We start from the raw sequence: 67,049 nt of genomic DNA, 5'->3' as shown, positions 1-67,049 counted from the left end.
GGAGGTTACTGACCGACCCCATTGTTCCTCCCTGTGGTAATGTAACTGAAGTTCACGTTACAAACATATATCAATGCCTTTTCAAGCAATGGCAAATAAGTTAAGTCTTAATCCATAAATATTAAATAGAACCAAACACATCCTTAAGGATTCACCTGATTTTCTGAGTTATTACAATCATGTCTTTAAATTTCAAATTTTGCACACAATATCTAACTTAGAGAGCAAAATCACACTAAAGATTCTTTTGGTATGTCTGACTGTATTAACTAATTTATGTTGGATATTATTAATATTTTCCAGAGAGTATTGATAATTTAACCATAATATTATATGGCGTTTGGTGTTGTTCCAAATAAATAATATGATTAAAAATATTTAAATTCGAAGAAGATATGATTTCATCTAAAAAAAATTAAAAATTGGTTGTTTTTTAAAATTAAAGCTGTTGGTCCAGCAATGTATCCGAAAAATGGGAGGAGAGAGATGACAACTAAAAAATGGGCCCATTATACACCCCTGCGGATGCTCTAATATGTATACACATGTGTGCTTGTGTTGGCCTTATGTGAGACAATAAGGATTAGTTTCGCACCAGGAAAATATGGTCTTTGTTGGTCAAAACTCAAACTTAAAAAATCAAATTTTAATTTATTTATTCTAAATTCATTCAGCATTCAGGGATTGGTATGGATACTCTTGGGCTTCAGCAAGTGGTGATGCTTTTGCATGTGCGACATATTAGATGTTCTTTATTGTTAATGCCATCGGAAGATCCTCCAATATTCTTTTTTATGTTCTTTCGTGGTTGATGCAACTTGGTGGGTTGTCATGGTGGAATTGCACAATATTTATAGGTTCATTTAATTTTTATTTTTTAGGATATTTATCTCTATTTAAGTATAATTTTAACTATATTAGAAAACTTTTATAAAAATTGATATTTATAAATTTATAGGCTAAATTTTGGCTATGAACGATAAAAATTACTTTTTTTCTTTCTTTTTAATTCGATTAGTATGACATAAAATAAAATGAAAAATGCTTAGTCAAGTTTATTAATACAGATATATATATCTGAGTTGGAATCCCCCTCCCTACGTGATTCGGAATTAAAATAATGAGCGTGGAAGTGACGGTTGAGGGACTTGAGCGTTTTCAAGGAAAGCCGTTCGAAGTTTGAGAGCTTCCTTCCTTCCCACTTTCATTCAAGTTTGAGTATCGGCTGAGTCTCTGAGATGCTGAAGATGATGACGGCAACTGCATCTTCTAATGGCAGCAAAGGTATGCCTTCTCTTCACTCTACTGTTGTTGTTCTCTTCAACGATTACTCAGCCTTGTTTCATTTTCAACCCTCAAATTCGAAGCCAAATAAATCTAGAAACACCCAGCCAAAGCAGTTTGGTGTGAGAGACCCAACCACAATCACAAATCTTGAGCATGCTTTCAATGTGTTCGATGAAATGCTTCACATGCGTCCTCTGCCTTCAGTTGGCCGTTTCAATCAAATCTTGGGTCAAGTTGTGAAATTGAAACATTATTCGGTCGTCATCTCTTTCTACAACCAAATGGGTCTGTTTGGAATTGGTTCTAATGTTTGTACTCTAACTATTGTCATTAATTGCTTTTGTCATCTCAACCAAATGGGGTTTAGTTTTTCTGTCTTGGGACAACTCTTTAAATCTGGGTTTGAACCAAATGTCTATACCTTCAACACTCTAATCAACGGCTCTCTTACCGAGAATAGAGTGGCTGAGGCTGCAGAAATTTTCAACAAAATGATGAAGGCAGGTAATTGTAAGCCTGATGTGGTTACTTTCGGCACACTAATAAAGGGTTTCTGTAGAATGGGTAACAACAGTGCAGCTATTCAGTTGCTTAGAAGGATGGAGGAAGGAGCATGCAACCCTAACCTGGTTGCCTATAACACGATAATTGACAGTCTTTGTAAGGATACATTAGTTGTTGATGCACTGAACCTCTTCTCTGAAATGATGAGCAAGGGTATTGCCCCAAATGTCATTACCTATACATCCTTGATTCATGGAGTTTGCAAATTAGGAGAGTGGAAAGAAGCTACGAGGTTGTTGAATGAAATGGTGAGTAGAAATATCTTTCCAGATGTGCAGACCTTCAATGTCTTTGTAGACACACTTTGTATGGAGGGGATGGTTGGGGAAGCGCAAACTGTGGTCGAAATGATGATTGAAAGAGATATTGAACCTAATGCAGTTACATACAATTCACTAATGGATGGTTACTGTTTACGAGGAGAAATGGACAAGGCGAAAAAGGTTTTTGAACTGATGCTTTGCATGGACTCCATGACTAATGTTCGTAGTTATAGCATATTGATAAACGGATATTGTAAATGCAAAAACATTGATGATGCCATGATGCTTTTTCGGGAAATGTCTGGTAAGGGAATGGTTCCTCATACCATCACTTATACCACTCTTATGGATGGTTTCTGCAAAGTGGGGAGAATACGTGATGCACATAAGTTGTTCTCTCAAATGCAAGGTTGTGGCCATCTTCCTGATGTTCAAACTTATGCAGTTTTACTGGATGGCCTCTGTAAAACCCAACAACTTCCTATGGCGATGAAACTTTTTAGAGTGATGGAAGGAAAGAAGTTGGATATTGATATTGTGATTTACAATATTCTTATTGAAGGTTTGTGCATAGCTGGAAAAATTGAATCTGCACTGGACATTTTCTATGGTTTATCATCAAAAGGACATCAACCTAATGTCAGGACATATAATATAATGATCAGTGGGTTTTGTAATGTAGGCCTAATTAGTGAAGCGGAAAAGTTGGTTGGAGAAATGGAAGAGAATGGATGTTCTCCAGATGATTGCACCTATAATACAATTATCCGAGGGATTATCAATAGTAATGAGACATCGAGGGCAATGGTTTTTATTCAACAAATGGTGGAGAGGGGTTTCTCTGCGGATGCATCAACTATGGAATTGATTGTTGATTTATTGTCTAAAGATGATGTAGATCCGGCTTTGTTGCCATTGATAAAAGAAACATCGCGAAGTTAATTTGGAACTTTGAAATGGCTGTACCCTTGGCAACCATGAATGTACTGTTTGTTTCAGCATGGATGACGGTGCTTGAAGGTATGCCAGTGAAGTATTTCTTTTGAACTGAGCTTATAGTTAGAGCAGACTGTAATTACCTAGTATCTCTTGCAGACTCGGTTTTGAATCAAGAAGTTTTGTGATAATTGGTCACTCATTTTACCAATACATAGAAATTCTATGAATATATTATTAGAATATCAAAAATTGCTCATGCTTGTTAATAGAGTCAGTGTTGCAGCCCAATGTTGACGCTCCTCTTCCTTTGTAAAATTGCCTCCAATGAAGAACTTGGAAAGCTATTTTCAATGAATTTGCGATTTGCCAATTGCCAATTAATATAGGCAAAAAGTCCATTTTGGTCCCTATAGTTTGCCACTTTTATCACTTTGGTCTTTGTCGTTTCAATTTGATCAATTTTGTCCCCGTGGTTTCAATTTAAAGCAATTCAAAGACAATCCTCAATTTCCATCAATTTTTTTTAACTTCTGTTAGTTTTGGAGGGGCAATTCGGTCCACAAATTATTTTAAAAAATTATTCAATAGGAAAATGCATATTAAAGACAGAAAAAAAAAATTATCTTAAAATTGGAAAAAACAATATACCACTGCGCACCACCCCTCCTACTCCCCACCGCATTGTCCATCAAATCCAGAGCACTGTCACCATCCAATGTATCGTCATGGTCCAGCTGCTTAAACAATGAGAATTTGGGATTTGAGGTTTTGTTGGTGAATTGAGTTTTAAGTTTTGGCCAAGCTACTTCAGATCCGATGTGCGACGACTCTTCATGGGTTCTGTCTTTATTGAATTTTCTTTTTCTATGCAGTTATAAGTATCCTGCTTTTGTCAAGACACAGAATAGCCATAGAACTTGGTAACTTCCTGACATCCTTTTCTGTCTGGGGTTCAAAATTTGTAGGTGCTAGCTCTTGAGATTTTCAGGTTTCTGGGTGGCCTTTTTTTTTTTTGCCTTTCTCTTTTTGGCTACTTCCGCTTCATGGGTGTCTTAAGATAATGCAACTTGTAAGAAACTTAAGATATTTGTAAACTAGTGGACGACCTATTAAATATTATTGTTATATATTTCCATTCTAACAGTTTCACTTTTGAATTTTCTTTTCAAATGTCGAAGTGACTTGAACACCAGCTTTACTTGTCTTAGGGTATTCGAAGCGATATTGGGGAGGAGGGAATCGAAATAAAACCTCAGATAAATACTCTTAACTATTTGAACTACAAGTTCTTTGTAAGGGTTTTCAAATGTGAACCAAAATTTCGATGAGTATTATTAGTAGCCTGCCGCATATTTACACCTATAAATCATTGTTGGCTTGCGTATTGAAAGAATCTCTTCAAGCTATTCAAATGTGGTCTAATATTACTTCTAACATTTTTCTTCTCTTCATGTGAATGCATTCACAAATTTGGTTTTCATGTTCATGCACGTACATCAAGCTTATTGTCAACTGTTTATAAAAGCAATTATAATTACAGCAAATGTATATATATATATATATATATATATATATGGAAGCCATTATATATATATATATATGGAAGCCATTGATCTCCATAGGAAATGTCGTGGCTATCTTAGCTGGGTCTTTGGTCTTCAACTTGCTTAGCTCTTAATCAAGTCAACTCCTTTCCTTTGCCAGAAAATCACCAGCAGCCGTTGAGGATCCCTAGAATCAAATGAATGGAGAGCTGTAACGAAAGTCAAAGTCAATACAGTTAGGATCTGGTGTGTTTTAGCCGAGGAGCTTCACCTATACTCTGAAATCAGTTAGTGCTCCGTCAAGAGAAAACCTTTAAGCCAAAAAAATAAAGCACTCTGCAATTCTATTCGGTCTAGCTTTAGTACTTTTTGGTCTCATGTGAGCTCGAACTCACCTGATCTCCACCAATGGAGTAGACATTTCCAGCCGACCCATCTCCTTAAAACACGCCACGTGGCATTATTGGCCAGGAAGAGCTCCATAAGTCAAAGCCCTTAATCTAAGGGTCAGAACCCAACCCACTATCACTAAGGTTAATCTTAATTCCTAAGTACTTATATCATATGTGCCTCTTCCCATATTGCTCCTCAGTGCTCGGTCAGCTCACCATGGCTAGCTCCATAGTACTGTTGTTGCTCTTCATTGCTCTAGCTCTTCTATCTGTATCCGCTAATCGTGAGTAACGCATTTACTAATTACGTTATTTGTATTATATGTATATACGATCACATTTCATCTCTCGTAACTATTGCAAGATATGTGATCAATAAGTATATTACAAATGACATTACAATAATTTTCATTTATCATGCGCCCTTATCATATCTTATGTGGATTTCTTGAAAGAGATGTAATCAGTAATAGCGCTAGCAATAACCCAATTTTTGTGTGCTTAATTATCATTCTTACCTGAATGCGTGCATTATATCCAAACTAATTTCTATTTGCTTGCTACATTTGTAGTTGTTAGCATCAATTGTGGGTCATCGGATTCCTACACAGATGAAAATTCAATAAAATGGGTAGGAGACGACGACTTTGTTCAAAATGGCAAGTCCCAAGTGGTGCAAACCACCAATGGAGTGTAATGTAATGGGCACCTTGAGGGTGTTTTCAACTAGGAAAAAAAACTGTTACTCCATCAAAGCAGAAAAGGGCTCTCAATTTCTTGTGCGTGCAAGTTTTTATTATGGAAACTATGACAAAAAGTCAGCTCCTCCTAGCTTTGATCTTCAATTGGATGGAAACTATTGGAACACCATTCAAACTTCAACTGAAGGTGTTGTGTATTATGAAGTTATATATATCACGAAAGGTGATTCTATAGAGCTTTGTCTTGCTCAGACGCAGCCTAACCAGCTTCCGTTCATATCGGCGATTGAGATCCGGGGCTTGGCCTCGGACATGTACAACCATGTCGATTCGGAATATGCCATGCTTCTCACAAGAAGGGTTGCTTATGGTGCAACTGAAGCTATGAGGTATATATGCTATGCTACTCACCTACTTTCTCTTTGCCTTGTTAGAAAGAGTGTACTACCAAAGTGGGACGTTTCTTTTTCCCTCTTTTTGTTTTGCCTAGATAAAGAGTGAAATGTTATAAGGGTTAAAAGCGTTTTTCAGATGAGCTGAACTACTTTTGGTTGTGCGGGGTATAAAAACAAAAGGTCCTTATGAGTTATTAAAGCACTTTTTATTGCTTTCTAGAAAAGCACCTACTGTACTTAGTTCTTTAGGAAATTCTTATAATTGTTTTTTTAAAAAATAAACTACTTGCATTTTAATGAAATTAAAATTTCAACGTGCTTCTAACAAAAGCGATTTTAGCAAGCATTTTGACGCCTTTCTTTTTGTTTTATGTAGATGTTATAAATTTTTAATAAGTACAATATGCAAATTAAGGACCTTAAGATTATTGGTCAGGGTCAAGCCTTTGTAAACATGGTACTTAAATGCTATATTCAATCCCTCAATCCAATTCTCAACTGACTTGGCCAAACTTAGTCAACTTAACCCAAGCTTAAGAATTGACGTGGTGCACAAATTTCTCTCCACATTGCGCGATCACTAACCTAATATTCTTGAATTCTTTTTTATTTCAAGCTGACTTTAATTTCCTGATATTAAATATTTCAGGTATCCAAGTGATGATTTTGATAGGATTTGGGATGCAGTGGAGGTTGGCAATGGACTAGTAAAAGTCACAACTGATGCACAAACTATTGATACATCTGTGCCTGATCAGCCTCCTGTAGCTGCTTTCCGGCCGGTATGGAATAACAACCTCAAAAACTTCTGAAGCAATACTTCTGGTCACTGATCTTCCACCCGTTGAAGTTCCCATCTACATCATCATGTACTTCTCCGAAGTAACCGAACTTGATTCGACCCAAACCCGATCCTTCGAGATCTACATTGACGGCAAGTCTCACTTCGACCCCATTGTTCCAGCCTATGGAAGTGTCGTTGAGATGTCCATTACCAACATAAGTGCTTCTTCAAACACTTCCTTCTCTTTGGTGGCTACTTCGGACTCGACGCTTCCTCCTTTGATCAATGTCATGGAAGTTTATTATGTCAGCGGTCCGATCACGGATGGAACTGATAGCAAAGATGGTTGGTAATCTAGTCCCTAATTTTTTTATTATATCTCACACACACAATTATGATGTCATAGGTATTCAATCCTGAAAACTCTAGTTTACAAGTCAAAACTCTTTTCTACTGGGCTAAACTCCGTTAATAGACATTTTCTAGTTATTAAATTAAAAATAATGATAATTTTTCCCTTGTGGCTTTGCTTTTGATCTATCAGTGGCAGGTTTAGCTACGTTGCAAGATAAGTTTAGCACACTACAGGAATGGACTGGTGACCCATGCCTACCGTCCTCATTTACATGGGATTGGGTCAATTGTTCTGCTGACGACACACCCCGCGTCACAGCACTGTAATTATTTATTTATTTACTTAATTTTTTGCTGAATTAAAGTTTTTTGTCTTATTTTTTCATATTAATAAAATACATTTATTATAATTTGTAATGCATTTGAAACCTTCAGCTATCTGAGTGGCTTTGGTCTCTCTGGGCAACTCCCAGAATTCAGCTCCTTGGATGCTCTTCAGACAATGTAAGTTGCATAAGAAAATAAATAAATTGTAAATTGCAGAAAACCTATTTTATTTTTTTGTTACAAAATTCTAATTATGTCACTTTTGAAATATTTTTTGAAATGCAGAGACTTGCACAACAACAGCTTGAGTGGATCCATTCCTGATTTTCTTTGCACCTTACCTAATCTAAAACAACTGTGAGCTTTTCCTAGAAAATTTCTCCTAGCATATGATATTCCATCCAATTAATTTCTGCATAATTAACCAGAAATTTTGTCCATCTATTAGGAATTTGGCAGACAATAAACTCAGTGGACCCATACCAACCACAATTTCAAACAATAACAAGCTGAAGTTAGTGTAAGTATAAGCTCAGGTTTTTTTTATAGGACATTTTTTATTAAGAGAGACGATAACCATACTAAACTCACACACACTACACGGATGCTAGGACTCGAACCCAGGACTTTTCTTGGGGGAACGATTGCGTCCTTTATAATTTTTTCTCTATTCTTTTATTATTTGCTTTGTATTCTCAAATTTGGATTTTTTTTTAAAATTATTTCTTTTTTGCTTTTTTGGGGGAAAAAGGTCGTCAGGCAACCCTGATCTGTGTGCCTCTGGAGGGGTTCTGTAAGACAGTAGTTGATAACAGTGGAGGCCCTTCTTCTGGTAGCAGCAGCAAGAAGAAAAACAGCAAGCTACCATTAATTCTTGGAATTGCAATTCCAGCTTTCTTTGTTTTCTGGGTTATTGTGGTGATCTAGTGTCTGTTCTATGAGCCAAAGTAAAAGGAGAAGAGCAGCTGCCTTAGCAGCAACCAATGCAGGTCAGCACACAACCTATAATCTCCATTAAATTGCATGTGTATTTGCATAGCTTGTGTAACACGTTATTTTTAACTAGACCGCGCATGTCATTCAACTTATCACGTTAAAATTAAGTTTCCGTCCACATTTTTCTCAGTAATGTTTGGTATTGTGATACATATTTTTGTGCATTTTAGGACAAAACGGTGGGGCCAATATGCCTAATGGCCTATCACCACAAGGAGCACCAATGAACCCACAGACGATGGGTAAATTTGGAGAAGTTATGATGAATCAGTTTGCAGGCAAAGATGAAGACCGAGAAACACCAAAGCAAGGAACACCTGAGCAAATAAGAAATCAACAGGTTGAAGAAAGGCCACTACAGTATTGAGTTGCTCAAGTTCCCTTTTGGTTTTCATGATTAGTTGTGTCTGAAATTTCTTAAATATGTTTCCCACCATGATCCACAAGAACTATCAAATAAATTGAGTGCTGCTAAACAAACTCTAAAATTAATTGAGTACACCCTACTACCAAACTACTTATTGCATTACTAATTTACCATAATATAAAATGATCAAAAAGGATATATTTAATTGTGAAACAAATAAAATTTTAATAAGTACACCCTACTCACTATATTCAACCCTTATCAGACGTAGAAAAATCTTCGTATTGCTTGGTGCTCACGAATAATGCAACGAGTACTAGTTTAGGATTGGTATTACGAAATTAAAGATTTTGATGAAACCCAAAATCTGAAAAGATGGCACAAATTCATGTAAAAAGAGAAACCTGGTTTAGAATTTGTATTAGAGTGTTGTACTAGGGCTATTTTTGGTAGTTAAATAGGGTGTACTTAGTTAATTTTACATTTTGATTAAAATATTATGGTTAACTTAGATTATAGGGTGTACTCAGTTAATTTTAGGGTTCGTTTAGCAGCACTCAATAAATTTGCATTTCACAAGCTGCAAGCACGATGCTAGAATTTCTGAACATTGCTCTCCACTAAAACATAATCTTGCCCTCTGAACTCCATCTTGAATCACTCCCAAATGAGCATTCAGACCCAATCAAGGGTTAGACAATTTCACCATGTCCTTCACAAAATTATTACAAATAAAAAAAAATTTGAAAAGAAGTTGAGAAGGCCCCTTAATCAAAGGGGGGTTTTTGCCGAAACTGCAAAGTCCTGGTCAGCTGAAAAATCGGATTATATCAGTCCAAATACCCTGCTTCTCTCTAATAAATTTAACAACCTTAAAAGAGTAACATAGAAATTTCTCTATCACGATCACAGGATATCCCCCAATGATATCTTTATATAACCAAGTCTGTATAAACACGCAGAGTCAGTCAATTGCACAATGTTTGTGAAAGAAACTAAAAAAGACCTGCGTACAAAAAAACAAGCCAATTGTTTCAAAGATGTTACAATTATCGGTAAATTTATATCTACTACTCAACATTGTCACATGATGGATTTAGAGATGACAGATATAACACATCCATGGTTGCCAGAGGTGGAAGAGCTTCAATGTTTATTGGGATGGTCAGAAGATCTGTTCAACTTTAACTGAGGCAAATTAAGTTCATAATTCTCTTTTTGCATCAATGGCAACAATGCAGGATCTACTTTATCTTTAACCAATAGATCAACTATCAATTCTGTAGTCCATGCATCTGCTGAGAAACCCTTCTCCACCATTTGTTGAATAAGTCCTGTCACCGTTACTGTCTCATTGTTATTGATAAACCCTCGAATAATTACGTTGTAGGTCCAACCATTTGGAGAACAACCTTTCTCTTCCATTTCGATAAGCAGCTTTTCTGCTTCAATTGTTCGGCCCCCAATACAGAGTCCATTAATCATTATGGTATATGTCCTTACATTCGGTTGAAGCCCTCTTGATGATAAACTACAAAAGAGTTCCTTTGCAGATTCAATTTTTTCAGCTATGCACAAACCTTCAATAAGAATAGTGTAAATCACAATATCTGCATCCAACTTCTTGCCTTCCATCTCTTTAAACAGTTGAATTGCTGTAGAAATTTGTTGGTTTTTACACAGGCCATCCAGCAGAATAGCATAAGTTTGAACATCTGGAAGTTGACCACAAGCTTGCATCTCTGAGAACAACTGTTGTGCATCACCTAATTTCCCCACTTTGCAACAACTGTCAACAAGAGTGTTATAAGTAACGATATCCGGAACCAGTCCCTTACAAGTCATTTCCCGAAGTAGCATCATGGCCTCATCCATCATCTTATGCTTACAATATCCATTTATCAATGTGTTGCAACTAACAACATCAACCATCGATCCCTTGCTAAGCATTAGTTTAAAAACTTTTCCAGCCTTGCTCATTTCTCCTCGCAAACAGTAACCATCCATAAGTGAATTGTATGTAACCCTATCAGGTTCAATATCTCTTTCAATCATCATTTTGACCACGCCTTCTGCTTCCCCAGCCATCCCCTCCTTACAAAATGTGTCTACCAAGACACTGAATGTGCACACATCTGGAAAGATATTTTTACTCACCATGTCATTCAACAACCTTGCAGCTTCTTTCCACTCACCTAATTTGCAAACTCCATTAATCAAAGAGTTATAGGTAATGACATCTGGGGCAATACCCTTGCACATCATTTCTGAGAAGAAGTTTAATGCATCATCAACTAGTGTATCCTTACAAAGACTGTCGATGATTGTGCTATAGACAACTAGGTCAGGCTTGCAAGCTCCTTCCTCCATCTTCCTAAGCAATTGAATAGCTGCACTGTTGTTACCTTTCATGCAAAAGCCCTTAACTAGTGTGCCATAAGTAACCACATTAGGCTGACAATTCCCTCCCGCAATCATTTTGTTGAAAATTCCTGCTGCCTCCGCCACTCTATTCTCGAGAAGAAAGCCGTTGATTAGAGTGGTGAAGGTAAAGACATCTGGTTCAAGACCAAGTTTGAAGAATTTCCCCAATACAGATAAACTAAACCCCATTTGGTTTAGATGACAATAACAATTTATGAGTATGGTTAGGGTATAAACATCATGTCCAATCCTCGACACACCCATTTGGTTATACAATGAGATGACGGCCGAGTAATGTTTCAATTTTGCAACTTGACCTAAGATTTTATTGAAACGGACAACAGAAGGCAGAGGGCGCATTTGAAGCATTCTATCGAACACATTGAAAGCATCCTCAACATTTGTGATTTTGGGTAAGTCTCTTTTTGGCTGCTCTAGTTGGGTTCTTGTAGATCTGATCGGTTTCGAAGGTTGAGAGTGAAAGAAAGCAAAGTAATTGTTGACGAAAACGAGAAAAGTGGAGTTAGAGTGAAGACAATTCATACCTCTGCTGCTCCAGCAATAACAAGAAGAAGAAGAAGCAGCAGTTGTAGTCCGTATCATCATCTTCAGCATCTCTGAGTAAAAGGGCGCTCAAACCTCCCTCCAACTGGTTTCCTCGAGAAAGCTCAAGTCCGTGTTATCATGAATTCCACAAAAACTGTCCTTTTTCTAAACTTGGATAAAAAGTTCCGTACCTTTCGTATAGGAGTCCTCATCGTTTAGTGTTAAGATTTATCTTTTACCATGCCCCCCTTTCTTTTCTTTTCATTATTTTCAGTAAGGGTTAGTTCTTTTCTAAATTTTCTTCAGTGTTCAGTATTTACAGTTCAATGAACGAGTACAATTTGGGGAGGTTTGATTGAAAGAAAGAGCCACTACAAACTAAGATATAACGATATGTATGCTTGAAATGCGTAACAAATAAGCAGTCATAAGTAAATGTGTTTAGTATTAGATACACAGGATAATTCCTGAAGTCAATGTGTTTGGAACAATCTAGCCAAAAGCGATGTAATGGCGGTTGAATTTGCCCAGGAAAACCTTTAAGGTCAGTGGAAAAAGCATTTGAAACCAGACTGCTGGTGGAGGCAATGCCATTAAGGTCATGTTTAATCTGTAAAGTTGGCTCAAGGAAATGGAGCCAATCTTTGGTGAAATTTCTCATGTTTAATCTGTAAGCTTGGGAAGTTTAGTGTGCCAATGTCATGGTGAAATTTCGTTACGATTTTTTTTTCTTCTTTTGTCCAATTGAAGAAGATTTGTGAAACAATAAACGATGAAGAAAGCAACAACACCAATCATATAAAAATGCATCATGGATTATTATTAGACACTTACAATGCCAACATCAGTATTGTTAATTACTAGTAATTTTTGCTAAAACATACACAAACAGTTGCTTCACCAATAGACACACATTCAAACCTCATGACATCATCCTTGAGTTCATCCTTACATGAAGCTTCACAATTTTTCGGATGGCAGTTGGACTCTTCAGGAGAACGACATATGTGAACCCTCAATAACGTGTTGCGCCATAGCCAAAAATTACATAATCACCAAAGCAAATAAAAGTCTGAAACGCGTTGCAGCTATTCCTTCCATTCAGAATGAACAAAATTAAACTTACTTCAATGTGGCTGAATGAGAGAAAGCTCTTGATGGTTTTTACTTTAGTCAGTGTTGTCAAGTGTTTATAATGTAAAGGGTTTTTATAATTTAAAAATACGGGTATAGCCGCGCGACTATACTATTTACCAAAAAAAAAAAAAAAAGACCCGCTTGCGCCATTTCCCCACGTGTCAAAACCAGTATAGCCGGGCGGCTATAATAAAAAAATAAAAAAGGACCGGCCACGTGTCAAAAATTGTATAGCCGCGTGTCTATCCTATTTTGAAATAATACAAACCGTAACACGACCGGACAGCTATACTATTTTTATTATTAAAAATCGAGTATAGCCACACAGCTATACTATTTATAAAATATATATATATATATAAAAAGAGGACCTGCTGGGGCCAGGGCCCATTTCGTCACGTGTCAATACTAGTATAGCCGCGCGGCGATACTTTTTTTGATAATAAAAAACCGTAGTATAGTCGAGCGGCTATACTATTTTATTATAAAAATATCCGCGTATAGCCGCTCGGCTATACTATTTATAAAACATAAAAAATAGAGGACTCGCCTAGCGGCTAGCGCCCATTTTGGCCATGTATCAAAATAGTATAGCCGTCGTCTATACTATTTTTTATAATAAAAACCGTAGTATAACCGCACGGCTATACTACTTTTATTATTATTATAAAAAATCGTATTGAAGCAGATTTCCTTTTTTTTTCTTTTTTTTTTAAGGCATGGTCTAAAACGACGTCGTTTTGGCCACACAAAATTTTTTTTAAAAGCACGATGCGCCTGCACATAGTAGCCAAACACAGAAAGTTCGCTCAAGCATTCTCTCATACAGGTGGTGGACACCTTCAAGACAGAGCAGAGGGGCAAACTCAGCTCCATGGATTTTTTCGACAAGAGGAGGTGCAATGCACCTCCTTGCACCTTTGTATGTACGCCACAAGGTTGAAATCCGACCCAAATTTGAGGATATTTTCCCATAACTAGGTAGCCTAGCCCCAACCCTTCTAAATGACTTTCTTTTTTATAAACAAAAAGAAGATTCTCTCTTCTTTTTCTTCTTAATTGGTGTTACTATTTGGATTTTTATTTTTTTTATTTTTAAAATAGTGGAAGAGAGAGTTGCAAAACTATGTCCTTATGTTAGGCCATATTGGCACTCAAAAAAAAATTGTGCCCCATTTTTGGGTAATTATTTGCTTTCATTTTCATAAAAACTAATTTGCATTTAGTGGTAAAAGTAAAACGGATTCAAAGTTTTAGTTATAATTTTGAAAAAAATCAATTTGATATTTTCACCAGTTTCATCATATCCAAAAACAATAGTTTGTTTCCACAACTTAGCCTCCACCTAATCAACCACCCCCACCATCAAATTATTGTCACGACAAATCCCAAAAGACCACCATCATACAAGCGAGTCATTGGTGGATATAAGAATGTTTTAAGAGAGAGGCTCAGTGCTGGATATTGAAAACCAAAGTTTAACCAAACCAAACCACTGATATTTACACATAATAAATAATATATTATTATAAGTAATATATTATATATTATTGTATACCGTTTTTTATAATAAAAAATCCTGGCATAGTCTCCCGGCTATACTATTTAATTAAAAAATTAATAATAAAAAAGGACCCTCCTAGTTGCATTAGTTTGTACCTTATAGATATTAATTTGCAACATATCTAAAATAGATATTAATCTTCCACTATATGATATTTTAATATAATTTTTATGACATATATTATTATTATTCAATAATATGTGAGAATTATTTGTATAAAACATGAATTTTATGTGTCTTATTGAAAATTTTGTACAAAATAGTGTATAAAACATTAGAAATACGTACGTACGTACATGTACAATACGACTATTGTATGTTTGCTTTTCAAAGAAAACGTGAGACGTGTATAGGACACGAATGTATTGTTGAAAAATACGTACCAATATATACATATATATATATATATATATATATACAGAGAGCTTCCATTGAGGGATCCCTCAAATAAGCTTATTTGAGGGATACCCCTTGTAGGCCCCACTTCGAATTGTATTTCACTAATCCAAACCGTCTATTTTGTAGATACTCATTCAAAAATTATCTTTATAAAAAATCACTTGAATCATATATCATTTGACCACTCAGTTGAGTTATTGAAATTTTAGTATTTTCTTGAAACACCGTATTCATTGATTTTGTAAGACACAATTGGATGTCGAAACGGTTTTCGATTTGTCTAATTTTTTGTAAGGAAGATCTATAAATGAAGACCTAAAAAATAGATGTTTTGGATCATTGGAAAAAAAAATGGTAGGGTACCCTAAAGGGCGTCCCTCAAATAAAATTATTTGAGGGATCCCTCAATAGAAGGGAACTGCATATATATATATATATTGTAATAACCCAAAATAAAATACCCCAAAATTAGTATTAATTTATTCTAGAAGAAAGCTGATTTTGCCCTCACATTATTTAATAGGGAAAAAGTTGACTTTTTGACCGAGAAGGAATTTGACAATTCCGCTTACGCCATTGCGTAGAGCACGACGAAACGAGTCCGTAGACACGGAGTAGACTCGAATCGGAGTTGTAACGAAGAAAATACGGTCAAAATACCTTGAAGGGTAAAACGGTAATTTGGGAAAAAGTCAGATTTTTATCCCTTTCTTCTCTCTCCTCCCCTCAGCTTTCTCTCTCTTCTCTCTCTCTCTCCTCCCGCGCGACATCGCCCGCGCCCTCCTCCCTTCCAGCCGTTCCTGCCGCCACCACAGGCCGTCTCGATCTCCGGCACGGGTATCATCGGAACCGCCTTAGCCCCGCTGTCCTTTCCCAACCCGTCTCTGCCCTTGGGCCGCCCGGAAATGGCCGAAAAATCGAGTTTTTCGATCGGTTTTCACCCGAATTTCAGACCTTCGTTCTCCTTCGTTTCTCAACTAAATCGTTCGAGTAAGGTATGGATTCTCACCTATTTTTCATGCCCTAGCTGATAGTTGGATAGGTTTTGATCGATTTTAGCTATAGATCACTCGATTTTCGAATTGAAAATCGGCCGAACTTCAGCCTCCGTGATCGGCCGTTTTCGGCTACTTTTTGGGGTATGTCCAAGAACAAAAATGGCTCCAAATGGGGTGTTTTACCTAGGATAGAAGTTTGGAGCCTTGGTTTTGAGTTTTTCCAGCGAGCCGTTATCGCTTTGGACACCCAAGCTGTCGTCGGGTGTGGCGGCGCTTGGGTTAGGATAGTGTAGTGACTCTGTACATTTTTACTATCCTCGTGTTGTCACGAGCGCATAGGATTTCGTGGATCTCAATTTGGAGTCCGTTTGAGCCCCGAACGGATTTTTCATATTGTGTGATTCCCGGGTGCAGTGTCATCGAGCCGTTGGATCGCACTCAAGTTCTAATATGTCGTTCTACATGATTTCAGGATCATGTAGGATCCAACGGATCGCGAATCGGAGTCCCGGATACTCCGAAATCGCGAACCCTGGGGCTAGGGTTTGGATTTTAAGTGATAACGCGATTTTGGCTAATCCGACCGTCCATTTCTGACCAAACTCGCAGGACATGGGTCTTTCTTTGTGAGGAACCTCTAGAGAATCCCAGATCGGCCATCGGAGATCGTGGACCCCACGGGGTTCCGGATCGACCGGTCTGGCAGTTTATCGCTTAAGTAAAGCTTCAGGTCTTTTAAGACCGTTCTAATTGTTTGAAATGCTAAAGTGGGAATAAGATTGGCTTGAAAATGAGTGCACGCACTTCTAGGAGCCGGGGGTCAGGGTTTTAATTTAATTCTTTTATTGAACAGTTTTATTAATTTAATCTTCATGGTTAATCAGGCACCAGAGGCCAGACTGAGCCACAAGAGGGACCTTCAAAAGGTCCAGGTAGCTCGAACCAACAGTGAGTGGACCTTTCTTTCATAAATAATTTTCTATAAATGAGTTTATATAAATGCTTTTATAAATAAGTTTATATGAATGAATTTCATTATTTGATCTTGAATGAGTTTTATTGGAGGTTTTCCGAACATGAATTGTGCCATAAAATATCTTTATCTCTATACTGCTTAGTTGAACATGCTAAAGTTATATAGACAGCAGACTTTGAGATTTATGATACAGAAATAGCAGCCTAGCTCAGATTTATGAAACTACAGTTAATTATCAGACTTTTCTAAAAATAGTTTATTTCAAGACCACCATGTACCCGATTTCGGTGATTACCCTCAGTTGGACCGATGTCTACGGACATCCAGTCTATTTTCAGCTTCGTCAGTGCACTTGACATTGCCTCACGAGTTTCGGGGACGCTCGGACCGTGAGTGCCAGGATTTGCGGCTCGGCTGACTTGGTGTCCCGAGACCTGCCAGGATTTGCGGCTCGGCTGACTTTGTGTCCCCGAGACCTGCCAGGATTGCGGATCAGGCTGACTATGGTCCCCTGAATCCTGCCAGAGCGGCTCAAGTCGACTTTGTGTCATCGAGACTTGCCAGCGGATCAGGCTGACTATAGTCCCCTGAATCCTGCCAGTTTGGTGCTCAGATAGACTGTCGTCGCCGAGACCTGCCAGGGGAGTTGACGGATTTACAGGGGTACACCTAGGTGGTAGTTTTAAAGGAATTTCAGTGCTTTTATATAATTATTGCTTTCAGTCATTTTATGCAAGTTTTCTCGACATGCGTGCATATTTTATATATGCATCGATATGTATACATAGTTATGTTTATATGAATGCCTTGTATTTGAGTACAGTCGAATTTTAGATTTACATACCTATTTATTGTTACAACGGGGGTTACTACGTTTATAAATTGTTTTGAGAACGTTATTTTTGTCCACTCACACTTTCAAATTGTTTTTCGCCCCCAGGCAGTAGAAGTGCACAGGAATCCACCACGGGCCACTCCTAGCTTCTGCGCCATCCACCAAACATAGGATGTTGTTGTAAATTACTTAAAGTCTTGTAAATATTTAGTATTTGCTCTGATATCTGGTTGAAATGGAGAACCAAAACTAGTGACTATTTGGTTGACTTATTCTGGCAGTTGGTGTAAGAATATTATTGCTTGTTTAACAGGTGAAAATTTTTGGGTTTAAACAAATTACAGGGGAGACTCTGCCGAATTTTCGGCAGGAGTCTAAGGGAAGTTTTAAACGTAATTGCAATAGGAAGGGTAAAAAGGTCATTTGTGCCTGACATTCGCCAGGTGTCGGACACGTACAGGATTTGGCTCGAATTCCAAAGTGAAATTAGGATCGGGTCCTGTCATATATATATATATATATATATATATATATATATGCATACATATGTAAAAGACTATAGCCGCACATCTATACTATTTATTAAAGACAACTTATAAAATAAAATTTTTAAAAAAAAAAAAAAAAAACCAATAACCCTTCCCTGCTATGTTATTTTTTTAAAAAAAATTAGAACAAAAATCAAGTATAGCAGCTATACTATTTTCTAGCTTTTGGCTTTGAATTTCATATTGTGTGTGAGAGGGAAAAAAACGGTTCTATTCAATTTTAACCCAGCTGAATTTGGGACAATACTATTTTTATTATTGAAAAATCCGAGTATAGCCGGGCGGCTATACTATTTATTTTTTTAAAAAATGAGACCCGTTTGGAGCCCATATCGCCACGTTTCAAGGCTAATATAGCCGCCCGGCTATACTATTTTTATTATAAAAAATATCCGAGTATAACTGTGCAGCTATAATATTTATAAAAAAAATTTAAAAAAAAGGACCCGCCTGGCTATACATAATTTGGTCAGACAATGATCTAATTTAGCTGCAACTTCTTATTATAAAGCTCACTTACTATGCATTTGTCTTGATTTGAAAATGGTTGATGCCATCACTATCATATAATATCTTGCAATACCATTTAAGCTTTAGTTCAGTGAAATTTTACACAGGTTCTGCATTGTAGTTTTGCACAAACTACATTGCAGCAGTTTCTGAAACTGCATTGCAGTTTTGGTAATTACAATTGGATTTTTACTCTTTCCTTCGCCTTCAACCTCACCAATTTGAAGAGTAGAGGCTACTCATATGCGGAATTGGGTGAGCAAGAGAAGAGTAGAACTACCCAAGAGTAAGGGAACTCAAAATTGGACTTTTGGAAATTGAATTGCAGTTTTCATTTAATTACAATTGGATTTTTGTTCTTTCCTTGGCCTTCAACCTCACCAATTTGAAGAGTAGAGGCTACCTATATGAGGAATTGGGTGGGGCAAGAGAAGAGCAGAACTACCCAAGAGCAAGGGAACTCAAAATTGGACTTTTGGAAACTGCATTGCCAAAAACAAAGTATTTTACCAACATGTCTTGAATTAAAAAAATATATATTGTTTTGTTTTGTTTAACTCTAGAGCTGAGCATTTTTGCCCAAACTCAGCATTGCAGTTTTCGTTTATGCATTGCAGTTTCTATTTTTGTATTGCAGCTTCTGTTTATGCATTGCAATTTCCGCTTCTATATTGTAGTTTCCGTTTCTACATCACAGTTTCCATTTTAGTACTTTCATCTTGGTTCCTTCATTTTGCTTTAATAAAATTAATTTTTGTTTTTGTAGCCGTTTTCAATTTTTTTTTATAACATAATTGATATCTACATTGTATTTTTGTTGCATTTTTTGTTTTTATTTGCAGTTTTTGTGTGAATAAGTGTTGAAATAATTTTTTTTTTAATATATAAAAAAACCGTTGGTTGTTTATATAAATATTGTATAACTAAATAAATATTACAAAATAAAGTTTGGTGTAGTGGTTTGTGAGTGAGCCTTCCTCCTTTGAGGGTTAAGGTTCGAGTCCCTTCAATGACACAAAATCTTTTTTTTTTTTTTAAAGTGAATAAAGGGCACCAGAGTTGGTCCCCTGCAGATGGTGGCAGAACGGCGACGGGCGGTGGTGGCGATGGCCGACGGTGGTGGTTGACTAGATATGGACATGTGGCATACTATGCTTGCTTTAGAAGGAGTGGTATTGTGCGTAATTTTGATGTTTTTTAATAATATTTTTGTAAAATTAGGTATTACATTTTGGTCTTTGGCCTTATGCTAATTAGATGAAATTGTATTCCTAATACCTAATCTTCCAAATTAGTAAACTATATTGTGTTTTAAAACTAAAGCTCCCTACAAACCGTAGTACAGTTGGACGACTATACCATTTTTATTATAAAAACATCGAAAAAAATAACAGAGGACCCGCCTAGGACTAGCGCCCATTTTGCGACGTGTCAATACTAGTATAACCGCGCGGCGATACTTTTTTTGATAATAAAAACCGTAGTATAGCCGGGTGGCTACCTAGCGGCTGGCGCTCATTTTGCCATGTGTCAATAGTATAGCCGTTTGGCTATACTATTTTTTATAATAAAAACTGTAGTATAGCCGCACAACTATACTACTTTTATTCTTATAGCTGCACGACTTTTTTTTTTCTTTCTTATAAACGAAAAGAAGATTTTCTCTTCTTTTTATTTTTTTTTCTTTTCTTCTTTTTCTTCTTAATCGGTGTTACTATTTGGTTTTTTTATTTTTTTTATTTTTTTATTTTTATAGTGGAAGAGAGTTTTGCAAAACTATGTCCTTATGTCAGGCCCTATTGGCACTCAAAAAAATTTGTGCCCTATTTTTGGATAATTATTTTTTTTCCATTTTCAAAAAAACTAATGTGCATTTAGAGGTAAAAGTAAAATGGATTCAAAGTTTTAGTTATAATTTTGAAAAAAATAAATTTGATATTTTCACAATTTTCACCAATTTCAACATATCCAAAAACAATAGTTCGTTTCCACAACTTAGCCTCCATCTAATCAGCCACCCCCACCATCAAATTATTGTCATGACAAATCCCAAAAGACCACCATCATACAAGCGAGTCACTGGCGGAGACAAGAATGTTTTAAGAGAGAGGCTCAATGCTGGATATTGAAAACCACAGTTTAACCAAACCAATCCACTGGTATTTACACATACTAAATAAAATATTATTATAAGTAATATATAATATATAAGAAGTAAAAAATAAAAGTAAAAAACTTTATCCTGCCACCAATATGTATGTCTCTGAGAAAACCAAAAAAAACACGCATCTGTCTCCATCCCTCCTTCTCTCTATCTTTTATCTTTTTATTTTTTCTTCTTATTCTGTTTATGTCTCTTTTTGTTTTCTTTTTCTTCTTCTTCTTCCTCTTCTTTTGTCTCTGTTTTTTTCTTCCTATCTTTGTCTCTATCTTTTTTATTTTTATTTTCCTGCTTGTTCTTCTCTTTTTTATTTATTTTTCTTCTTCTTCTATGTTTGTCTTCATCTCTCTCTCTATTTTTTTTTTCCTTCTTCTTCTTCTTTTCCTCTTCTCCTCATTTTTTCCTTTTTCTTTTCTTCTTCGGTCTAAACCTCACATCGAGGCAATCCAAACCATTCAACTGGTTAACCAAGATCTCCAGTCAACTAGAGGTGGTGCTTCGACGTCGGTGCTGAAATTGCTACATCGAAGAGCTCCTATTTAGTGGACAGTTTGGGGTCAAACCCGAACCAATCCAGACTGAGCTCACCCTTAAAATATACTATATATTAGAGATGAATTGAATTTGTAAAACTACACGGAAAGATATTGGCCATTTGTATCATCTTATCAAAACTATTGTAGCGAAACATGGGTTACCTTGCACTTACCATACCTTGACTCAACAAGGCATGCTTCTTCAAGTTTAAAACCAAGGAAGGACTTCGTCTCCGTCTCCATACCCAAGTCATTGATATTCAAATTGAGATTTGGGAGCATTGTGCAATCTTCAAATTGGGAGGCTTCTGTTTTGGGCGACAGTAAGACTCCCCTGAAGTAATTGGTGGGTGCTAGAGTAGAAGGGAAAATCCAGCACCTCCATGGATTTTTCCCGGCGAAGTTGAACCTTCTTGCGCCTTTGTGGGTTCGTCAATGCAAGCGACCCATTACTAGTAACACCAAAATTGTCCCCAACCTAACCACTTAAAAATCCCAATAGGTGTGGGGTTTTATCACAAAAAGTTCTTACTGTTATTGGTAGTTTAATCACTCAATTATATATTGTATTTACTTTCTCAAGTTTCCAATGTGGGAAATTACATTCTTCAACAGATCCATGGCCATTCGAACCACAACCATCACCATCAAACTTCGTAACTTAAACCACAATCACCACCATAGATCCAATGGAATTCACAACCACCTAATTGAACCCAATCGGCACCACCATTGTCACATCCCAGGATCGGCTCTGCCGTAGCACGATATTATCCGCTTTAGGCCCCCATCTCTGCCCTCATGATTTTGTTTCTGGGAGCTCACGAGTAACTTCCCAGTGGGTTACCCATTCTGGGATTGCTCGAGCCCAAACTCGCTTAACTTCAGAGTTCCCATGACTCTGAAGTCAGTGAGCTTCCAAAAGGCCTCGTGCTAGATGGAGGTGAGCATGTATATATAAGACACATCACCTCATCTCCGTTGGTCGATGTGGGATGTTACAATTGACCCCCTTAGGAGCCCGATGAACTCGTCGCCACACTCACACCACATGGCAGAATAGCTCTGCTACCAAATTGTCACATCCCGGGATCAGCTCCGTCGTAGCACGATATTATCCACTTTGGGCCCCCTTTATGACCTCAGGATTTTGTTTCTGGAAGCTCACGAACAACTTCTCAGTGGATCTCTCATCCTGAGATTGCTCTAGTCCAAACTTGCTTAACTTCGGAGTTCCCATGACTTCGAAGCTAGTGAGCTCCCAAAAGGCCTCGTGCTAGATGAAGGTGAGCATATACTTATAAAGCACATCATCCCCTCTCCGTCGGTCGATATGGGATGTTACAACCACCACTATCACCATTGACGCCACTATCACTACCACAAACACTTATACCCAATCGAATGACCCTCACTATCGTCAAACCAATGGAACCAATCTAACTATTAAACCATTACCGACCATCAACCAATAGAACTAGAGGGAGGTCATCAAATTCGAGAAAGAACTAGATAAAGATTAAGAGGAAAAGTGAGAAAAAGAGAGCAAGATGTAGATGAAATTGAGTGAGACTCTACGAGCGAGTGATAAATTTTTTTGGACAAACTACAGAAAACCCTCCAACTTATAGGGTCATTTAAGAGTACATACCCGATTTTGAGGACATTTACCAGTACATACTCAACGTCACGGAACCCTACAATTTGGCCCCTTCGTTAGTGAGATCGTCAGAAAATTCGTTATCTGCCTACGTGGCATTTGTGGGACCCATTTTTTAACTGACATGGACTCCACATAAGAAATAAAATAAAATAAATGAAAAATAAAAAAAATCTAAAAACCCAAAAAAAAAAAAAAAAAAACTCATCTTTTCCTATTTCCCCTGCCTTCCAGCCTAACCTCCAACCCACCCTCCCCACAGCTCCGCCCCACCTCAATTAGATCTGACTCTTTCCAACTCAGATCAAGTCGCCATTTTTTTTTTCTCTCTCTCTCTGTAACATCCCACATTGACCAACGGAGAGGGGGTGATGTGCCTTATATGTACATGCCCGCCTCCATCTAGCACATGGTCTTTTGGGAGCTCACTGGCTTCGGAGTCATGGGAACTCCGAAGTTAAGCGAGTTGGAGGCTAGAGCAATCCCAGGATAGGTGACCCACTGGGAAGTTGTTTGTGAGTTCCAGAAACAAAAACCGTGAGGACAGATAGGGGGCCCAAAGTGGACAATATCGTGCTACGACAGAGCCGATCCCGGGATGTGACACACACACACACACACACACACACACACACACACTCTCTCTCTCTCTCTCTCTCTCTTTGATTGTTTTTTGTTTTTTGTTTTTGTTTTTCTATTTGAGTATCAAGGATTTGGTTGCACGGCCCCAAACCTCTTATTCGAACACTGCCTTGTGCCACCCAGATCTAAGCAACAAGTCAAGTCGCGTCCGTACATTGATGAGGTCGAGGAGGGTTTGGATCGGGATGGCTTCGCTAGGTAAGGGTTTTGAGGAGAGAAGATATATATATATATATTTATTTATTTATCAATCAGAGTTGGTTTTGCTTGCTCCAATGGTAGAATACTCGCTCCCTAAGGATTCTTATTTTCTTGGATTTGACAGCTCATCTTAGTAAGTTACCAATCCCTCACTCTTTCTTTATGGTTTGATTTCATTCTTTGACGCTTCTCAGAAAATCAGAATTGATCTTCGCACTGTAAGTGGTCAGTGGTTGGTGGTTGGTCTTAATCACATCAAAATGAACAGCAACTAGTTGCTAATAGATGAATTTGGTTTTATTTGATGTTTGAATATTGTAGGTGTTGTGGATGAAGAGAATGTGGAGCCATAAGGTCACTCGCAACCGCTTGACCCTTTTAGCTATGGACTCTGCTCAAACATCTTTGGAGATCTAGAGTGTTTTGATTGGGCTACAATGGCGGTTGGATTGGTGACTGGTGGGTTTATGGTTGGGGTTGGGGGTGGGGGAGGGATTAATGTTGGAGGAGAGATGAGAGAGAATGGGTGGTGGTTTGGGGGGCTAGAATGACTGGCCTTGTTGGGTAGGGAGAGGAGATTTTTTTTTTTCAATTTTCTTTTGAGTTTTAAATTTTAATGATTTTAAAATTAATTGTAAAAAGTAGAGAATTTTTTATATTATTTGTTTGTCCATTTGGAGGTCCATCTCATTAAAAAATAGAATCTACATTCGCCACATCAACATTTAATAGATTCACTCGTAAATGTCCCCAAAATAGAATATAAAGTCGTAAATGACCCTGTAAATTGGGGAGTTTTATGTAGTTTGTCCAATTTTTTTTTTTGGCTGTGTTCTCAAAATTTGTTTTCTAATTAAACCACCAAATGCATTCTCGATTATTGAAAACACAAAATTCATGTTTTTTTCAGCTTGCCCAAACAATTTCATGATTGTTTGATTTTTTAAATTTTATGTATTATTTTTTTCCATTTTAGTCATTAAATTTTTTGGCCAATAGACACAACTACAGTACTCTCTTTTAATACGCTCCACCGTGGCCCACCAAGGCCACCAGATCCAATAGGCCTCCAATCCTTAGGTCACAAAGAGAGGCCCACTCCATCCACACCTACTCGCCGCCGCATACAATTTTTCCTTTCCTCCTCCACTAAACTTTATCATCGAAAATCTTTCTTTCCTTTCATCTCTGACGTTCTCTCTCTCTCTCTCTCTCCTCTGGGCAATCAAACTCGCTGTTTGACTCAGACCGAACCCTCGCTATCGCTGATTTGCTCCTCAGGTACTCTCTCTTCTTTCTCAGCGACCCTCACTCTCTTGCCGAGTCGGAGTCGATCCCGACTCGTTCCGAGTTCGATCTCCAATCTTTCTGAGTTCGTTCCTCTTTTGTGGATCCTCGTGCCTGTGACTGAGCAAATTTAGGTTTTGGTGCCATATCAACTTAATTCTCTCTCCTAGGGTTTTTGAAAGTGGTTCTTTGTTTTTAAGATTTTAACATCAAATGACTGAGACTGCTGTGCTTTGCGCATTTTTGTTTGGCTGTAGAGAAATTCTGGACAAATGAAGAAACCAGAAAATAGTGGAATTTATGCTTTATGCTAGTTTTGTATTCATTAAAATTTGTGGCTTACGTCGACCAAGCCTAACTATGGCGTGGAGATCCTTCCTTATTTTTCAAATTCTCTTTAGTCTCAGAGAACAAAGAATTCAACTCCTAAGTTACTGATTGTCTATGAATTTTTTAGTAACCGGAAATGGGATTAGGTTATGGACAGTTTTGAAACTAGATGAGTTAATCCTGGTGCAGCATGCTACTCCATTGATATGTTGTGTTTTCATATTGAAATGGGATGATGTTTTCCACATTCTCTATGTCGTGAGTACTTGCATTTGAAACTGGGAAGCTGATGGTGAAGCCTGCGGCCATATTAGAGAGTTGTTTAGGAACTCTGTTATTTGCAGATTTGGAATTGTTCACCTTAACATATTCCATAGCTTATTTTTTCTCTTTAAGGAAATTGAAAAGACCATCTCTGTGTGTATATACGTATCATCCTGATTTGTTTTGTTGTTTTAGTTGTATATCCAGCACACAACCGTATTTTAATTGATACTTGTATTTGCATATTGGAAGTGGAGGGTTCATCAAAATTTTGGACACTTCTTGTTGTTGGAGATATTGCCTTAGTAACATATAGGTCTTGCAAAATGGAAGAAAAGCAAGAAGATATGGACTTTCTGTAAAGCTGATTTTAGTTAGTCAATTCCTTGCCTAATGAAACCGTGTTTGATGGAGTTTTAAGGTGATGAAAGACCTAAGATGTGTATGATTCTTATTACCACTGTTGTATTGATGTAAATTCTCTTATTCTTCTGTGTGTGTTGGTTGTTGTATCTCTCAGTAATTTTTTGTTGTACTTCAGTTGATGCCAAGTTTTTGAAATTTATAGATCAAACAGGCTGTTATGGATGCATCTGTTTTGCTTGATTGATAGTTTTGATTTGTGCAGTTATATTAGTTGCAGCATTGGGGTATTTTTTGACGAAAAAAGGCATTTGGGTGAATTTCATGCTATACTGGTTGATAGTTTCTTGACATCTCTTAATGATTTATTTATCTTTCTAGTCCTTAGTCTTATCTCTTACAACCATGTTTTCCTTTTCAGGCTATTGGTTATTTTTTCACGGAGAAGACTTTCATCAAGTTGTTCGTACAAGGGTTATTTCTCGGCAAGGAATGATTTTTGCATGACCTTTTGATGCTCATGCAATGTCGGGGTTACTTAATGTATTGTCTTTTGTCCACACAACTACTTTGAAGTAGCAAATTTTTAATAACATATCAAGAGTGGCGTCTTAACTCAGAATGCCTTTTTTTAATAAAAACAAATCGGTCTATTTGCGTAACGTTTTGGATTGGTTAGGGATTAAACTCTGGTTTTTTAAAATTTTTAATATAAAGAAATGTTTGATTTATGTTTGTTCATGTAGATTTTCAAGCACTTTTCTGTGTGTTTTCTCTCTCTAAATTTTAACATTTCTCTGAGATGCTCTTTTGGATTTGTGCTTTCTTCGCATGTAGTTTAGGGGCAGACGATGATTGTGAATGCTTTTGTTTCTAAATCTGCAGCCTTTTCGTGAATGTTTCTTTCTTTAGCGTTGGTATGTTTTGCATGATGGAGTATATTCTTTTGGGCATTATGTGAGAAATTTTTACTTTCAAACTATTTACTGTCAGGAACAATCTTGATTTAGTTTTGGTGATTGCAATTGTTTTGAGAGATTGTGTCAAATGTTGTATTCTGTATGGGTATTGTTGCAGTTGTGGGGTTTAAGAATTAAGATGAATATAAGAGTCTCTAGTGGTCTTATGTATTTGATGAATAATTTGTTCACGTATTATGTGAATTTGGCACAGTCTTCTCTAAACGGATCAGGCTCAAATCTTCCAGACAGTAGTGGGCGATTTGCCACATCTTTCTCTGGTCAGTCTGGTGCCGCTTCTCCTGTTTTTCATCACACAGGTGGGTTATTATTGCTGGATTTTCTTGTGTTTGTTTTAAAGTTAGTGGAATTGAAAGTTTCTTTCTGCAGGAACTATTCAGGGATTCAATAACATTCATGGAAGCTTCAATGTTCCCAACATGCAAGGTACATTAACATCAAGAAACTCAACGTTAAATAATGTTCCTTCTGGTGGAGTCCAACAACCAACTGGAAGCCTTTCTGGTGGACGGTTCACATCAAATAATCTTCCTGTTGCTTTGTCTCAGGTACATGGATATGTATTCCATTTGCTAATTGTAGTGTGAGAATGTTGACAGAATCAATGAACTGGCTCTGTCTCTCTCCCCCTCTCATGTTTTTATTGTTATCCTCTACTCTACCTCATTGCATTTTCTTTTTCCTTTAAAAAATCTGTTTTGTAGTTATCTCATGGAAGCTCCCATGGACATTCGGGAGTCACTAATAGAGGAGGTATAAGTGTAGTAGGAAACCCTGGATTTAGTAGTAGCACAAATGGAATTGGCGGTTCTATTCCTGGGATTCTCCCTACATCTGCTGCAATTGGTAACCGGAATGCTGTTCCAGGATTGGGTGTCTCCCCAATTTTGGGAAATGCAGGTCCTCGGATTACGAGTTCTATGGGAAACATGGTTGGTGGGGGCAACATTGGGAGGAGTATCAGCTCTGGTGGAGGCTTGTCAGTGCCTGGTCTCGCTTCTCGTCTAAATTTAAGTGCAAATAGTGGATCTGGAAGTTTAACCGTCCAAGGGCAGAATCGCTTGATGAGTAGTGTGCTACCACAAGGTATATTACCTTACTTGCTGTCTGAATTATCTTATGCCAGTAGAATCAGTTAGAAGTGTATTTATGCACTGTTACATTAGTCATTGAAAGGTTTATGCTTCCTTTAGGCATTACTTCGTTAAGACCTTTAGAACTATAGTTATCAATGAAACTGATATGAATTGGGTTCTAGTAAGATTTTATGTTTGAACTTAATATGATTTTGGTCTAGTAAGATTTGATGTTCTTTGTTTGCGTATAAATTTGGTAAATGCTTCAAATCCTGTCAAATATTTTTATTACTTGTGTGCAGTCTGTCAAACTGTTGAACAACAGGTTGGCTATTCTGCCTTTTTTTGGGTTTTAATATCAGTCCAAAAACTACCAGACGGAGATGTATTGGTTATTATGGCACATGCATGTCTGGTGCTTCTTGGTGCTTAAAATGCATTTTCTTGATTTCCTGTCATGTTTTACTTACACATCCTTTGCATGGTTGACATTTTTTGGTTTCAGGGTCTCCACAGGTAATTTCGATGCTAGGAAATTCCTATCCTAATGCTGGAGGTCCACTTTCTCAAAGCCACGTACAAGTGAATAATTTGAGCTCTATGGGAATGTTGAATGATGTGAATTCTAATGACAGTTCTCCTTTTGACATCAATGATTTCCCTCAATTAACAAGTCGTCCTAGTTCTGCAGGAGGGCCTCAAGGGCAATTGGGTTAGTAAGAAAGATGATGCAGTTTTGTATGTATCATGTTTCTCCTGTAAGTGGAATATAATATAGCAATTTTCAGGTTCACTGCGAAAACAAGGTCTTGGTGTTAGTCCTATTGTTCAACAGAATCAAGAGTTCAGCATCCAAAATGAAGATTTTCCAGCTTTGCCGGGATTTAAAGGTGCGATATATTTAATAAATTATTTTTGTTATTATTATAACACAAATTGTTTTATGATAAATGTTAGTCCTACTTTCTACATAGTGGTGTTTCTCTCCAGTATATATTTTTTCAAACCATTTTATACCAGAAATCTAACCCAGGAGAAAACCTTGAAGAGTGTGTCTGCACCTGCGTTGTCATGATTTGCAGTTGCATATTTTAAGTGTTGCCTTTAACTAATGTTTTGAAAATTTTATTTCAAGTAGGTGCTTTGCAGATGTGAATATCTTTGACTTGTCATTGTTGGTGATTTTACATTTTTATTCCCCAACTTTTTGTACAATTAATTGTCTTCCAAACTTGCACTCACATTTTGCTGATTCTCTCTCTCTCTCTCTCTCTAACAGGAATTATATGTATCCCCAAGTATGAATAACATGCTCCCAAAACTGTTGGAAATACTAGTATTGGAAAGGATTATTCTTCTTCTAGTCAATTACTATACCCTCCGTTGTATTATCTTGAAACACCCCCTTTTGTATTTCAGAAATTAAATCAATTCTAATCTATTAAATATAGTTGACAGGGATTTGTAAATGATTTGCTGTTATGCCAATATGCTAATCTCTTTATGAAAGAATATGGTGTCTGGATGTACTTATTATGATTAGCATTCTATTGTTTTCTTGGCACATACATATTGTTTGATAGTTGGGAAACATTCCTGTAAGTGAGGTAGGTTGCCTATTTGCGGATTTTTGACCTTATTATTAGATCTTGTGTAGGTGGTAATGCTGAATATGGGATGGATATTCACCAGAAAGAGCAACTTCATGACAATACTGTGTCGATGATGCAATCTCAGCACTTCTCAGTGGGTTCTAAACTCTATATAAAATAAGATTCCTTTCAGTTTCCTTTTTTTTTTTTTTTTTGCTTACCCTCGTATAAGTACTCGGTTATTCTCGGTGTGGTCTCATCTTCATATATTGTTTTGTAGATGGGAAGGTCCACTGGATTTAACTTGGGGGGGACTTATTCTTCTCATCGTCCCCAACAGCAACAACAACATGCTCCATCAGTCAGCAGTAGTGGTGTCTCCTTTTCGCAAGTAAACAATCAGGATCTTCTCCATTTGCATGGTTCAGACATATTCCCATCATCACATTCAACCTATCACTCACAGGTGGGCTAGTTTGGTTCTACAAATTGTTGTTATTTTATAATGCGACTTCTCTTTGGGCTAGATTGTAGTGGAGATTTCTCTGTGAACCCAGTATTGGAAATCATCAATGTTGAAAGGTTCAGTTATTGAAATTCTTTTTTAAATTTAATTTGTTGATTTGAAATGATACGTTAGCCCAAGCATTTTTTATTTTTTTTTAAAAGACATTGGTCCAAACAAATTGATTATAGTAATGCTGGAAAAGGGAATGGTTTTACATCCTCACATCCGGGAAAGGCTTGAGTTATAGGCAGTTATTTATATTCTTGTGTAATTAAACGATCTAATACTGAAACTTTTTTGTTTCAGACTAGTGGACCTCCTGGAATTGGATTAAGACCTCTAAATTCTGCAAATACAGTTTCTGGTATGGGTTCGTATGACCAGCTTATCCAGCAGTATCAACAACACCAAAATCAATCCCAGTTTCGCCTGCAGCAGATGTCAGCTGTCAATCAATCTTTTAGAGATCAGGGAATGAAATCAATGCAGACAGCGCAATCAGCTCCAGACCCATTTGGTTTGCTTGGGTTGTTAAGTGTGATAAGGATGAGTGATCCTGATCTAACATCCCTTGCACTTGGGATTGATTTGACTACGCTTGGGTTAAACTTGAATTCAACAGAAAATCTACACAAGACTTTTGGTTCTCCATGGTCTGACGAGCCAGCTAAGGGTGATCCAGAGTTTAGTGTTCCACAATGTTATTATGCTAAACAACCGCCTGCACTACATGTGAGCTGTTTTTTCTTTGGTTTTTTTTTAAAATTCAATCTTCTTCCTGTATATTGTCCCTATGTGCTCTAATCTCATTTCGGGTGGCATGCAGCAAGGGTATTTTTCAAAGTTTTCCGTGGAAACGTTGTTTTATATCTTTTACAGGTGCTTCTTGTTGGACCTCTTTCAATTTGTTTCCATGTCTTTAAAGTATTGAACTCACGGAGTCATTATTTTGTGCTTTGCAGCATGCCCAAAGATGAAGCGCAACTATATGCTGCCAATGAACTGTAAGCTTTCATTTGTTCATAATTTTGTGCCCTCCCTGTATGACTATACCTTGAATCACTTTTCATATAGAGTAAAATCATAAAATCCTTGATTTTTTGTCCATCAAGAGCTTGTAGTGGAGTATTTTTTAACCTTATCATAAAATCATGCTAAAAAAATCCTGTGTGCCCTTTGTCTGATGATGTGTCTTAACTTCTGCAATTTATATCAACAAGGCATGGTTGGTTGTACTAAACGCAGTATGATGTCTGTTGGCAGCAATAATAGAGGCTGGTTTTATCACAAGGAGCATCGTCTATGGTTCATAAGGGTCCCCAACATGGAGCCACTCGTCAAGACAAACACGTATGAGAGAGGATCTTATCACTGCTTTGATCCTAACACATTTGAAACGATCCGAAAGGTTTGAACTGATTGATACATATTCCATTTATTGTATGCCAATTTGACAAATTTTAGTTCCCCGAGTTGAACCTCAATTTTGGTTGCAGGATAATTTTGTCTTGCAGTACGAGGCGTTGGAGAAGAGACCAGTCTTACCGCAGCATTGACAATCATTTTCTATTTAGAATGTAAAGTTTCAGTTTATGGATTTCATTCATTAGAACGTAAGTTTGTTGTAAGCAATTGTCTTACAGATCTTGTTGCAGTGTTCAGCCAATCAGTCCCTTGCGCATTTCTTTTTCACAAAAATGTGGGGCAATAGCAACCAATTAAACTGTTAGAATGAGAACTGTTGCCTAAAGTAGCTGCCACTGTAACTTTGAGCTGAAAGGGGCAACATTGGAGGTAAAACTTGTTACTTATCAATCAGATAGTTACTGTGATTTTAAAAGGGCTCGGTGTGTTAGGAGCTTTTGACCTTATTTCTGTAAAGTGCAACCACTGATGGGAAGGGATCGTGAGAAATTTTGTGAGGCTGCTCTTAACATTGCCCTTTTTGTCAACGGATATGAATCTTCGGTTTATCTTGCCGTTGGACTTTCAATCGAAGTCTTATATCACTAATTCAATCTTTGGATTTTTGTTAGCAAGACCCAAATTGAAGTTGAAGTAACGCCAAGACAAGCACAAGATTTATATATTTTTTTTTTCCACGGATGTTGAAATACATGATTAATTGGGGGGTTGTGGTGAAGTTTCTAGAGGGTAGTCTCAGCAGCAGTTTAGCCTATGTTCTCCTAAAGTGGGTTTTCTATATGCACCAATGGCTAGTTGCAGCTGTCACATGCACTTTCAATTTCGAGCTTCCATTATCTTTAACCGATGCATGTTGCGCGATGACCAGTTGTCCATGTTCCAGCATAAAACCCAAACATCTGATTTCTTAAATGATCAAGCTGAAGAGGGCCCACCAACGTTTACGTCCTATTGAGAATTTTGCCATCTGTTCTAGACTAAAGAGGGGCATAAGAAATTTTGGACTTGATATGTACGGGATTTATTAAACTAGGGCTGTTTAAGGCAAATTTGTGCATGTCAAATATACCAAAAAACGAACTACATTGATAAGCGTAGCGTGCATACCAAATTGAAGACCAATTATGTCCTCCTTAAGGGAACTACTAATTTGTATGCCTTTTCTTTTCAACTTCTTTTACAAGTTATATGGATGTAGTGGCAATAATTCAACGCTAATCTCTTTTACTCTTTTTTTTTTCTTTTCGGATAATCTCAATGCTAATCTCTAATTTGCCCAAACTGATAGCTTAATAGGCACATCAAATACCACATACTTCAAGCACTGCACAAGCAAAAACGAAATGACTCAAAAGCATTTCTAGTTTCCTGGATCTCTCTATTCTTGTCAGTGTGGGAGAGACGACCACTCCACAAACGTCTTCAAGGAAAAGAAGCATTTCTGTGTCTGAAACCTCTTTGGTAAGGCTTCTTTCGAAGGTCCATTCAACTTTCAGTAACTTGTATTCGAGCCAGAGAGTCAAGATTTTGAGGTGCCTAAAACGAGGCCTTTGAGTGCAGTCATTTGATTTTCTAGCAGCTCCCTTTTGCTCAAAATTCTATCAGATGTACAATCTTCTCCCTGATGCAAACAGAGATTTCTTACATTAGGTAATGAGTCCAATGACTAGCAAAAGAATTAAGAATTAAAAGGGGAAAAAAAACAAGTAAACCATTTTATCCAATTGTACACTTGATCAATTAGCAGAACATATCCAACTTATCATTCCAAATGTTCTACTAATTATGTAGACCTCGAAGAAAAAAATAACCATTAAATGCTACAAAAAGTAGATTATTGAGGGCTGAAATTTATGGATCAATTGTAATCAAGACAAAACTCCTAACCCGTGAATCTGACAAGAAAAATGCAAAATGTCTACTCACATCTCCACTTGCAGCAGATATTAGTGCCAAGAGGGTCACTGTTGCAGTTTGATAATCTGTCAAGATCTTGTGGGCTGAATCATCTAGTTTATCCTGAAAATACCGCGTGGTTATTAGGGACAGTTTAGAAACAATATGCACACAAATACAGGAGCACCATTTAAGCTCAGTGATATTAGAATCACCTAACTGAAGCATTTAGCAGAGCTCATATTATGTCCTCATCCTTAGAAAAACAAGAAAAAGGGACAACTGTCTGTTGTCTAAGAGAGAACAGAAAGGAAAGTTTATTTTTTATCAGATATATCGCTAAAGGGAGAGAAAAGGAGAGGATCTGTTTATGTTTATCAATGTACCCTTCTATTCAAAATTCAAATGGGAAATCAATCTTAGGAACCTGAAAGGATATTTAGAAAAAGTTAAAACTTAGCTGCAATTTGTTGTGTTAGGTTCCTTAAGTTCTCTTTAAAAAATTATAGTTTTGGTGATGAATCAAATATTGGAACTTACTATTCAACAGATCTTGTGTAATAAATCATATTCAAAGTAAAATAAAGCATAATCAACACAATTAAAATTTATTGAAAAAGATGACTTCTTTTTGCAAATTTAAAATTCTAATTGGTTTTTGTGTAAGATGAGTCTTGTTTAAAGTTGAAATACTGAAATGTTCATATGAAACCTAATCAATCTAGCATAAGAACTTAAGTTAGGAAAAGAGTGGAGACAGAATTATATCTTGTCACCACATTCTTCTAAGATAATAACCTATATGCTCAAGTTCTAGGAGCACTTATCAGAAAAGCCACTTATTTTCTTGTAAACACATACCTTCAGCCGTGAAACAGCCACAGCGATGGCCCTTCCAGGTGCTTGAAGAGCTTTATGGTGAACCTACTTATAAGAAAATTCATGTTACTGAATTGGGCAAGCAACATGAAACATGAATGTGTGTACTATACGTCTGAGCTGACAGCATTAAAAATTAACTGACCTGTACATAAATCAGGGAAACAACTTTTGCTAAAAGAGAAACTGGATCCATCTCAGCAGAAACTTGAGACACCAAATCCTGAAAATGACACAGAGAGAACACATGAGAGAGGAATTACCAAAAAAACCTGAAAAGGTAATTTTCATTTCCATAAGATCAAGTTACGAATCTAGCTATTTGTGGATAGCAACTTTGACAAATCCTTATACAAGAAGAAAACCTTTTGATATGCATGCAGAAGTGTTCTTTCCAATTTCTTGTCCAGCTTTTTCAAGAGCAAGCCGCTTAGAAAATGAAACCAAAAGGTGTGTATTAACTTCTGAGGAAAAGAAATGCTTCATGGAACTCATCACAAAAATACAAATAAGCATACATCTACCTCTCTTCTGCAATGTCTCTTAGAGCAGTCATAAATGTTTCCACCCGCTGCCACGCAGAACATTCAATATTTGAGTAATAGTGCAATATATACAAAACCTTTTGATTAAGTACCAGGCAGAAAAGAAAATATAAAAATTATAATGATTGCAAATAAACAAAATTTCCTTGGGAGACATTTCTTAGCTTTCAACTACTTCATTTATTGATGGGTAACCTTCAGAGGTAAAAATAATCAAGCTCTTCCTGGCCCATTGCATACAAAGAATAAGAAATTGATACTACGATGTCAAGCTAGAAACTGAGCAGGTTTTTACTGCTCAAGGGTGACCTTCAGAAGAAATAATTAAATGTATAAAATGAAAAATCTGCAAAAACAGAAGCATTAGGAGATCCGAAACAAAGTTCTGAACTAATTAAGGGTGCAACCTAAATTCATTATTAAGTAAACAATCAATCACTGTATAAAACAGAAATAACAACCAAACGTTAAATTGAATAGTCAGCACAAGATTCATGATTAGTCAATTCAGATAGGTTCCGGAAACAGAAAAGCACAGGGTTCTAACAACCAAGAACAGACCTTTCCTTCCAAAGCTTCAACTACAGCAAGAGCTTTATTTGAAAGAGATCCAGGAAGAGTCTTGGCCTGCAAAACCCAAGAGACAATAAAAGTTTGACTTAGGTTTTTTTCTAATTGTATAATGTGCTTAAGCAGTTCCATTATTATGACACAAATTGAGAAACTCTTCTTTGGAACATGAAATAAAGTAACATCAAGAAGCGGATAATTTCCTACAATGGAAGTTCTTTCTCCAGGATTAAGGGAAATAGATTCTGAAATCTGAGGCTCTGCAACTTCATCTCCGTTCTTCAATTTGTTGTGCACGTCCTACATCATATGAATCTATCATTTAGAATCCATGAACCAACTCAGCTACATGCATATGTGTACATATTGTGGCTATGAACAAAACAATATCTACCAAATTTTGAAGAAGCATGTCAACAATAGTAGTAGCTGTTGTTCTTAACAGATGCCGGTGCAAAATGACCTGTGGATCATACGTGAGCCTTCTTTAGTCCACTTTATCAACAACTACAACCACTTAATACACATCACTAGAGGAAAAACTTACTGAAGTTGATTGGTCATCTTCAAACAAATCTAAAGCCTTTTCATAAAGCTGCATGTTTAAGAAAGACTGCAGGAAAGAACAGGAACTTTATCACATGGAAGACTCTAAATCAATAGGTTCCAGAAAGCACAAGCAGATGCTTCTTAAATCCCAAGAGAATATCCAGTGCAAGAACTAAGTAATTAGACAATGAAAGTAGTTGCTGCAGTAAAAAAATGTCATACTTGAGCACTGACCTCATCAAATTTCTTTTGCAAACTATCAAGCAATTGCTTCATTCTCTCTGCATTTTCTGAAAACAATGCCTTTCTTCTCTCCTTCCAAGAGTTGATTAGCATAGGTCTCAAATAGTTTGCCAGAGGTCTTAGAATTGTTTGAGGATCATCAAGACCTACCAAAGTAGTCCACTGATTTTGTTAAATCTCAGTACCAAATCCATGGCTAATGGTCTCGAAAATTAAAATGAATAAAATAGCAGGAATCAGAATCAACAGACCTTGTTCTTCAAAATCAGGTACCAATGTTGCAATCTTCTTCATTACCCAATCTTCTGAAGGAATGTTGAGATTTTCCTCTTTGATTTTTACCAACTTAGCAGCTGCTTTTGACTCTGCAACTTGTTCAGAAGAGATATTCTTGCCTTTCCTTTGATTTTTCTTAGATTTCGTAGGAGCACGGTCCTGGTTATCCAGCTCATTCTCAGCTGGACCTGTCATCATATTCCCAGCCCCTTTGCCCTTTTTCTTTTTGGATCCTTTCTCCATGGCCTGTTTATTAACGCTGCTATCACTAACATTTTCAGTTAACTCAGTCAACCTGCTTGCGTCATGACCAGCTTTTGTCTCGCGCAAATCATCTGACACCACAGTACCAGAAGTACCTGAAACATTAAAGGTTTCCATTTCTTTCTCCAGGCGATCATACACATCCTGCCATGAAGACATACTGAAAGCATCAGATTTCATGAGACCAAATAGGGATGTAGAATTGCATAAAAAATTACTGAATTTCCTAGCTTTTTGGTTTCAGGTGCAAAGAAAAGAGAGCTATCCAAAGCAGCGGAAAAGAGATTTTTTTTATAAATAGAAACAAAACAAAAAATCGCAAAGAACACCTGCAGAAGTAAGAAGGTCTACAAGTCTCATTGCTTGCTTCTATAAAAAAATAAAAATAAATAAATACCATGTATCATCCTAATTATGGCAAAGTAACTTCTTTTATGTTTTGAATGATAAACACATCTCAGGCAAGAAATTGTCAGTGCAATAAGGTTATGGCAGATGGAGAACACGTGGATATCTTTCATCCGAGAACTTTAGAAACCATGTAAAACTTTACAACACAACTGGACTGTGGAACAGCAACTAAACTCCAAACCATGTAAAATCCGATATTCATCATGTGTCTTGTTTGATATACCTCAATGAAACGCTTTTCAAAAGAAAATACAAATTTATGGGAAAATAGATATGTATAATGGAAGTAATGGTGTTTTAAAGTCATTTTATAAAACATAAATTGCATGTTTGTACATTTGAAAGTTTAGAAGGCATTAGATCTTTAAATAATAAGGGGCCTGGATTTAAAAATCCCTTAAAAGTTAAGAATAATTATTATATAATCTATTCCAGAGGACATACCTTGATAAAACCATTGCTAAATACATAAGACTCCCCGAATATTTTTGCTTTATCAGACTGCAAAACCAGATGCAGACAAGAGTCAATAGATCAAGTGGATGAATAAAAGGGCAGACTTGGAATCAGAAATGCACCTTAAGACCCTGCTGAATGGAAGGACAAAGGGACAAAAGTTTAGATGCATCTTGAGACCCAAAGGACATCGGCAGTATAGAGAGAGAATCAATCCTGCATCGCTCCATCCAATCATACCATGAAATAAATATGAAATGGCGATGTTGTCTTAACATAACGGTATAATGGAAATACATCCAAGAACATTGACAAAATATCTTTCTATGTCTATGTAGTCCACAAGAACCATCTTGATGAGTTTAAGGACTTTTTCAAGTACCCAATTTATAATGGAACAGCATATTAAATGACCTCCAATGGAAAAAGTCCACACCCAAAAGAAAAACAACATGATGATTATAATAAGATGGCCACTTTGTCCATCCATGAAAGTAATCTAATTATGGGCACAAAGAGTAAGGAAGGGAATAAGGACAGTATCAACTATCAAGTGATAAAGTTTCATACTAAAATATTAATGCATATTAAATAAAAAGTGATCAATTCACTAGGAAAGAAAGTAAGGTATTCATAAGAATATCAGAGATGTTTCCTTACCAGCTACTACGCTCAAGAGCATCTTCAGCAGCAGCATCAAGCATCTCAATCATCGAGGGGTGAACAAATGTAGTAACCAAAGGCATACCTTCCGGATATCTGGACTAAATTGGAGTGCATAACCAAAAATTTAATTACATAAAACAAGAGAAGACAAATATATTTCACATATAAATTCTATGAGCTCCAGAGTCAGAACATCAACATGAAAGCAATTAGATACCTGCAAGAACTGAATAGGTTGAGGAATTCTAAGTTTGTGCAGAACTTCATAGCTAATGAAAGAATTCTGCATAATATTGAAGAACAAGTTAGAAGAACGAATCATCAATATTTTAGAATACTCTTTCCTATTCCCAAAGAAAATGGTAGAAATAACATAAAATGTCTAAACTTCTGGTTTCCTAGAAAATTATGCAACACAAAATGACAACTTCTTTGAAAATGTTCTAGTCTTCAATTGAGCAGCAACGAATAATCTACTGAATGAATAGAAGTCTCAAAAAGGAAAGGAAAAGTAAAAGGGTCGAATTCAAAGGTTCAAAGTTGAAAGGAAAATTAAAAGACCAACTGAGCATGCAATGAGACATACATGTTAAATTTGAAGTTCAGAATCTGGACGATGTGTTATTAATAGGCAAGAGAAAAGGGTTCCATACCTGTGAAAAGAAAGAATCAATTGATTCCTTTTGAGCACTGGCAAAGACCTGTACCAGAGATACAATATTTAGATAAAAACCAAAAGGTCAATGTATTGAAGTGATTCTGTAATAACAAAGCTGAAATGCTTGTTCAGCAAGTTTGTGCTGGAACATTTTAGAAGTTGATGTTAATCAGATTATGGAAATCTTAATTCATTCATCCTATGCAATGAACTGAAAGCACCCTAAACCAAATGAAACCAGATTATGACACATACATTCGGTGTCCAATGAACTCCAGCTCGAAGTGATCCAAGAATCTCGCCCTCCTTTACAAGCCCATTAAACAGGGATTGGAAAAATGAACCTTCAACAGCCACACCACTGGCTCCATCCATTTCTTGCAGCAACTGTTGTAAAGAACTCCACAACACTGATAAGTTGGTGGGAACTGTGATACCCCTGGCAGCACCACGAACCATGGCAGTAACACGTGCAACATATGCAGGAGTATACAACTGCCCACCTTCAAGCCTACCTTTCACCTACATCAAGAGACAACCCATATCATAATTTTCCTTTCCTCATTCCAAAATCACTCAAAACCAGGAAAAGAAGTTACCACAGTCCCAAGGCGGGGCTCCAACACAGATGCCACCATTTCTGAACTGACATGTAACTGAGCTGCAAGTTCTGCCAAAGCAATTTGGCTACATTCTTGAAGCCTGTCATTGACTTCTTCGGCGACAGAATCCCAATACGACTGCGATATTATTTCCCCTTGAATCAACATAAGCCCCGGATCATCCGAAACAATACGTTGAGCTTGCTTCTCAACATGATACAAATCAACCCCGGTAGTGTCCGCAAGGTCAATCACCGAAACACGCCCTAATTTACTAACCTCCGCCAATATTTCATGCCTCAGTTGATCCTAGTATCATGCAACACCATCATCAAATTTTCAATCATTCCAACAAAATCACACACATACACAGTACTCAAATGACAAATATCTGATCAAATAAAATAACAGCAATAATACGAAAAATTAATTATTTTCCACCATTAGTTTATATAGAAACACATTATTCATTTGTCTTGGGATGAAATTCAAACCAAAATGTTTCGTCACCGAAAATACAAACAAAATAGAAGGTAATTCATCAGATAATTTATCATGTCCATTGCGAAACAAACAGAGAGAGAGAGGTTTACGGGAGTAATGTATTCTTTGCCGGAGACGGTGTGGAGGAGCTCGAAGTCGATGATGTGGAGCTCCTGAAGCTTCTGGACCAATTCGACGACGTTTCGATCGGATAATCTGATGCTCGATTTCGCCTGCTGTGCGAACTCGAATTGCCTCTGCAATTCCAGCAATTCGTCGTCCATTTTCGGTTCACCGTGAGTCTCCGAGTCTGCAACACTCCAATTACTCTGTTTACAGACGTTTCGACCCGAATGAGCGCATAGTCGTTTCTTTCAAAAACGGGTCAAAGCCCATTAAAAGCTTCTCAAGAAATACGGGCTCTATTGGGCTTCATTTTGGATTGGGCCTTGAAGCCCATTAGAAGCCCATATTATTTGATTTTCTGTTTTTTATTTTATTTGGGGATGTCCCAGAAATAAATAAATAAATAACGACATAAGAAGAAAAGAAATTAGGGGAAATCCTGCAACTGAATACCCTTGTCCCTATTTGAGATCATCTTCCGCAGCCGCCTCGACAACTCCTCTCTGCATTATCATATGTCGTCCCTAATAATGCATTGGCATTCCTAGCTATAATTCCAAATTATTTATGTAAGTGTCGAGCTTTTGTGTTTATTGACTACATTGCTAATCACATCTCGTATAAAAATTGATATATTTTTACTCCATTGATTGGAGCTCCATCATCTCATGTTAAAATCCAAAATCATATGTCATAAAAGTGAGACCGTGAATCTCACCTTTATAAGAGATATCATCAACAATGTGATTCAAATACATAAATTACTTATAAATCGAGATGTGATCAATAATGTGATTTAGATACATGGATTGTTCCAAATTGTAATGTTTTTCTTTGCTAATGGGTGGACCTCTACCATCTCATGTACCAAAGTAGTGGCTTCACCATGGGCTCATATGCAGTGAATTTTCAGCAATATATTAATTGATGATGCTGATCTTGGCCTTCACATATGTCTGTAGGGGTACATTACATGTTAATTAGTTAGGTGGAAATGGAACATGACAACCAATATATTGTCTTACTATGATTAGACCCTCTTGTCAACTTCATGATTGCCATATGCTTAACGATTCTCCAAGTGCTTTTTCTGAGTCTTCAATGTCAACGACTTTGTTTGGTTGAACACTTTGTTCCTATTTCTCATTTGGTATAATTGTTCCTATTTCTCATTTGGTATAAACTAAACAAAAGCCAAAACCATTCTAAAGGAGAAAAAAAGCTATGATCAGCTCCTTATAGAGAATATACATTTGGAAGTTAATTTGTAATTATTATAAAGACTTGTTTACGCCCAATGATGAACAAAAAGAAGAAACAAAATCTGGCAGCGCGTATGTGGAAATGCTTTCAAATTGCATACATCTTCTTGTAGTCATTGTTGAGGAGCTCAGATTCAGAAATCACTGCAGACAACGACAACGACCGCGATCTGCTGCCCAGCGATGATCTCCGAATGCTCCTCATGTTTTTCGCCTCAATTCGATGCCTAACTACCCAGAAACACATAGTGCCCAAAGTCGCAGCCATGATGACTGTTCCTATAATTGTAACTCCAATTGCTAGCCACTTCTGGCCACCCACCACTACAAAAGAGAGTGCCAAAAATGCCACAGAAACCAGAACACAAGCCAACCACATGAGCTTGTTAATGATTGCCATCATCTGCTTCTTGGCCTTGCTCTCAATCACCACCACTGAAGTTTGCACCACCACAACAGCCAGGGAAATGAAAAGGGCAATGGAATCAAAGATGAAGAAGATCATAAAGGCCAGTTTGGGAGCAATGTTGGCTTCCCCAAGCGACTGCCCATGAGGAATGTCTTTCGGGTCATCCACATATTGTCCAGGGATTTGGTAAATGGCTGCAAAGGTAACCGTGGCAATGAGGACAGCAACAACAGTGTTGGAGTTTATTGCATTGTTAAGGCCTTCTGTGTGCATTTTGTGAAGACGTTTCGCAATGCCCTGGACGCGTCTTCTGGTTTGGCGAGTGTGTTCTAGCTGGTGGTGGACTTCGTGCTTTATGTCGCTCACAGTTTGTTTCAGCTCTCGAGCTGGGTTGGTAGCCTGTGGCTTGATTTCTTTAGCACTCTGGACACCGCGCTCTTGGAGAAAAGCTTTAATGTCCGAGTTCCCAGTTTTCTCGGCAGTGTCAAGGGCAGTTTCTGCAGACTTGTTAACAGCTTTTGTGTCGGTTTCACTGTGTTCGAGTAGCAACTTAACAATCTGCAAACATACAACCAGCATTATGCATGTCAGATTAAAACATACAATTTCTTTCTGTAATTTGGTAACCAATAAATGGTAAGGAAGGCTTGATGAGCACCTATAAAACCCAACCAATCTAGAAATTATAAAATTTTGGGGAGAGAACCCAGCAATGCGCCAAAGTTGTCCAGCAAAAGCAAGTAAGATGCCCAAATCACAGAACTTAGTCAATGAAGGTAAGCTTATACAAGACTACTGTCAAGAGGATTTCAATGAATATTGGCAAAAGTTAACCACTAGTAGATCCTTGTTTCAATCAGATGCTGAGAAATAACCTCAATCATGTGATAAATGAAATTTATTGAAATCTAGCAATCCACTGCCTTATTATTTGACTTTCTAATTGGCCATATCTTTCAAGTTCCATTATAGCAATGCATAGCCAAGGACTTCCATTGAAACCATTAATGTAAGTTGCTATGATGCTTTCAACTCAATGAACAAAACATGAAATCTCAATGAGATGTCTGCAAAGACAGTTTCTTTGATAGCAAATTTGTAGGAAGGTCAGTCAATTTACCTCAGCTCTACCCTTTCGAGTAGCTATATGCAATGCCGTGTTGTCTTTATTATCAGCCATGTTTATCAACGAAGGATCTGCCTTAATCAACTCCTCCATCATCTCAAGATTCTGCCCCTTTGCTGCCATGTGAAGTGCCGTCTGCCCCTTCTTATCGACGCGTGTTGCAATACCAGGCTCCTTTTCCAGAAGCGCTTTCACAACCACCAAATGACCATTTCTTGCTGCAGAATGCAGCGCGGTTTTGCCATTGCTTCTAGCAATGGTTGCCAGGCTGCTTCCTGCTTCCAATAGAAAGTTCACCACCTCTGTATGCCCTTGGGTGGCAGCCGTGTGCAAAGCTGTGGTGTTTGATAGATCCACAGTCATAGTCAATTCTGGATGAGCCTCCATAAGCACATTCAATACATCTGCACAAGAGAAAAACACTAATTTACCACCAAAAACAAAGTAACAATAAATTTTTTTTAAAAAAAAAACAGAAAGGTCTAAGTGGAGACATACCCATATCCCCTTGTTTGGCAGCAATGTGGAATGCATCAAACCCATTTCTTGCTTTGATTCCAGCATCAGCAAGATCATAGTATTTGATCATCTCCCTGACCAAATCAACATAACCATATTCTGCAGCAACATAGAGGGCTGTTTCATCAGATGAATTTTGCTTTGCCAATAACTCCTTCAATTCAGCCTCTTCTGTATTTTCAAGGATATCCATCACCACCCCCATATTTCCTGATCTTGCCGCAGAATGCAAAGGCGTATCATCGCGCTTTCCCGTTAACTGTTTCGTCATCTTTTTCCGCGGCAAGCTTGGCTGCGCTGCCTGCGGCTGCTCAGCTGGTGCCTCTGCCTCCATTGCAATCAACTACTCTCTCTCTCTCTCTCTCTCTCTCTCTCTCTCTCTCTCTCTCTATTTGTATGTCTATCTATCTCTCTCCTTCTCCTCAAACTAATTCTAATCAATGATGCAGGAATATTTCCTCTTCTTTCCAGCAAAAACCCAGATCAAAATTCGCATTTTTGATTCACAAGAGTCATCATTTCTTCAAAGCAAGTCAAAGAAAGAAAAAAAATCTCCTACAATACCCTGAAATTCAGCAAAAGCGCGACCTTGTAATTCGGTTTCTATCTCCCAATTGTGGTTCTGTTGTCCCCTGCATCCCAAATTAGTGCCCTGTTACAAAACAACAACCTGGGTTTGAACATTTTTCTCACATGTAGCAAATATCATTTTCAATTCTTAGCAAACAAACACAGCTCTGGCAGGTCGCCAATCTTAGCTTCCAAAACAAACCGCCCCAAAATGACAACAATAAACAAAAAATTCTGGGTTTTTGGTGTTTCATTTTTCTCAACATATTCCAATTTCTCATTCAGCTCATAACACACAGAATTGATAGATTGCATTAGAAAAAAAAAAAACTAAAAACTAAAAAATGAAGATGTTTGCCAACATACCTGAGTTTGAAGAAAGGAGATTCTATGTTCTCCTCCATGTAACAACACAAAACAACCCATATAATTCAGAAGCAGTTTCTAGAGAACCATGGGATTGTAGAAACACGCTGGAAAAGATATTTAGGATACACATGAAGAAGAAACAGATTTTTGTTTTTTTGTTTTTGAGAGGCCCTTTTATTTCGGAGGTAGAAGGAGCAAGAAAGGAGAAGAGCTATAAATTAATATAATTATAGGCCAAGAAAGAGAAACTTAGAAAAAGCACATGTCTGCAACAACAGCAACTGCTTTATGTGAATCTAAATCAGACCCAGAAAAACTAATCTATAACCAATAATGGATGGCCCTTTGTACTAAAGGTGGTGTTGATGACAACCTTGGCTCAGAGAGAAAATTAAAATTAAAATTATAAAATAAAATGAGAATAATATAGGAGGAGGGAAAAACAAAAGAAGAAGACAGAATAATAGTGGGCAAAATATATGAACAGTTAACCGAAATAACAGAACCACGCGCGCTTTTAAATGGAGTGGAACATCCATTGAATTTAGGTCCGGAAATATCACTTTATTTTTTATTTTCTTTTCCGGAAGTACCACTTTATTTTCTTTTACATGTTTGGTTTGTGTAAGATGTAAAACATGTTTAATTTTTCAATTATACCCATATGAAATCAAATTAAAAAATAATGCATTTAATGCTATATTGTAATTCTAAATTGTTAATGGGGATAAAATAGTCATGAAAAATATGCATGGACTTACCAAACATGGAAAAGCAACCATTCCTCTTCCCATATTTGGACTTACCAAACATGGGAAAGCAACTGATTTCCCATTTTCAAGCCTCATTTTCCATGAACCAAACATGGACAATTTTTTGTTTTTATTTTTTTGACAAACAATTGATTTTTATTTTTGGTAAACAATCGAATTTAAATACATGCATTCATGTGCAAAAGGCTTATAATTCTAATGGTTAAAAGTATTTACTCGTGCATTCGATGCCCTAGGTCAGATTCCCCTATCCCATATCGTTTGTATTAAAAACACATGCAAGGCTTGGAAGTTTACATGTATTGAAATTTATATTCCTTCAAAAATAATTTAAACAATGACAGATTGAAATTTTTGAAAGCAATAAGTTTGTTTTAATATGGAAATTAGGAAAGAAAAAAAAAAAGGCTTGGTTTTGGGTTAATTAGGTTAATTATTGTGTTGAGTTTGTTATTAGGCTTTCTTTTCACTTTTCGGTTGTTATGTTTGATTTTCATAACCTATCATCCCACTCTTAATGCCAAGTTTACTTTAAAAAGTCAACCTCTTTTCTTTTTTTTTCTTTTTTTTGTCATTCGCAAAGGAGAAAAAGGGGGAGTAACATTTGATCGATCCATATTTTAAAATAAAAATAATTGTGATTACGATTTATTACAAAATATACTGAATAAAATCAATAAAATTATATTCTTTTTAAACAAACTTAAAGAACCCAACACAAGGAAACTCATATTCTTTCATTTCAACAATTATTTTGTAAAACAAATATCTTTCTGTCTCTTTTCCCTCTTGTGTGAGCCATAATTTTAGCTCCCATTGACTTTGACTTATAAAAAGGTTTGGTTTCCTTTTTTTTGATAGCAAGCAATAATATTTTATTGAGATGAGAAAGTAATAAATACAAGAAGCGACTAAGTTCTAGAGAATTAGGCGAGTATGGAAAAGAGGATTGACTTAAACTCTAAATAATTGAATCATATGAAAAAGACGGGGGATAGGGCATGCATGATCACACCTATTTGTGGTTGCGTCACAAGTGAGAACAATACACCAAATTAATAAGCTCAAGATAGAGCATAAGTGCTTTTGACGCGCTTTAAAAAGTGCTTCTAAACAAGCACTTATCATGTATCGTGTTGCTTTTCTACCTCATAAATATAATTTGAGATTTGATATAGTTATATAATTACAGTGGGTCACAGCTTGAGGTAGTCGTCGACTACCATCCCAAAACCCTAGACTCAGATTATCCCACACATCACATCTGATCTAAGTTTGACAATAGCATTTGGATAAATGTTCAAAAACGATTCTCTTAAATTTCATGATCTTCATTTGATTTTCAACTTGTTTGGTACAATTCAGTGCCTTTCAATAAGGAAAGGATGAAGGGTGACAGATGCTACTTATGGTGGACATTTATTTCCTTTCTAGATGGTTCTTTCAATTCTTATTAGCATGTGATTATATATAAACCTAAGAAAAAAAATCACCTTTTGATTAGGTTTTTGTGCTCTTGTGTAGGACAATGTTATCTACACTCCTCTATATAGTATAATAGTAAAAGTAACGACGCTATTATGTCAATATCGTTTGCACTATTTACCGAGTCTTTGAAAACTCTCTAAAAATTGCGAATAACGCATTCTTTGGTTAGTGTTTTTGTATAAAGTACATACAAATTTATTAAACATACCAAATACTTGTTTTGTTAGTGATATTCATGATACTTTGTGTATATCCATGAGCACAAATGTGAGTGGAATAAAACCTACTCATAGCTTCATGCGATAATCAACTCATCGAGTTTGAATATTCAGAAACTAACATATAAGAATTTTGTGTTCTCAAATTGTTGTGTTTTCATGCACTAGAAATATGATTTTATTTTATTTTATTAAAGAACAAATATTAATAACAAACGTTATGAGAACGCCAATTATCCGAGGAGACGAAGACAATAATGTCATTCCAGCTTCGCCCCGTTGCCATCTCTACTTCATCACCCTACACGCACGCCAACCCACTCAGTTGATATTTTCTCATCTCGCTTAATTTCTTCAAATTCATTTTGGTCGGAGACCGGAAGGTAATGTAATTTATTCAAGTGTACAATGATTGCAAGACTTAAATACGGTCTGAAATCGGTCGAATGGTCACCGGCGGTAGGGCCCACGTCGGCTAAGCACTTAGGGACCCACGTAGGTGGGCCGCGACTGGTTTTGGACTGACGCAAGAACGCCCACGTTGCCACGGAAATCCAAGAAAAGACAAAACCCACTTTGCTAATGGACCCCACGCGCATTTTGTCAAATCCCCACCAAGTGGATGAGCGTGTAACAACGAGCTCTAAGATGACTGTGTGGCCCCCGACAAAGGCTGATAAACTCAGATGATCCAGATTAACAGATAAAGAGAGAGATCCCAACCATCAGAGCACACCAACCCAACGACCAAGACAAACAGGATTGCCTAATTTTGCAGATCACTGATTGAATATCCTCCTCTGATTATGGTCATTGCTAATCAAATTTGTTCTTTTTAATTAGTTTTCTCCTTATTATTTTTTGTTGGACTCATATAATAAACTCAAGGTTCTTGGATAATGTAGGTTTGTGCTTAGCAACCAGTCAACGTGCTCAGAGGTGCTATCATCCCAAGATTAAAATAGGTCTCACAACGTATTATTCATGTGTACTTCTCTATTTATATAAACAACATAACAGTTGAACAACATAATATATTAGATTGAAATTATGTTGTCAAATTTATTGTCGAGAGAATATTTCTTTAAAGAAAAAAAAAATTATTTATCTGAGGTTTATTGTCACATTGTTAATTACGTCTCATCCATGCACATAAAACAAACTTGTTTCATGGTGATAAGTAAGAATGAGCCATGTGGTGTTGTTTTAACTTAAACTATAATGGATATTGTCATTATAATTAGTGCTTAAGTTTAGGGTTTATCTTCAAAGTTAAATAATGAATCTTCTAGAGTACTGTGCATGGGTCATGGGCGGTGATGTATGATTGACTTTTTGATACGAGTAAGAAGTATATGGGAGACAGAAGTAAACATTTGACATATTATTTTCCAAGAAAAACAGTAAGTCAACTAAATTTAGCGCACTAATCCCGATTATATCTTTGTCATAGCCTCATAAAAATAATATTATAGACAATGAATAAAATTTAATTTTGGTGGCTGAGAGGGAGACTCTTACCATCGATGCAAAGGGTCCAAAAGACGTGAGAATTAACGAATTCGAAGTCAATAGTATCAAAAGTCGTAGAAAATAATGTTACTTGTTTATATTCCATTCATCAGACCTTTCTTATAACCAACTAATTGACAAACATTTGAAGAATTGACAAAAAATAAAAACAATTGAAGACAAATAAGGTCCTTATTATGGACATCTCTACATTTCAATTCATTTGTTTTATCGCTATTTGATATATTATCGTATTCATATTAGAATTACAGTATGTTATGTTGTTAAACAATCAATTAACACAATTATGCATCTCAACCGATTATATAAAGATTTCATTTGGTAATAGATAAATCAAAATGTTAGATCATGATCCACACTCAATGACTTCCAATGACTAACATGTAAAAAACATCTACCAAGATTTGAATACTAACAAGTTCTGATATAAGATATGCTGATTATGAGACAAATAAAAATAAGAGATATTTAGTGATATACCCATTTCTAGCACTAATATTATAAATAAACCCTACACAATTGAATTCCTATAAATAAACCCAAAAAAAACCCAAAAAATGATAGCTAGCCTTATTGAATTTAATATTGATTATTAAATTACTTTGATGCCCTATTGAGTGCTTTGGGAATTTTTATGAGATTTTGGGGTTGGACTTGTTTTAAGAAATTGATGGCAGTTTTGTAATTTATAAGAAGTTAAAAGCTTTTTTTTTATGTTGTAAATGGGCTTTGGGTGTGTTTCTAAAGTCCATTTTATATAGGGTATTTTTATAATTTGGGCCCCTATATTGGGTATAATAGTGAATCTCCCTAAAAATAACTGGACGTGTGATAATTTTTTTAACTGTGGGTTGTTAGAAAATTTGGTACCGACAATAATAATGTAGATAAGAAAACTTTATGAGTTAAATTATTCTGCACTACTGCAACCAACCACCATAGCCAAAGACATCGTGGCATGAAAAAGCCAAGCCAGCAGAATCTCCTTACTGTACAAGTCAATGATGGCTAGCATAAATCATAAACTCACACCTTTAAATAAAAAGCCAAAAGCCAAAAGTAACCCAAAAAAAAAAAAAAAAACAAGTACTTCGGATCGAAGGAAGCACAAAAGGCTGCATAATTGGTGGTAATTAAATCACAGAATCACGAAATTATTTATTAATCACAAAGGCCAAAAGAAATACAATTGTTTAAATCATGTAATTTTGTGTTAGATTATGTTTTAAACATACAAGGCTAATCTAATCACGGGCCACTTGAGAAAAATATACTTTTATACAAATAGCTCACATGGGAGGAGGAGCCATTTAAGAAGCAAATAAAAAGCATGCATGTTCTTCTGCAACACAAAATGGGAAGAATTTAATCCACTACACGTGCGGTTGAAGACACTGTTGTGGTGGGCCACCACTGTCCTGACTTGAACCCTAGTTGGTGCCCATATGGGAATCTGTGCAGTGCATATAGTGCCCTTCCCTTAGATGTTGCTGTCATTATTCTTTCTCATTTAGGTAGATATTGTGAGCATGTAAACATTATACTTATATAGAAATATAATTAATATATAATATGGTTTACATTTAAAAAATTTAATTGACTGGGCTTTGGTTTTCACCATTGACTCACCTAATACATAATGTTTTTATTGTCATTATCAGCATGCTTCATCGCACACTGGGTGTTGACTGCTAAACTGATGAATGACCGTTTTTCTAGTCAAAACAGTGCAACTTGGAAATCTTCTATGTTAGTCAGTGATCATAGATGGACCAACAATTTCTTTTTTCCTGTTTTGAATTGAGGGAAGGAAAAAGGAAGGGGAGGGCATGTTTTGGAGTGTTTCTTTAGGAAGCATTTCTGCTGGAAGTGACATGTTTTAATTTTTCTGCCAAATGCCATTAGAAGCAGTTTTAGATTACTGAAAGTACTTTTAGCCTTCCTAAAAACACTACAGCCCGAATTCTGCAAAACTTATGGAGCATGTTGGAGCTTTTTAATGAGGTAAGAAAGGAATGAAAAAGAAAATAAACTTTCATAGTTAGAATTATGATAGTTTGCAGGAGGCTCTATCTACAATGGACCACATAAACCAATAAAGAGGAAAGAAGAGAAGCAAATAAAGAATGGATTCATAAGTTCACAATGCATCTGGTAAAGTGGGCAACAACTAGTGATATGACAATTATAAGACAAGTTAGGTCTCAAGTTCGTACCTCTTTTCTTACTTTCTCTTTCATAGACTCCGCCACCTACTCTCCACAAATGGGCACTTTTGACCTGGATCACCAGATAGGAATCTTTGCTTACCTTGCAGCAATGAAGTAGAAAATATATTTCTTTTATCTAAATACAAAGACACTAAGGAAGCCTTACAAAGGGAAAGATTCCAAAGTTAAATCTGTTTCAATTCAAGGGTTCAGAAGGGCTTTTACCATTGTATATAAATCCAACAGTACTTCCACATTAGAAATATCCTTTCCAAAGATTATTGGTCTTCAAATTCAAATATACCATAAACCATTGAAACACATAGAATCTGAAATATGTTTACCATTATTAGCAATAACACTTATAATGAGGTGATGACAGTAACTATAATTACCATTCATCATTGTCACTGAAATATAACATGTTTATAGCATGGTTATAGTCAAACAGCTGTCACTTCTAGAACAAACCCATTGAAAAAAGGCACTTCTCCATCAGACCAGATATCAAAATATACTAGAGGTCAAGCAGGCCCTAATTCAAACCTTTTTTTTATTTTTATAATCCCATTTAAGACAATGTGCCCACTGTTCTTCTAGCCATTCTTGAAGAAAAGAAAAGAAAAAAGCTGATGGGACAACTAATTACCTAATCATTAATTCTTTTTTCATGTTGAAACCAAATCAGCAGACAATTGAAACAAAACTTTGACTTCCAGAAAAAGGTTTACAAGACAATACATCATCTGATACAATTGGAACAAAGGTCAGGATGATGAAGATGGTGACCTACCAGCTACTTGGAATACTTACCAAGAGATCAGATTTGACCGTGAAAGTCTACCCTAGAACACTGACAACCAGTTTGTAAGTTCTGGTTGATGTGATTCTGAATTTAGTAAGATAAATTCATGCTGTAGTGTAACATTCAAGCATGCCTGCTCAAAGTGTCAATGTGTATGTTGTGCAAGGATGTCTGCAAAAGTGTGTCAATGCTTTTCATTAGTCATTAGCAACACAATCACTTACAAACCAAAAACAACAATACAAACTGCCATAAGGCTTCTCACTCTTTTGGCTGCAAACTCAACACATCAACATCTATAATTTGGGTTCTCAGGAATGTTACAATTTTCAAAGAAAAATCACAACTTAATTATGGTACAGAGTTCAGCAGATATGCACACTCATACAGATCCAACAAATGACTATGCAGGTAAGAATCCATCATATTAAACAAATCACTCAAACATGAATTTGTGCTTAAAGTACAGACCACCCATTCACTCAATGTTTGATTACACATGCAGTGAAAGGGTCTAGGACTATTCAGAGATCATTATATCCTGCAAGGAGGATAACATACCTTTTGCAATGAGGATACATAGTACATTTATATAATCATGTGAAAGTGCATAGGGAATAATTCCTAAAGAAACAACCGCCAGAAAAACTACTTCTGATTTTCTTTTTGTATCAAGTGCAATAATAACGAAGAAAGGGAGTCCACGCGTTAGAACCCGAAAGCTGCTGAGACACTAAGGCTGACAACTTTCTGCAGTTCTTCTGATCTTTCATCAAACATTCTTCACGGCTTCAACCATCAACTTATATAAGGCCAATCCACCTTCATGGCAGCCTGGCATTTTAGATGCCATATTCTCTAGGTCAATCTGACATAAAGAAAAATTGATGAGAACTTGCATTGAAACTTAAAACCAAAAGTTGAGATTCATGGACTGTCTATTGTCTCACAGAAAGCAAGGGATTGTTAATCATCTCAAATTATTTTCCTATTTTACCTTAATAGGGCCAGCACTAATATCAGTCCTCAATCTTAATATATTTGAAGGACAATTTGATGTTTAGTTTAGTAAATAGTAAAAGTTTTATTTTGATAATGCATTTTAAGATATGAAAATCTAGTTAAATCATATCAATGCTTCCACCACAACAAAATATTAATGAAAGATTAATGTCCCTCAAAACTGCTACCACACTCTATCAATTAGGGATGGGCATTGGGAACCATCACCATCATCATCATCACCACCACCACCACCACCACCACCACCACCACATCCCTAACACCCAAGGGGTACCCAATGCCCAAAGGGTATCCATTGCCTATCCCTACTATCAATGTCTCCTAGTAAGTCCTGGTCCAGTTTGTAAAAACTGATTTGAATTAAAAATTTGGAATAACATCAAAATGTTTCCATTTACTGGTCAATTGCATCATTATCTGGTTTGAATTTCTCCCAACCTGAATACAAAAATTTGAATCAGCCATAAAAATTGCATCTATAATGAACCATGCTTCTATCAATGTCAACATTCCCACAACACCATCATACCAAACAATCACGTTACTCTTTTTTTTCCTTTTTTCTTTTTAAAAGAGAAACTTTTATTGCACAAAGCAAAAACAGAACACCAACAGGAACAAAACAGGGGTCGCCAAGGAGGCCACACAAACCCCAAACAAAAGGAAAACAACAAGACAACCTAACACATTACAAAACTACAGCTTTCCAATCCAAGTGGATTAAACTAAAGTTGATATCCTTAAATTCTGAAGAAGTTGATGCCCACAATGATGCCCAGAAATGAATCCAATCCCAAAAGCTGGTCAATCTCATCACCCTTAACATAAAACAAAATTATCTTATTCCTCTCCATCCACACCACCCAAAACACTGCCATCATAGCACAACTACCCAGCACCATCCCCCTCCTATTACCACCAAAAAATTTCAATCTTTCACCAAGCAATCACATTATTCTTACATTCTACCATCGTTGACTCTGAGTGCACTTGAATACATAAAAATATGTAAAATAAAAGTTCAAATGCAGACAATTGTTAAGCAAACAAGAACTACATGTTGATCCATCTGTGTCAGATAAACATTTAAACTAACCATTGGAACTGTAAAGAGCTGAGTTGACTCAAAGCTGTCTTGTGCGGTAGCATACAACTTCTGAACTTCCTTTGAGCTGAGACTGCATTTCATGAAGAAAAATGCAGTTGGTCGCACATTCAACACCCTGCAGGATATACCAATGAATACTTGCTCGTGCTGCATTACAACCAAATGATCAACATTAGATACAGCAAGGAGAAGAGTTACTTTATAGTTCTAAATGAAGAAGCTTATTATGATTGGATATTAAAATCACCACAAACAAATTAACTGTAAGCAGGAAAGACGCAACAAATGTATCATGGACAGCTAGGAAACAAGAATACAGATGTACTCACAAGGGAAGCTGAAGGTACTCCAATTTCTTCAACTACCTCACGGACAATGCTGTCAAACATCTCATGAGAAACCTTGTCGTTAATAACTTTGGAGTCTGTCAAGTCCTCATGATGATGGGATACTAATCCAACTTCTTGGGGCTGTTAATTATCAAATATTACGGGATTAGGTCCAGATAAACCCTGCAAAAGGATGAAGCAGAACAAAAAAGCGCTTCTTATAGTCACTGCAAGCATAAAATAAAAAGTTTGAAAGTACTTGATAATGTGGAGAATGCATTGATGTGAACCATGCACTGAAGAACTGACAGCCACTGCCCATAATATATGCATGTACGTGTATACTTGGCAAGAAGGGGGAACTGGCAGAGGGCTCCTCCAAAAGTTTGAAATGACAAAGAAACTTATAAATAATTTCAAACCTGGCCCCCGAGAGAGAGAGAAAAAAATTTGCTGTGTGTGCGTACATATTGCATCAATACATGCAAGCATGGGTATATAGGCAATGAAGATATCACAGTATGGAGCTACAAAACGCGGTTGCAAACTTTTCATGTTTCAGAGAAGATACCTCTGGATGGCCTCCTGGGAAAACAAAATGTCCAGGAAATTCCCCAACATTGTTACTTCTTTGCAACACAAGTATTTTCTTGTCAGATGTCTCCACAATAGCACCATTACCCAATGGACTTGAGGTGTGTTGACAACGTATAGCGTCATCTACACAAAAGCAAAGCTGTAGATTATCATAAATACAATTTTTGTCAAAGAAATTTAAGAACCAAGCAGTCCTTATATGCCATCTGCGATAAAGTTGCCTGTCATAAATTTTAATTATCATTAATTTTATTAAACCTGGAAGTTTAAAGTAGTTAATCATATAGTTTCTACGTATCAGTCTTCATAAATTTCTTGAAGAATCTGTAAATTCAACATCTAGATTCACATTTTGTTTTGTCAATATAAAACCAACATCACACCATGTTTTTAGTTGCTTAGGATTCTAATGGGACAAAAAAAAAACAGAAGAAATGATCAGGGACTGCAAGTTTATGGATTTGTGGAAGAAAAATAAAATAAAAAGAGGAAATGGTTGATGGAAGTCATTGAGACAAATGTACTAATTCATGCAGTTATACCTTCTGAAGCAACCAGGAAGCTTTCCCATAAATGATTTAAGTTTGTGCCCACAAAATTCCTGCAAAGCAAGTACATGAAAGATTTCATACCAGAAAATAGAAGGCTGATTGCCTACGTGGCATCCAATTTTTTTTTACTTCCTTTTTCATAGGTGGAGGTTCCCAGTAACAAACTAACTTTGCAGACCAAGTATCGCAGAATTGGAATCAGCCAAGACAATAAAGGACAGAGAAGATAGCCACTTTGTTCAAGAAGCCATCTCCTCAAAAAAATCTTATAACTAAGCTATATTACTTCGATTAACTGTCAACATTTGATTTTTGATAAGAGCTATTAATTTTCAATAAGCATATAAATCTATGAATGCTACATCATAGAATCAGATTTAAACAATAATATATATGCAGATCATTTTGTTTGAATACACTTAGAGAGAGAGAGAGAGAGAGAGAGAGAGAGAGAGAGAGAGACCTATAATCTGTCAGACCAAGGTGGAGGCATACATGAGGCTCTTGGTTAGATCCACCTCCATCATGCCATATGTGTTTTCCATACTATATAATCATATACAATATACAGAACATTAGTACATTATACGAAAATAAAAAACCAAATTAAACTACGGGATATAGTTTCAGACAACGTCTACCTGTGAGGAAACTAAACAATCTGGCTATCATCATAGAAGATATACATACCCTGAACTTTGTCCCATTGTACAACGATGGATTTTTATGAACCCTTTGATCCCATATCTATAAAATCAGAATAAGACAGCTTAGCCATACAATATATAAATGTGTGTGTGTTTGTCTTTTAAACAAGAACCAAGCTTGTGATGGAAAACTATTTACAGAGATTTCCTATTAAATAAAATAAACTCAACCCAGAATCCTAAATGTAGGTAACCCAAGTAAAAAGAAAGCTCATCAAATTGCTATCGGAATCAAATTGGGCTCTCTGCACAACACATTGGACTGCTTTCCCCATAATTGGCTGATTGAATTACATATATATATATATATATATATATATATATATATATAATAAACATAGTAGTTACCACAAAAATAAATTAATAAATAAACCATCAAAACTATATAAAATATTGCTTAGACATGTACAATTACAAATTTAAAGTCAACCTCAGAAACAGAATTCTCCAAGTTGATGTCTGGATGGGGAATTCGATCATAATCTCCATCAAAAACCACAGAAACCTTTAAACCCAAAAACAAATGCATTAGATTGTAAAATAATATGCATGTGAAAAATTTACCGTTGCAGATTGGCTTTGTTACTAACAAATCAAGTGAAAGAAGGAAATGAAAATTTAGAGGACCTGCGATGGCAAAAGACCCGAGGGGCAAGAGAGCAGAAGCTTGTAGCGCTCACCGCTCGTTTCAGTCTCTGCCTTCTCCATTGGAATGGCGAGCGCAGACCAATGTCGATCAAATTCTTCTGTGATTCTGAAAACTTGAGAAGTCGGTGCTTCCAACGCCGCAGCCTGCATGGTTGCTCTATAGGTCATATGGGCAGGCCGGCCAGCCCAATTCTAAAAGTAAAGGCCGAAGTCCAAATAATTGGGCCTTTTGATTAGTTTGGACCGCGTCGGGCACGCCTATTGGACCAATCCATTGGCTCCGCCCAGTTTGACTTATTTAAGGAGTCAAGTATTTTCCAAAATTATATCCAAAGAAATAAAGTGAAGCATTTAAATGAAGGACGATTTTTACATACCAAATTATGAGTTTCTTTGCATGTTTCGGCTTTAGAGCGGTTCTTTTAAAAATAAAAAAATAAAAAATCTTTTTTAACTAATTAAAAGTTTCAATATTTTACTGAATATTATCATAATAATTGACAATAGGGTTTTGCACCGTATATTGGATTCCTTTTTCCAAAATCATTATTTATGTATATCTATAATAATAAAAAATTAATACAAGCAGACAATAATCTAAAATACAATAGAATGTGAGTTTCTCACATACACTAATAATGTGTTATAGGGATTCGAAACCTTAAACCATTAGCCTCAGGGGTGGAGGTACTCTAGGGCCTGAGGTGGCCTTGGCAACCCCCCACCCTACAATTGTTCTCAACACAGTAAAGCTTGGGCTTTAGTTCATATATTTAACAATGCAAATCATATATAATTATATGTAAAATGTTTGTGGGCCCATTACACAATTGACATAATAAAAGGAAAGTATTAATTCTCTAATAATCAAACCAATGAGCCAAAGGAATAGAAAATAAATAGTTTAAAGGGAAATGAGATTTTATCAAAAACTTTTCCGTTTTGATTCATGAAATGAAATTGAGTACAAATTTCTAAAAATTTTCCATTTTTCCTTATATATTATTGAGGTAAGATTGATTTTTCTTTCTATACTTGTTTTATGGTTCGGCCCCACACATACAATCCTCTTTCTGCCACTGATAAGACCCGTTGGCAATATCCATCTTGGAGACTGCATGATAAAGTCAATTGGCATGCACACTAATTGCAGTCAAAATTTACTAATCAAGGTTAACAAAGAGAATTTAATCCAAGTAATTTAGTCTAATCTGATTTGACGAATGAAACGAAACTGTTTGTGTAATGGGATTAGACTGACTGAACATTCCTGCATTTTCATGGAGATAGAGATGGAACAAAATAGTCTCATAACAAGAGACCCAAAAAAGGGAAAATAATTGACCACAATTGCCTTCTCTGTAATCATGCTCATGTGGCACATCACAAACCAGAAAATTCGGCTAGTAATGCGACTTGGATGGCATTTAAAATGAAATCGCAATTTGGGGCACGAGAGCTGTTAACTTTAGTGGCACATTAATGCCGCTGTTTGGTTTTTCAAAGGAGAAATGGTTGGGTTTAATAATTATACTTGCCAAAAATTTATCCGACAATTCTTAAGTCTCGTCATCACATTTCAATTGATGTTATAATCTATTCATGTTACGGCACATCTAAGTATTATAGACTGAAAAAGTATCAATCATGTTGTCTATTCATTATAAACGTAAATTAATAACATCACGTGACGATATGTCTAGCACACTCAACATTTCATTTTTTGTTAATAGCTGAACTGAAGGGTTCGAATTATTTGAAAATAACACTAAATTTGCTTCCATAAAAACACTTTATTTCGAAATGACACTTTTCTAATGTCCCTTTCTCATGTTTATATAGCTTGTACGTACATCCATATGTATGCCTGCATAAAGTACAGTTGGTAAATCACTCATATTATACATATCTGTTGTCAATATATACATGCACGTTGAAATACACGCAGACTTGTCAACAAAAACGAAAAGGAAAAACAAAAGAAATGCACTCAAGAATCAATCACGTTTTATTTTTCACAAAGATTTTTTTGTTTTTACAGCAAATACAGTTCTTATTATCTCTCTATTTTCTTTATAATAAGATCGACGGTTGAACCTACGTTCTTCTTTATTTTCATTCCACTTACGATGAGATAGTTAGACTTAGCTGTGCATGCGAGCATGACTGGCTGACAAACGTCGACACAGACAAACTTCCCGTTATCATCAGGGTTGGCTAGTGGGTGTCAGAAGTTAAGGATTCTGGTTTATGTACCATAGATCCTGGTCAGAGAAAGCTCTTTGTAAATAAACAGTACTCTACCAGTATCTGTATTTGCAACGGCTATGGAACTTTTAAAATAATAACAATTGGTTTATTTATGAAGGGAGTGAAGTAGATGTGTAAAAGTTAAAGCAGTATCGTGTGTTAGCTCCATCGATCTGTAGAAATCCAGTCACTGGTGACCAATTGCATATCTGATCTGTAGGTGGACCCATTTGTGAATCTTAGCATTTTAATGCTATTCAAAATTATTCAATTATACACAAAAATTTGTTTTTCACCTTTTCCTCATCATTATGCAGTTGTCTCTCTTTGTTCACATGTATATTTGGTGGTGATCGATACAATATATGATCAGATAATTGGAAGGGTACCCTAGATCAGAAGACATCGACATTTTTTTTTACAGAGTTTCAAGATATGAATAGAATATGACTCTTCTATTTAGAGAGATTTTTTTTAAAAAAAACTCGAGAGAAATGACGAGATTCGAACTCTAATCACTGAAATTAAATAAAAGAGTATCCTCTTTAATATGCCATCAGTCCTATATAGAGAATGTATATTTAATGTAACTCCCCACAATTGCAAACCACTCACCAAAGTACTTTTCATTTGATATCATGACCTCTACAAGAACAAGACACTTTCACATGGTTTTGCCCTTTTATTTTTGATGGGTGACTCTGACATGAAAAGGATTAGAATTTAGGAATAGACATATAAAGATGGTTTTTAGTATTTCTAACCCTAGTGATTAGGAAATGTGTATTCTCTGAAAAAAGGTCATTATGCTTAAACCATTACTTGATTTGTCACTAAAATGAAGAGATTGATTAAACAAATGGAATTGTGTTAGATGGATGAATTTATTTGCATAATAAAGAACCCAGCAGTCCAGCTTATAAAGCAGAAATGCTACCAATAGATATGGGTCCATCCACTAGCTATGCAATCAGTGCAGAAAATCAAATGGAAAAGGTCTTCTTAATGCATCCCCATGGTAACATAAATAAATAAATAAATAAATAAAAAGCAAAAGCTGTGCTTAGGACAAACTTGTTCCACATGTTTCTGCATCAAATAAAGCAGTACAATTACAATGTTTTGAAAGATTAAAATCTACAATGATGCAAAGGGATTCAAAGCAGCAGCAGCAGCACATCTTATTGGGTTATGAAATGCAACCCACAGAGGGATTCAACAATAAGAACTTTATAGTATACAGAAAATAATCAAAATACATCAAAAATTTGAAAGAGTAAAACACAAAAAGAAAGTGACACTTTTCAAAAAAAATAAATAAATAGAGATTGATGATGACCTTTAGATGACCACATTTTCAGGGTTGAATGTGCTTAGATCCTCTTGATGGAGCCAACCATATTTCTCCAAGAAAGGGTTGGTCAATGATTTTGGTGGGTACACAGCAATGTCCTCCTTCCACACATTTTCATCTCCCAAATCTCTCACCACCTCTAGCAAACAGCTGTTGCATTTAAACCCAGCACCAAAGCTTATCATCAACACTGTGTCCCCTTTCTTGAGCCTCTTCTTGGCTTCCATGTAACCCAAGACATACCAAAGGCTACTTGCAGATGTGTTGCCAAATCTGTGAAGTGTCATCCTTGCAGGCTCAAGATCATACTCACTAAGCCCAAGGTTCAACCCAATCCCATCTATGACTGCCTTTCCACCAGTGTGAAGGCAAAAATGATCAACCCCTGTCTTGAAATTGATGACAGGTTTTGGTGAAGTGCTTGCTCCTCCCTTGGAGGATTGTGACTTCAATTTTCTCACTAGGGTTACAAGCATAAACCTAACCAACTCCCTAATGGGTAAAATCTTGGGTGAAATTTCCCTAAGATTATCCACAAAGGCTCTTGTGGCAGCCTTGGGTAAGATCTTGTCAAGGTGAAAACCAAGCATCCCTTGCCCATCTTCTTGTTGGATGCAACAACCATATGACTCATCTCTAGCCCCATGATGGGTTCTAACCAAACACTTCAATTTGAACATGGCTTGGTTTTTCAAGGCCCTTTTGTTGGTCAAAAGGACCGCACAACCACCAGACCTAAACAAACAATTTGCTAAAATCATGGATCTGTCATTACCTGAATACCAATTGGGGCTCAAAGACTCAGAAGTGACCACAAGTGCATACACATTCTTGTAGGACTTGAAAATGTTCCTAACAATGTCGGTTGAAATTAGGCTAGCAGAGCAACCCATCCCAGTGAGATTAAAGACCTTTATGTCCTCCCTCATCTTGTAGTGGTTGATAATTCTGGAAGCTAAAGAAGGCATAGAAGCAAACATGGACACATTCACAACAAGCACATCAAGTTGTGAAGGGGAAATGCCTGATCTGTCCAGAAGCTTCTGAATGCTGTCATGGAAAAACTCCTCCATCTCTGAGATGCTATCTTCCAATGTGGGGCAAGATTCTCTGCCTGAAAGAATGATTCTTGGAGCATAGGTTTGCTCACCAATGCCTGAGCTCACAATGGCTTTGAGGAGGAACTGGTATTCTAGAAGACCAAGATTCTTGGTCCTCCGGATGACCTCCCCTGAAAACCGTGTGTCTAGCTTTCTGTCATCTGTGGGCTTATGGCACTGATAGTCCAAAATGTAGCACTCTTGGTCCCTTTTTTCATCAAAGCGTTTCCACATCATAAAAATGAAGTACAAGGCTGAGAAAGCACAGAGTAAACTGAGAAGCTCCATGACCAAATGAGAGAGAGAGAGAGAGAGAGAGAGAGAGAGAGAGAGAGAGGGGTGAGTTGTCTGTGAATTTATGTAGATGGGAAGTGAAATTGGAAGATTTATAAGAAGAGGAGGAGCAAGAGTACACTACATGTGAAGATCCTAAAGACTCATTTTCATCTCTCAACCCCCACCAAACTGATTGAGTTGTGTGTGGCTTAAGCTTTTTGTGTATATATTTATGACTCAATCAAACTAGGTCATGATAGGATTTTTAGTACCTGTGCAAACAGGGTTAAAATCACATAAAAGACTTGCAAGAATACAAGGCTATTGTAGTATAGATGCTCATGCAAGGTCGTTTTCCTCAAGGACTAATTAGCAATTTAAGTAAAAACAAATTCCAAATGACTACTTAAAATAAAAGGTCAAGAAAGATGATTATGAATTTGGTTGATTCTAAAAACAAATATTAAATAAGAACAAATATGATTGAAGGAAAGATTTTTTTGAATATCAATTTATAAAAGCACTAGGGTTTCACCATCACCTAGCAATCCTATGAACTTTTACCAATTACTTATGATTTGCACATGCCACTTTGAAGGTTAGGTTTTCCTAATGTATATTCTACTTGGAACCTCCAACACAGAACGTATATCCAACATGCAACCCGTCCGGACGTTCGGATCAAATCTGAACATGAAAGACTCATTAAGTTTTATGAAAACCCTTTGAAAAACCATGCAACCCTTAAGACGTGGTGTTCATCTTAAGTGAAATTACAATTATTAATCACAAGAAGCTAGCATCAATTTCAGGGAACCTTCCGACCAAAATTGCATCCAATTACTTTTCTAAAGATCCTAATGGTGATCAGGCATTAAGGCAATTAGATAGTTTAAAACAGTGATTAACAATTCAAGTAGGCATGCACTCATCATAAGCAATTAAATAAAAATCACATATTCATGCTAAGGTTCAAGGCTTCACCCTAGCAAAAGAAATTTAGTTACGCATACTCATAATTGAAATCCAAGAAAATATCATTAAGAAGAAAAGAACGAAAACACCTGAAAGTTGTGAAAACCCAAAACCCTAGCAATTGCTCTCCACAATGCAAAGTTCAAAAGTGAAAAAGAAGTCCTTAATTCCTTGTGAGAAAGAGCTTAAATACCCCTTAAAACCTAGCTGCCAATGTACAGCTTTTCCATCCCCACAAGGAAACTAATTAAAATAAAATAAAACTAGGAAATAAAGTCCAAATTGGAATAGGAGAATCTGCCCAAAATCTGCCCAGCCACGTTTTTGCCCCAAATCTCCTCCAAATCTGGCCCAAGATAGCTTGTTTTAAAGATAAAAATGTTCTGAACACTTCTCTAGAAGGCCACGAACCCATCCGAGGTCATCTTGTGCTCCAAAAACGCAATAAAAGCCCAACACGTCACTATTCCAGCACCGTGCACTGCTCCTTTATTTTATTGCCAGAAAATAACCGCTTGGAAGAAAACTCTGAAATTTTGATACGATCAAGCTAAGTGACTCAAGAACGTCCTCCAACTGGAATTACTCCAAAATTCCTCCATTTGATTATGTTTTGCTCCAGAGAGAGTCGAAAGTCCTATATTGAATCAAATACCACCAATTGCAAGACACAATATTTATTCAGTTTCATACAGACTTTATTAATTTGGGCATGACCAAGTCTTCCAACTCAAAATCAAATTTGTAGTATTTTTAAAATGGAAAGCTATTATAGTTCACAGTTAGCAGCTTACCCAATGTGGTTACCCACATTTAAGAGAGATCAGGCGGTGGCTAGAGAAAAAAATATAAAAAAAAATTATAACTCTTAGAAAAAAAGAGAGATTTTTGTAAAAATGTCACTTGAACTTATACATCAATTTCAATTTGTCACCTTAAAGAAAAATTTAAGCAAAATGTCACCTTAAGTTTTCAAAATCCATGATTTGTCACATGACTTTAGCATCATCTAATTTTCTATCCATTTTAAAGGGTGTTTTTAGTCTTTTAGATATGCAAACCCTCGTTTTTATATAATTAAAATATAAAGCTATGTAAACCCTTTTGTTTGGAAAGACTAAAATACCCTTAAAAATGGATGGAGAATTGCATGATGTTAAAGTCAGGTGACAAATCATAAATTTTAAAAACTTAAGGTGACATTTCACTTAAATTTTTCTTTAAGGTGACATTTCACTTAAATTTTTCTTTAAGGTGACAAATTAAAACTGATGTATAAGTTTATGTGACATTTCTACAAATATCCCAAAAAAAGATTTATAATCTGTTTAATGTTTTTAAGGGCAGTAACAATTTTATTTAGCTTAATTCGAGAACTAGTCGTCTATAATCATGTGAATTTTAGCATGAACAAATTTTTAGAGACAATAAAGGACGGCAAGAGCTGAATTCTTAACGATTGTGAGCGAGCATAAGGGCAAAGTGCAAGCTCTACCAATAAGGTTATAATCCCTCACTTATAACAATAAACTTAACGTCACGTATGCTATTGCCGTGAGTTGTATTACCTGCAGTTTAACAGTTTATAATATTCTAACAAAATTTAAACGTATCATTGAAGCTACAAGCCTTTGCTTAGCTCTAAAGCTTTATTTTGCCGTGAGGTGCATTAACAATTTAATGTGATCCATAACAACTGAACATATACCTTTGAAAAGAATATATATATATATATATATATACAGTCCCGATCTCTTGGACCACAGGAGTCCAAGAGATTGTAGTCACCCACCGTTGGATATTAATCCAATGGTTCAAAAAAGTTTTTAAAAAGGAGTGCAAGAGTGAGTGAACCGTTGAATTTACATCTAACGGTGAATGACCATAAATCTCTTGGATCCCTGTAGTCCAAGAGATCAGAACTGTATATATATATATATATATATATATATATATATGGATATGGTGGGCTGGTGTGCATTTTAGTCGGGGTTGACTTGGGTGCTTAATGGGCTGAGGCTGAAAGCTAACCGTAATAAGCATTGACGAGTTGATTTGGGTTGGACTTTAGCAGCATTAATATATATTAGGGTGTATAATTCAATGGTTGGTTGTTTACTTATTATGATTTGTTGGCTTGACTTTGTTCAGTCAATTCCATGATTTAAGCGTTAGGTATAAGCCGTGTGGTCATAGTGATCCGTCCAAGCTTTAAAGACTTTGTGAAGAAAATTTGTACAAGAGGACGTTCTCATCAATACTCATCCTGTTAGCGTCAATACCAAGCAAACTAGTCGTGTGGTTTTTCTACACCCCAAAAAAGTATTCACATAGACATACCTCAGCAAATAACAAGAAATACTAATTTTGTGGTGGCATTATAATTTTGGTCACTCGTTTTTTGTTTTTTTTTAAAATCTAATTCTGAGTACCATTAAACTAAGAGCTTGGAGAAAACTCTCTACAACATCACACCGCCGCACGCAGGTGGGGTGGGGTGTTGTCGGGGTGAGGCTCACGAATGACAAACTCCTTCTTTTTCTTTTTCTTTTTTCTTTTTTTTTTTCGGGTGCCCAGATATGGGAGTTTTGGTTTTTGGGGGTTTGTTCTTTGGGTCTTGGGCGGAAGGGACAAGGTAGTTATGTCTGTCATATGAATTTTTGAGGGTTTGCTTATGGATTTCTTTTTTCTGGTTTGGATCTCTTCAAGTCTTGTGGAGATCTTTTTAGATTTGGAACAAATCTCCATCACAGCCATGAGATTTATCTTTCTTGAGGCTTGGGCCTTATTATCTAGAGGAGAAGCCAATGTTTTTAAGGTGAAATTTTCATAGATAAGGTGTTGTGGCCTGGTTGAGGAGAGATAGTGCTTTGATGCTTGTTTGATTATCTGGAGGAAGCTAGTGGTCATGCCCTTTCTCTTGATGGTGTTCCCTTCTCGAATTTGAGGCGGTTTTACCAATTGCTGGGTTCGATTTGGCACTAATTTTCCATGATATTTATGCTTTGTATGTTTTATCTGGTTGGCTTCTAGTGAGCTAGTTTCATTGGATTTTGTTTGGCTCATTGTATTTGGCCTTTGTGCTTGAATTGTAATCCTAGATTAAGCTGAGACCCTCCTTTTTCAGTGAATTTGTTTATCAACTAGACTAGAACTAATTGGTATATGTTGTGGATCAGCTTTATGATTTGTAATTTTTTCAAGAATAACATGTTCAATAACAGTAGAATTGCCATCTAAACTGTAGTCTCAAAATAAAGTGCATAGTGACATGACAAATAATAATTTAAATTAATTTAATTAAGACACCCTAACATGTTGAATAAGAATAGAATTGCCAAAACAGAAATCTGACTAACATGTTCAATATCGTTATCATGTATATCTTGATTCTTGCATAGAGTAATGCTACTCTTATCACACATTCTCATATCATATTATGTGGCAGATGAAGCGGATAGCCACATTAATTAGAAAGTGTCAATAAATTAAGCTAGTTAAGGTAACCACGCAACATTATCAGCTAATAATTAAGCTCATAATGCTTCAGCTATATTAAGAGACATTTAAGGAAAAAATAAAATTAATTATACTTATAGATATATAGCTAAGCAAGTAGTGGGCATTTAATCACGATCCCAGTGTATTTGTATTGGCTGCCGCGGGCAACCTTGACCAGATGAACTCTCATAACAGCCTGCTTACTAAAATGCACTAAATTCTTTCTTATAATTAATCTCATCATATTATCATATTAGAACAAAAAGACATATATTGATAATAGTTATCTATAATAGTGGCGGACGGAGACAATAATAACAATAATGTGGTGATAATTATGATGGTAGAGACCACAGGGATGATGTTTGTTGAAAATAGGGTTGACAATATTAGTGATAAGGAAAATGCTTCGGAGATCAATCTCTATTAGAAGTACACAAGGTGTGGTGTGTAAATGTGGTTTTCTTAGCACGACACGATTGATAATGTAGTTTGATGGTGTGACTTCTTGATCTATGACATGAATTTTATCCATTAACATATTATTCTTTTGTGAATTCAAGATATAAGGTCTATTTGTAAGGGGTTTGCAGTTGAAGTGGCTAAAAAGGTTCTGTATTCGAATTCCTCTCCCTCAATATCACTTGTATTAAATAAATAAAAAGCATATATGATCTACTTTTTAGTAATAAAGAGGGGATTTGAATTTAAATTTGGGACTTTTTTTTAATGTTAGTTAACTTCTTAATCTTATTCATAACAATGAGTATGAATGTAGGCTGACTATTGATTTAGAGATCATGATATTTCTCTACATTTTGTTAGAAGAGGTGTCTAATTTTTTGATAT

At 36.3% G+C, this 67,049-nt stretch overlaps 7 protein-coding genes, 1 non-coding gene and 1 pseudogene across 13 annotated transcripts; 3 read left to right on the top strand and 6 right to left on the bottom strand.

Annotated features, from left to right (window-relative positions):
- Nucleotides 1-1,111: 1,111 nt before the first annotated feature.
- Nucleotides 1,112-3,456, top strand: LOC117630211 (putative pentatricopeptide repeat-containing protein At1g12700, mitochondrial). Its single transcript, XM_034362956.1, has one exon. The coding sequence runs from the start codon at nucleotides 1,239-1,241 to the stop codon at nucleotides 3,054-3,056; it is 1,818 nt and encodes a 605-aa protein (XP_034218847.1). The 5' UTR covers nucleotides 1,112-1,238; the 3' UTR covers nucleotides 3,057-3,456.
- A 2,189-nt stretch (nucleotides 3,457-5,645) lies between these two features.
- LOC117630163 lies at nucleotides 5,646-8,913 on the top strand (annotated as a pseudogene).
- A 1,011-nt stretch (nucleotides 8,914-9,924) lies between these two features.
- On the bottom strand, nucleotides 9,925-12,095 carry LOC117630162 (putative pentatricopeptide repeat-containing protein At1g12700, mitochondrial). Its single transcript, XM_034362910.1, has 3 exons — nucleotides 12,075-12,095; nucleotides 11,883-12,004; nucleotides 9,925-11,791 (listed from the first exon to the last, which is right to left on the bottom strand). The coding sequence occupies exons 1-3, from the start codon at nucleotides 12,093-12,095 to the stop codon at nucleotides 10,060-10,062; spliced, it is 1,875 nt and encodes a 624-aa protein (XP_034218801.1). The 3' UTR covers nucleotides 9,925-10,059.
- Nucleotides 12,096-25,240: 13,145 nt separating this feature from the next.
- Nucleotides 25,241-32,426, top strand: LOC117631900 (probable NOT transcription complex subunit VIP2). Of its 5 annotated transcripts, XM_034365238.1 has the most exons (15): nucleotides 25,246-25,331; nucleotides 26,560-26,629; nucleotides 26,716-26,837; nucleotides 27,468-27,573; nucleotides 27,644-27,822; nucleotides 27,979-28,360; nucleotides 28,856-29,062; nucleotides 29,139-29,240; nucleotides 30,008-30,096; nucleotides 30,223-30,408; nucleotides 30,757-31,182; nucleotides 31,277-31,329; nucleotides 31,413-31,454; nucleotides 31,714-31,858; nucleotides 31,947-32,265. In XM_034365238.1, exons 3-15 carry the CDS (start codon nucleotides 26,820-26,822, stop codon nucleotides 32,004-32,006), a joined length of 1,995 nt encoding a protein of 664 aa, XP_034221129.1. In that variant the 5' UTR covers nucleotides 25,246-25,331; nucleotides 26,560-26,629; nucleotides 26,716-26,819; the 3' UTR covers nucleotides 32,007-32,265. The 5 variants fall into 5 exon arrangements, with proteins under 5 accessions (XP_034221130.1, XP_034221132.1, XP_034221129.1 ...); XM_034365239.1 differs by lacking the exon at nucleotides 26,560-26,629 and having other exon boundaries at nucleotides 25,241-25,331; nucleotides 29,157-29,240; XM_034365237.1 differs by lacking the exon at nucleotides 26,560-26,629 and having other exon boundaries at nucleotides 31,947-32,426.
- Nucleotides 27,496-27,573, bottom strand: LOC117633304. Its single transcript, XR_004586617.1, has one exon. It is a non-coding gene; the product is annotated as a small nucleolar RNA snoR35 (small nucleolar RNA).
- Nucleotides 32,427-32,941: 515 nt separating the features above from the next.
- Nucleotides 32,942-40,738, bottom strand: LOC117631898 (E3 UFM1-protein ligase 1 homolog). 2 transcript variants are annotated; one of them, XM_034365235.1, is made up of 20 exons: nucleotides 40,484-40,738; nucleotides 39,888-40,199; nucleotides 39,544-39,810; nucleotides 39,284-39,331; nucleotides 38,848-38,913; nucleotides 38,625-38,728; nucleotides 38,087-38,180; nucleotides 37,953-38,009; nucleotides 36,809-37,241; nucleotides 36,549-36,703; nucleotides 36,313-36,378; nucleotides 36,160-36,228; nucleotides 35,973-36,065; nucleotides 35,757-35,822; nucleotides 35,175-35,221; nucleotides 35,016-35,079; nucleotides 34,796-34,873; nucleotides 34,633-34,695; nucleotides 33,802-33,894; nucleotides 32,942-33,496 (listed from the first exon to the last, which is right to left on the bottom strand). In XM_034365235.1, the coding sequence occupies exons 1-20, from the start codon at nucleotides 40,655-40,657 to the stop codon at nucleotides 33,395-33,397; spliced, it is 2,451 nt and encodes an 816-aa protein (XP_034221126.1). In that variant the 5' UTR covers nucleotides 40,658-40,738; the 3' UTR covers nucleotides 32,942-33,394. The 2 variants fall into 2 exon arrangements, with proteins under 2 accessions (XP_034221126.1, XP_034221127.1); XM_034365236.1 differs by lacking the exons at nucleotides 36,160-36,228; nucleotides 36,313-36,378 and having other exon boundaries at nucleotides 40,484-40,721.
- A 967-nt stretch (nucleotides 40,739-41,705) lies between these two features.
- LOC117631902 (ankyrin repeat-containing protein At5g02620) lies at nucleotides 41,706-45,131 on the bottom strand. Its single transcript, XM_034365243.1, has 4 exons — nucleotides 44,752-45,131; nucleotides 43,795-44,467; nucleotides 43,291-43,700; nucleotides 41,706-42,728 (listed from the first exon to the last, which is right to left on the bottom strand). Exons 2-4 carry the CDS (start codon nucleotides 44,147-44,149, stop codon nucleotides 41,850-41,852), a joined length of 1,644 nt encoding a protein of 547 aa, XP_034221134.1. The 5' UTR covers nucleotides 44,150-44,467; nucleotides 44,752-45,131; the 3' UTR covers nucleotides 41,706-41,849.
- A 7,039-nt stretch (nucleotides 45,132-52,170) lies between these two features.
- LOC117631908 (nudix hydrolase 9) lies at nucleotides 52,171-56,873 on the bottom strand. The gene is made up of 9 exons (XM_034365250.1): nucleotides 56,724-56,873; nucleotides 56,527-56,601; nucleotides 56,080-56,136; nucleotides 55,853-55,935; nucleotides 55,381-55,439; nucleotides 54,813-54,961; nucleotides 54,242-54,382; nucleotides 53,901-54,059; nucleotides 52,171-52,649 (listed from the first exon to the last, which is right to left on the bottom strand). The coding sequence occupies exons 1-9, from the start codon at nucleotides 56,802-56,804 to the stop codon at nucleotides 52,554-52,556; spliced, it is 900 nt and encodes a 299-aa protein (XP_034221141.1). The 5' UTR covers nucleotides 56,805-56,873; the 3' UTR covers nucleotides 52,171-52,553.
- A 3,184-nt stretch (nucleotides 56,874-60,057) lies between these two features.
- LOC117631905 (3-ketoacyl-CoA synthase 12-like) lies at nucleotides 60,058-61,845 on the bottom strand. Its single transcript, XM_034365245.1, has one exon. The coding sequence runs from the start codon at nucleotides 61,734-61,736 to the stop codon at nucleotides 60,336-60,338; it is 1,401 nt and encodes a 466-aa protein (XP_034221136.1). The 5' UTR covers nucleotides 61,737-61,845; the 3' UTR covers nucleotides 60,058-60,335.
- Nucleotides 61,846-67,049: the final 5,204 nt, after the last annotated feature.

Source organism: Prunus dulcis, chromosome 6 (genome assembly GCF_902201215.1).
Source record: "Prunus dulcis chromosome 6, ALMONDv2, whole genome shotgun sequence".
In the NCBI taxonomy this organism is placed as follows: Eukaryota; Viridiplantae; Streptophyta; class Magnoliopsida; order Rosales; family Rosaceae; genus Prunus; species Prunus dulcis.
This window is presented reverse-complemented; position numbering and strand designations above follow the sequence as displayed.

Bases quoted from the DNA above. Each gene is read 5' to 3' on its own strand.
- LOC117631905 (XM_034365245.1), bottom strand. From the start codon at position 61,736: ATGGAGCTTCTCAGTTTACTCTGTGCTTTCTCAGCCTTGTACTTCATT.
- LOC117631900 (XM_034365237.1), top strand. The intron at 27,574-27,643 runs GTGGGTTATTAT...TTCTTTCTGCAG, and splicing joins TCCTGTTTTTCATCACACAG to GAACTATTCAGGGATTCAAT. The intron at 29,241-30,007 runs GTGCGATATATT...GATCTTGTGTAG, and splicing joins AGCTTTGCCGGGATTTAAAG to GTGGTAATGCTGAATATGGG.
- LOC117631902 (XM_034365243.1), bottom strand. From the start codon at position 44,149: ATGGAGGCAGAGGCACCAGCTGAGCAGCCGCAGGCAGCGCAGCCAAGC. The intron at 43,701-43,794 runs GTATGTCTCCAC...TCTCTTGTGCAG, and splicing joins TGCCAAACAAGGGGATATGG to ATGTATTGAATGTGCTTATG. The intron at 42,729-43,290 runs GTAAATTGACTG...GTATGTTTGCAG, and splicing joins CTCGAAAGGGTAGAGCTGAG to ATTGTTAAGTTGCTACTCGA.
- LOC117631908 (XM_034365250.1), bottom strand. From the start codon at position 56,804: ATGGAGAAGGCAGAGACTGAAACGAGCGGTGAGCGCTACAAGCTTCTG. The intron at 54,383-54,812 runs GTATCTTCTCTG...GATAATTAACAG, and splicing joins TCCCAGGAGGCCATCCAGAG to CCCCAAGAAGTTGGATTAGT. The intron at 52,650-53,900 runs GTTAGTTTAAAT...TCTTTATGTCAG, and splicing joins AGCTCTTTACAGTTCCAATG to ATTGACCTAGAGAATATGGC.
- LOC117630162 (XM_034362910.1), bottom strand. From the start codon at position 12,095: ATGAGGACTCCTATACGAAAG. The intron at 12,005-12,074 runs GTACGGAACTTT...CACGGACTTGAG, and splicing joins TGAGGACTCCTATACGAAAG to CTTTCTCGAGGAAACCAGTT. The intron at 11,792-11,882 runs GTATGAATTGTC...GAAACCGATCAG, and splicing joins TTATTGCTGGAGCAGCAGAG to ATCTACAAGAACCCAACTAG.
- LOC117631898 (XM_034365235.1), bottom strand. From the start codon at position 40,657: ATGGACGACGAATTGCTGGAATTGCAGAGGCAATTCGAGTTCGCACAG. The intron at 38,181-38,624 runs GTAAGGAAACAT...GGAGCGATGCAG, and splicing joins GCTCTTGAGCGTAGTAGCTG to GATTGATTCTCTCTCTATAC. The intron at 36,379-36,548 runs GTCAGTGCTCAA...TCTTTCCTGCAG, and splicing joins TGCAAAAGAAATTTGATGAG to TCTTTCTTAAACATGCAGCT.
- LOC117630211 (XM_034362956.1), top strand. From the start codon at position 1,239: ATGCTGAAGATGATGACGGCAACTGCATCTTCTAATGGCAGCAAAGGT.